Source organism: Carya illinoinensis, chromosome 1, assembly GCF_018687715.1.
Source record: "Carya illinoinensis cultivar Pawnee chromosome 1, C.illinoinensisPawnee_v1, whole genome shotgun sequence".
Classification (NCBI taxonomy): domain Eukaryota; kingdom Viridiplantae; phylum Streptophyta; class Magnoliopsida; order Fagales; family Juglandaceae; genus Carya; species Carya illinoinensis.
Genome location: NC_056752.1, coordinates 5,956,189 through 6,028,277, shown reverse-complemented (window position 1 = coordinate 6,028,277; position 72,089 = coordinate 5,956,189). Strand labels below are relative to the sequence as shown.

Here is a 72,089-nt window from a genome sequence, read left to right as displayed (position 1 = left end):
AGAGAGAGAGATGCAATTTGTGGTGAATACGTAGTTATCCTGTGACAGGCCCCAAGCAGCCCTAGAACCTCAGTCCTCACCCTCTTCTCGATCCTTTAAGGTCCTCTCTCTTTATTCACCATTACTTTCTCTAATTTTAAATATATGGGATCAATTTTCTTACCGTGAAGAAAAATTACAGAGCTCGAGCTTGTTTGGAACTCACATTTTTCTCACGAGGGGACATAATCCAGTGTGGTGGGACTCATGCCTTTTTGTTCGAGTTCGCTTCCAATCCCGTTCACGCAGTCTAGGTAACATTAAATTTCTCTTCTATATAATTTCATTTGCATATTTGTATGATTTCTATTCTTCATTTGAGGATTGAATCTGAATGGAAATGGGTAAATTCATGACGTCGTTGATTGTTTCGTTGAGTTGAGCTTTTCTTTGTTAGTACGCGTTGCAAGGAATTTATTTGTTGTATATGTCCCTGGTGCAGACCAAGCTCATTCAAGAATTTCACGAGGCCGAATGAAAGGAAGAAGAGAAGTAAAAAGTGGGAAAAAGATTTCGAGGAAAAGAAACTGATTTTAGTTGCGTTGAGGAGGAGAGATGGAGAGTTACGGAGAAATAATAAAATAAGAATTTAGTCTTTAAACAGTAAGGATCAAATTTGATTTTATCTTTACAATAACTATAACTCAAAGCCAAAATATTTGATTATGCCTAATTCAATTGCAAGCGATTTTTATTTCTAACAGTTAAAAAGTGAGCTTATTTTAACATTTGCATAAACTGCTCTAAGAGGATAGACTATTGTTCTTCGTTCTACATATACAGTACATAACATTGAATAGTGCCTCATGAGTAGTACAGATATTATGAGCCCATAATGCCAGACAGAATCATTTCTGGGGATTCTCTCTTGTTTTGTCTTCATGGAAGGAAGCAAGGAACCGATTCAGATACCTATTGTAAACACAAGGTCTCTCCAGGTGAACCAAGTGACCTGCCTTCTTTATGACCTGAAATGATGCATTTTCTCCCAGTTGCCTGTGATCACATTGTCCAAAATCACTCAGTACAGTTATGACTTTAAAATTATTCCTTTTAACATATGTACTACTAAACTTCTGTATTGTTAAGAAATCATATAAATAATCAAGTCTACTTTAAAAAATCATGTAAATTCTTAAATTTACTTTTTCTTTATTAGTTTAAGCTTTTAGAACTAATGGTAATTTAGTATGTATACATGATGCTATTAATTAATATTTTTTTAACCATTATCTTTTGTGGTGGCATCAAATGATTGGTAGATAATTTTTCAATCATTGAATGTCATGTCAAAAAATGTTGAAAGGTTGATGAGTTACAATTCATCTAATATATCATTTCATAGATAGCCATGATCAGACATACTCTTTCATGTTTTGGGCAATCTCCATGTCGAAAATCCGATCATACTCACCCCATAAGAGATGTATTATCTGCAAAAATATAAATAAAAGAAGTGGTACAACAAAAGCTTATCCTTTCTGGAAATAAACTAATAATGTAATTAAGAAGGGAATAGAATAATAGACAACTGGAGTGTATAATAAAGAAAGAATAATATTACATATAATCATAAAATGCGCAACGTCGTGCAGACATTTTGAAAAAAGTAAAGTGTAATATTAAAAAATTAATTTTTTTATATAAATTTTATATTTACTTATTTTTTTTAAAATGATATCGCAACGTTCACACACTCACGTTGCGACTATCATTTCTCTATAAAAGAAATAATATATACCTGTGGGAAATGGGGAACCGTGGCATCCTTGTTGCCGATGAGTAAAGCTTCTAGCAGTTCACCTCTCTCCTTTCTGTTGTTGAACATCACCTATAATTTCTCCAGGAACCATCCACAATAATTATGAAAAATGCTAATAACTTCCATACAAAAATGTTATTTCTATTTATTTTGTTTGGAGACAAAAGATCATGAGTGCCTGCCTTAGAGGAATCGAACTAAAATTAATTAAGATTGAATAATTATTATTAACATTAATTTAATATCATAAAAATTTTAAAAAATATTAGTGGTGAATATCTAGTCCACTAAACTTCAATAGATCACTGTTTTCAAACTCAAAGGTCACATCAAAATTATTACTTTTAGGTTGCCTAAAAGTTTAATTAAGGGTGATTTTAATTATTTTTTAACGTACATTGATAATTGAGTTTGATCTTCCTATGGGTTTGTTACATCAGTAATTGACTTGCATTGCATGGACACGCATCATGGTTAGGTATGTACGTAAAAATGACTCTCCGGAAGTCACGATGTTTGGGATGAAAGTTGCCACGGCTTACGACACTAGTTAGGTACGTATTAGTTGGGAGTTTTTTGGGTTATTTGGATAGTGAGACGAAATGAAATGATTTTAGAGAAAAGTTAAAAGTTAAATAAAATAGTATTAGAATATTATTTTTTTAATATTATTATTCTTTTTGAGATTTGAAAAAAAGTTGAATTGAAATTTGAAAAAATTAAACTATTTATTATATTTTATATTAGAATTTAGAAAAATTGTAATGTTGGAATAAGATGAGATAAGATAAAATGATTTCTCAATCCAAACAGCTCTTAAATGTCCCGTTTGTTTATAGTTTCATCTCATCTTATCTCATCATTATAATTTTTCAGATTTCTATACAAAATATCATAAACAATTCAATTTTTTCAAATCTCAAAATAATAATAATATTAAAACATAATATTCTAACAATATTTTATTCAACTTTCATTTAAAATTATCTCATCTCATCTCACTAAATTACACCTAATTTAGTTTTTAAGCCTAGCTATATATATATATATAGCCTCATATCCTAATGTAAAAAATAAAAAATAAAAAATAAAAAAAGGACTTTCTGGGTATTTACATTAACTCTACCATTAATAAATTTGGTCAATGTAGATTGGAATATGCAATCCAATACCTAATGCTTGATGACTTGATGACATATGGTCCGATCTGAGTTGGAAACCTCTACCCCTTCTATAAAAAAAACAATACGCAATCCAATATTTTTCGTAGAGTCCAAAACTAGGAAGATAATCATGACCTGCTTTTTAGCGTGAAAACGATTTACTTTTTAAATGAAATTATTCTCTAACTTTTTTTTTGGTAATGATACATGTATACTCATTTTTACAATCCTTTATAAAACTATATTTTAAAATGAGGATATTCATATAAAATGATGTTACTTTTATAAGTTATTTTATATAAATACTCTTGATTTAAAATATAATTATATAAAAGATTGTAAAAATATTGTATAACTATAATTTTTTATTATTTTTACAACTTTCCAAAACGTAAATAATTAGTATACCCATAGTTAGTTAGTTAAAGAGAACGTACACTATGTATAATATGCATAACACTAACCAAGTCAAATTCAACTGTATTTAGTAACGATCAAAATTCATTTGGAAATATTAAGAAACACAAATAAATAAATAAAATGCCTCATACCCTAATGTAAACGTCCTTTTTTAATACATATTTCATAAAAATAAATAAATTATAAGTTAAACCCATCGTAACATATTAAAAATTTTATATGCAGTCATTTTCTATCAAACATATTGACGAAGATATTAAATACATTATATAAAAGTATTTTTTTCAATTTTATATATACATTTAGAAAAAAAAAAACAGGAGGCCGTACGTGGCCCCTGCGGCCCCCCCGCTTCTGGTTCGAACCCAACCGTTTCGTCAAGTTCCATATTGATCAGCCACGCAAAACTAGACGTGATTGCCATATGATGAAGATATTGCAATGGGAAATTTAAAGAAAAAGTGATATAGCATGAGTGTCGGAGCAAACCTCAAGGAAGTCTTTGTGAAGCCGATCCGGAAACCACAGCTTTTTGTGAGCAGCAACAGAGAGAAGCGCTTTCATACCTTTGACCGAGGTAGGCAACAGGAGCTCCGACGAAGAAGAAAACCCCATGCTTTTCAGCATTGTTTCATTGATGGTATCGGTCATTGCCACGACCGAGCCGGACGCCACCACGGCCTGAACCAGGTCAGGGTGCCGTTCAGCCATTTTGAACGCCACCATCCCACCGTAACTGAACCCAACCAAGGTGCATCTCTCCACCCCGAGCTTCCGCAGTCCTGTAGCCAAGCACTCGGCTTGGAAATCCGGGGAACGGTCGGTTTTATCGGTGATAGAGCCGCCAAAGAAGAGGAGGTCCGGCACGTAAACGGAGTATTTCTTAGTAAGAGCTCCCACCTGGAATTGCCAAGTCACGATGCCCTCGGCGGCGAAACCGTGTATCAGCACCACCACGGGCTTGCTAGGTTTAGCCGGGGGCTCTTGATTTTGGCCTTTTATGGGAGTCTTGAGGGTCTCCAATGGAACCCAGAAGTTCATGACAGTTCCTGGTTCAATCTCCAACGTGTAGGGTTTAACCCCTGCCATCTTCATTAACCCATGCAGCAACGGCTTCTGTACTTCAACAAGATTCACCATTGATGTCTAGCTTTCTCTTTCCTTGTCTTGCTTTCAGCTTCCTCAGTTCTCAATCTGTATTATTTGGTTGAGCAATCAACGAATCTACGAAAGATGTCATTTAAGTAAGGAGAGTACAGGAAGCGAAACACAGAAGGATAAAAAAAATTAAATAAAAAAAACAAAGGAATTAGGTAAGGCACTGGGACCTAATTGGTTGTTATAATTTCCATTTTCGTTAATTTATTTTGTTTCCCTTCATTCTGCACGGGATGCTCAACAAACTGAGCGGATGGAAATAATCTTGTCCCTAGTTTAAAATTATAATTCTGATCGGCCCATGCATTCTCTACGAGTATTCATACCAAAATCAATACCGGAATTAATGGACCTGCAGCTGGCCATGGGCACGGCCACATGGTAACTGGCCGCTAAAGTCTTGGCCTCGTTTTGTCATGAGATAAGATATTTTTTTAAAGTTAAATAAAATATTATTATAATATAATTTTATTTTAAAATTTAAAAAAAATAAATTATTTATTATATTTTATATGAAAATTTGATAAAATTATAATAATTAGATAAGATAATTTAATATTTAGTAACCAAGTCTTAATTAATGGAGTTAGAGAATATATATATATATATATATATATATTTTACACACGTATATAGAAGGATTAAAAAAGGACGTACGATGTAGATGTGGGGTTAATAATCATGTTAATATATATAATTAGGTAAGTGAAAGTGAAAGCCAGCGGCCCAGCACATGAATATAAGTATGTTGTTGGGTGCAGGCAGATTATAGGCGGTTGCTTGCACGAAAGCCACTTTTAACTTTAGGGTTTTTATTTGTTTACTCAAAGTCTCATTGATCATATATATATATATATATGGTTATGTATATATAACTTATTCTCGTTGTCATGATCATCTATAAATGGATGGATGTCGAGGTTAGGTTTGGTTTTGATCAACTGCCCATGCCAGCTTCTTACTAAATATTTCAACCACAGCCTACCTACGTCTTTGTGGCAGCTTTGTGGTTTAAAATGACGTGCATATCATATGCATCCTGCATCATTGCTACTTGGGGTAGGAATGTATATAATATTTGATTTAGACAAGATCTTGCAAACATGAACTCATAAGATTTTGGAGAAAACTGTAAGAGTTGCATGAATTGCCTGATCCGGGCCAGCAGAGCTCCATAACCTTGTAATTCCCTGTACATGTGTATAATTTATTGGGTGCGTTTTTCTTCTTAAAAATAGCCTTATAATTCTATTTTGATTATAAACCAGTTATCAAATGCTAATTTGAAGTATAACAGTGGAAGCAAATAAAAAAAAAAAAAACATAACGACAATCACATAAAGAACACCAAGATTTAAGTGGTTCGGCTCAATGTGAGTTTAGGTCCACTAGCGGGGCTGGTCTCAACGAATTCACTATAAACAAAGGTAGAATATAAGAGATCAATTACAAAATCCTCAATCCCAAAGCCCAAAACACCCAATGAACTCTTAGGATTCTTCACAAAAGGATTCTCTCTCTCTCTACAATGTTTGGCTGCTAATGAGTTGAAAAATACATAAGAAAAGCATGTATATATAGTCCACGGCATAAGAAGCCCTAAAACCGAACATTCACTCAAGCATAATGTCAAGCGGATGTTTAGGGTAAGTACTTGCTCAAGCTGATTGTTAAGCGAGTGTCGAGCGAACTCATGGGTTGGCCTCCCACTCGAGCTCACTGTCAAGCAGATTTTGAGCAAACTCACGAGTTGCACCTGGCTCGAGCTACTGTCGAGCACCCAACGAGTGAACTCTCTGTTTGAAGTTTCGCTCAAGCGGCAAAACACACTGCTCGAGCGAGTTCCCCTGTTTCACAATAAGATTTAAGCCATACTCCAACCAATATCCACCTTGGCTTGACTAAACAAAAAATCCATTAACCAGAGAACCGACTCACTCCAACAAATCTCCAAAGGGAATCACAAACTCTGAACACAGCGTCTATACTTGAAGAACTCAATTTCCACCCAGAAGTCTTCAATTCCATAGAAAATTTGACCAAATTAGATGCTTGGTCCTAATGAAGAATCTTAATCTCTTTACACAAAGACAAATACTCCTTTATACAGACTGCTTACTTGAACAAAGACTTCGAAAGACACACGAAGGCTAACAACAAATATTCTCTGTCAAAGTAAAAACACCACAAAGTCTACATGAACATATCCTGAAGGTGGTCAAAAGTCACTCAAACTATCTCCCTTATCTACTAGATGAAATTGTAGACTGCTTTCATTGTGCCCTAATGCCAAAATCAAAATCATGCCCATTTCCAATAGCATGATCTAGAGTACCACCTGCACTCTATTGTGAAGCTCCAGCAACTCCACATTCTTGCTATAATCCTACTCTAATTTCCTGTGGAAACAACAACTGCAAAGCTATGAAAAGAGAAAGATTTACCCAATAGCAAGTTGTATTGACGGCTTCACCTAAATCTGTAGACAAGTCTGGCAAACCCAAAAAGCATACTACAGGCTCTTCTCAAGAATCAAATTCATCCATTCAATTACTCAATTTCTGTGGAGTGGACCCAATTGTATGATCTGAAAAATGCTCTACCTTTTTATCTATAGATCACTAGCCTTCTCAAGTGTTTGAACACATCAAACATGATACAAAACAAAGAGTTTATGGAGCCTGGTTTATTGGTGTGTCGACCCGTTATAGTTTTTTGGTTGATTTTGAAGGAGGCTTGGGCTAATAATTTTTTACACTGGTTGCAGTAAAAAAAAATGCTAGGCAGAAAATTCACTTGACGTTTGTATGACAGATGGCTTCAATGAAGCTTAGGTAGAGAATCCGCTCGAGTCTCACTCGACAGATAGTTCGAGTGAATATTGGACAAAGATTTCACTTGAGGCGCGATTGACATTCTGCTTGAGTGAATAATGCAGAAAAGTGAAAATTAGGGTTTCCGCCATGTAACACTATAAATATGTACTTAATGAACAGTTTAGTATACCATGAGTGTTCTAAATAGTGAGATTTCTCTCCATAGTATATTTGTGATTTCTTAGTATAATAAAATCCTCTATAACTCCATAGATATAGACACGTTGTCTAACCACGTTAATTTATGTTGTGTAATTGATTTAATTGTGTTTGCTTTGATTTACTTTGTTTGTCATTGTTTTCACAACATCCATAACGTAAACGGAGTATTTCTGAGTGGGAGGTCCCACCTGGAATTGCAAAGTCACGATGCCCTTGGTGGCAAAACAAGATCAAGACCACCCCGGACTTTCTAGGTTTAGCTAGGGCTTTGGATTTAGGCCTTTTTTTAGGAGTCTTGAGTGTCTCCAATGGAACCCAAAAGTTCATGAAAGTTCCTGGTTCAATCTCCAACGTGTAGGGTTTAACCCCTGCAATCTTTATTAATCCATGCAGCAATGGCCTCTACACGTGGTGAATCTTATTGATGTCTAGCTTTCTCTTTTTGTCTCGCTTTCTTTCTCTATTTCAATTCTCTCTTCTTCAATTGAGCAATCAACGAATCTAAGAAAGTTATGTCATTTAAGTACAAGATGAGTGAATGAGGTGAAACACAAAAGGATAAGCCAAATTAAATAAAAACAAGAAAGGAAGGTTTAATTTGGCTTTGTAGGGAGCTAGGTTATTATAATTTTCATTTTGATTTTATTTTTTTTGCCTTTTCTTAGCAGTTCTAGAATGTTGTAAGGTTAATATGTTATGAATATAATACAAATAATTAAATTATCTCTTTAAAATTTTAAGATAAATAATGATTTATACCCCATTTAGATGTTGAGCTGTGTTGAGATGAGTTGAATTCTTTATGAATAGTAGTGAGTTGAGATGGTGAAGTGAGTTTTATGGACCCACCTAAAATGAGTTTAGATGTTTTTGGATGTTAAAATGAATTTATATGTATTTATGGAAAGTTGAAAAAAGTTTAGGGTTCCGCGTGTAAAGATTTATTGAGTTAAAAAAAGTTGTGAGTCCTACATATAAAGAGATCTTGAGCTGAGATGAGTTTACTGATTTGAGAGTTATGTGTTTGGTTGTCAGACTCAACTTAAAATTAGATTGAATTGAGTTGATCTCAGTTGAGTTTGAGTTCCAAGCGAGGCCTTGATATAATATTAGCGATTTAAACTCAACAGTATACATAACTTTTATGAACAGGGAAACTAATCTTGTCCCAAGTTTAAAATTATTTTGACCCAATCTAACTAATGAGTATTTATATCAAGAAAAATTCTACCCATTATCCCTACACCACACATTAATTTTTTTTATTTTTTTATTTTTCCTTTAATTTAACAAGAATAAAATAAAAATAAAGGGTGGTGTGTGATGTATGAATGATGAGTGAAATAACTCTTTATATCCATTACCAAATTCAGTACTAGAATTAATGGAGCTGCAGCTGGGCGTGGACAGTACCACATGGTAAAGGACCTAAAGGAATTAAGTTGGATGATATAGATTTATGCATTAAATAAGAGAAAGAAGAAAAAGAAAAATGAAAGTGTGAGATGTGGTTTTGGTCCAACACTTCGATCTCAAATCATAAATAATTAAGATCATATCTAATACTCTTGATATGGATTCAGTGGTCAATCGGGTGAAGGGTAGGTTGATGACCGATCTGTCTTCCGTACGTACGTGGGCTCGATTGAGGTTATATGTTGGTTCAAAAAGTGAAATGGTTGGGCTTGACTCAGGCGAGATGTTTTCTTCTCTTTTGGATTATTCTCTACTCGGCTGAGCATGACCCATGGGCTCTGCTACCCCACTGCCCTAAACTTTTTCAGCTCTCTCTCTCTCTCTCTCTCTCTCTCTCTCTCTCTCTCTCTCTCTCTCTCTCTCTCTCTCTCTCTCTCTCTCTCTCCAATTAGATTGTGTTTCAAGCGAAATGAACTAGAATAATGTTATTACTTATTTTATATTTTGTTTTTTTTTTAATTCTTTGCAAAAAGGGAAGAGAGGGCAACTAGCGTAGTAACTTTTTTTAGGTGTGACCATAAAAACCCATCTCTGTTGTGAATATCCAATTTGACCCATAGTTACTGCTCCAATGGCGAGCCCGTCCCCACAACACCTCCAAAATATTCAATTAATCCAAAACCCATCTCATAGTCCATAGTACTCAAACTTTACTTCTACAAGTAATTTCAACTTATGTTCTAATTCAAACTTTTGATTTTAAAGTCATGAAATGTCAACTCGCACTATTTGAGCTACCACCTTGATGGCAACTTATATTTTGTTATCTTAATATAATATTGACATATTTTAACTAAATTTACAAGCTCGACACTTAAATAGACAAATATTTAAAATGTGTAACCTCTATATATGTGATTGAAAATAACAAAATATAAGATTAAGAAACAACACATTTCTTACCTTTACTTTTATAATTGAAAAATTCTAAACATAAACTTACACACTACACATCACACTTTTTTATATTTTTCTTTTACTAAATGTTTAGTATATGGATACTGAGTAGAAGAATTCAATTAGTTTAAAGAGAATAAACTCAAAAAAAATTTAAAAAAAAAAAAAAAAAGTGTGGTGTGTGAGACTTATTATGTATAGGAAAGCTGTAATATTTATATATATTTTAAGGGCTTTGCTACATACAGTCGGCAAATGCAGTTGGCGTGCAGTCGGCTGTACAGAATGAATAAAAAAAAATTATAATTTTTTTTTTTTATATTCAGAAAGACCTACATGAATAAAAAAAAAGTTATAAAAATAATTTTTTTTTTCATGTAGGTCCCGTATTAATTCACTCTTTTACAGCCGACTGCACGCCGACTACATTTACCGACTGTAAAAAGTATTTCTCATATTTTAAATGGAGGAAACTCATAATTTGCACACGTGATTCATAAAATCCTTGCGGTTGTTGCTGATTAAACACGCACAGAACCCAAGTCACGATATATGGTGCTTAATTCCTTGGAAGGGACTAGCTTTTCATATAGCACCAAACATATATGAAGTGGCAATGCATGATCTATCATGTCCTCCAGAAGGCTACATACAGCCAGCATGCATGCATCTGAATTAATTCACAAGAATTTCATGAATACTTCATTAATCTTTCTAACAATTAGTGCTAAAAACTTAAAAAAGAGCCCTGCCTAGCTAGCTAGTTAACTATGTTACATACAGTCGTTTTTATATATTTTTTTATGTATTTCACTAATGTAATTGATCAAATCAGTTATTTTATATTAAAAAAAATACAATTAATCATATTAGTGGAGTAAAGAGTATGTAAAAATGACTGTACATAAAATTTTTGTTAAATGTGACAGGTCTTAAACTGCCAAACATGAAAAAACGATCTAATTAGTTTCATTTTGATTATCACCCAAATAATATATAATGTCGAATTACAGAAAATCTGTAAATATATAAATATATATCTTTCTCTATCGGTTTAAATTTTAGAACAAATAATAATTTAAGAGCCACGTTCTTAAGTGTTGACCCTCATACATATTAGAATTAATGCTAGTCAGAGCATGATATATATATATATATATAACGCTAGAGAATTTATAAGCTAGAAATTAATTATTTCCACACTTAAAACATGTATATACAACAGTCAAGGAGAATTGCTAAGAGCTAGGTCCCAACCTGTATCTATATTAATATGTAGTACCGATCCAATTGGACGGTGAGCTTTGACGCTACACCTAAAGGACAAACAGATTTCATTTTCCTGGACCGCAGAGTGTCCCCTTCAGAAAGAACACAGCACACAGTGATCGAACATGGGCATTGGACCATCAATATATTTGCAACCCAGAATTAAATGTAGAGCACAATCGATCGCCATCTCGCTCAGTTATGAAATCGAGGAAAAGAGATAAATGATGAATGCAGTACAAATATAGGCAGCTCCAGATTCAGGTAAGCTAAACTTGCAGTTCAGATTTACATACAATTAATTAGTACCAATTATAGGGTTTGTGTTGGATTCTTCTTCTTTTCTTTTTTTTTTTTCCTCGGCAATAGGGTCTGTGTCGTTATCAAACACCAAAATGATCATGGCGATCGGCATATATATGATCATCGTGATCAGGTAGTACTCAAGTTAAGACCAAGGAAAGTAAACCAACAAAAGGTAGCCAGGTATATAGTTTTAAAACTGGGAGAGAAAAAGTTAAAGAAAGAAACTTAAAGATCAAAAGCAAACAAAGAACATAGAATAATCCCGTTCTCACTTCATCTATGTAAGAGGGAGAAAAGGAGGCAGCAACAAAGAGATTTAAAAAAAAAAAAAAGGGAAATAAAGAATTTGACAAATCTATAAGCCATCGCCATCAACATCTTCAACAGTACCATGATCATCGTGATACGTTATGGGTAATAAGAAACTTGCACGGTCTTCACCGTTAATTTGTTCATCTAGTGAAGTCATGGACGAGAGTACTCGGCCTATCGGTGACATTGAGACGCCAAGAAAGGAAGGGAATGCCGGTATCGGAATCGCCGTCGTTCTCTTCGATGAAACGGAACTCGTTGCCAATGGCAGCTGGAGGAAAGCACGGGACTTTCTGGGTATGTGAATGGGCATACCATGAATTATTGTGGTGGCCGAGGATGTGATTTGGCTCCATTAGTCCTGGGGAACCACCATTGCTGGTGGCGGTTGAGGCCGCAGCAGTGGCTCTCCTCTCTTCCTTCTTGAATCGAATCCCACAAGCATTGCATAGTGACTGCGAGTCACAAACAGATATTCCTCAAACATCAATAAAGTGAAAATTTGAAAATATTGTAAAACCAGTAGACAAAAGTCAAGTAGATGAGCTTAACGAAAAAGCTTTTTTGTTACAAACAAGAAACAAAGCGATCATGAGAGCACCTTTGGGCCTCTTGGACCATTCCTCCAAAGGGGTGTGGAAGTGGTGTCACAGTTAGCACAACGGCGAGCGAGGAGAGAATCATTGACCGAGTTGCTGCTGCTAGCATTATTGCCTCCACGGGAAGTCTTGTAAGTTTGAGGTGCTGAAGGTGAATGTTGGTTCTGTAACACGTCCCAGCAAGTGTACTTGGACACTGAGGAACCAGAGCGCCGTCGCTTTTCGTCATCTTCGGTTAGACGAGTGGATGGGGTTCCTAAAGAGAGGGTGCAATCCACTGAAGCAGACGATGAAGTGAAGGAATACATTTCGGAATCCTCATATGGAATATGGTCGGGCATGGAGAATAGAGTGGAGAAGGAATTGCTTTGGCTGTGAAACAGACCACAAGAACACGGCCCCACCATGTTCCCCTGGGCATTGCTGCAGCGGTGCATCATTTCTTTCTTTTCTTTAGCTCAGTATCTGTTAATGGCAATGGGGACCGGTCTTCCTCTCCCTCAAATCCAAAACAATGTAAAGAAATGAAGATCGAATCGATCTTTTAGAACGCAAGCAGAGGTATAAAGAGAAGGGTTGTGAAGAGGAGGAGGAGGCCGTAGAGAAGGGGATGGCAATCACAATGGGGGGATCGAGACCAAGTTTATAGTCGGAGTTTTAGCAAAGAGTAGTACGAACCAAAAGAGTTACTGTTGATATAGGTAGATGTAATAATATTAAGTTTGAAAAAACTTAAGAAGCGAAAGAGGTTGAATGGTACGAGAGGGGCTGAGAAGTGATGATCAGGAAGGGGAGTTGTCCGGTAGCTTTATAAGCTAGTAATAAAATGGCGAAATACGAGTCAGCAGGTGCAGTCCAGTGTTGTCGTGAAATGCAAATAGAGGGATATACACACAAGTATAGAGAGAGAGAAGTGTGTGTGATATAATAAGCCAGAGAGAGAGAGAGAGAGAGGGACCCAATTTGCATGTGTTGTGGAGAGAGAATATGTTAGATATAGAAAGTGGGGAGTACTACTGAGTTATCTAGTCAGTGGTGATCAGTCAGTGTGGTGGTGGTGGTGGTCGTAGGCATATATATGCAGGCAGTAGTTGTATGTGAACAAGTGTATGTAAAAATCTTATCTTTAGATCTGTGACAGTGTTTTGCAACTCGCATAAGTTTATCAGTCGTTGCGATTCAATTCAATTTATACCCGAGAGGCTGTGTGATCGTTTATGTATAAAGATAGAGATGTATTGGAGAGTCCGTAACAATTCTTGTATAAAAGAGAGAGAGAGAGAGAGAGAGAGAGGTGATTGGATAGTCAAAAGAGCCCACGTGACTAGGGGGGGAGAGGGAACAGTCTTCCATGGATCTGCCTTCTCCGATCACGAGGACTAATGAGAGTCTCAAACCCAATACATCAAAACCTCTGTCCGTATCCGTATCTCTGCCCCTTTCTCTCTCTGTGTTCTGTCACTGCCACCCTCCCAAGGAAAATGGAATAGTCCTCTCCCTCCTCCCCCCTTCCTCATCCACTCACCCTCCCTTCTCAGACGCGTTTCATGCACTCCCCCCCAACCCACATGTCACATTTGCCCCTGCCCACAGTATATTTGTTCTCATTTTTATAGTATACTTGGAATAATACACAAGGAGATCATTGTGTTCAAGTACATAGAGAAGTCGGTCTTAAAGACCAAAGAGAGTTACAGACGATCCCTTCAATTAGATTACGAGACATAAAATCAAGGAAATACACTCGTTGATCTATATTAATTATCTGAAACTCTTGAAATTTGAATTGTGAAGAATAATAATCTTAAATAATATCTCAATTGATACATCAATATCTACAATGATGATTAAAAATTAAAAAATATATATATATATATATTTACCACTCCACCCAAATTCGAATTTTAGCTGATATTTGCTTATATGGTTCAAAACTTAGAATTAGGTCCATATATATATGCAAATGTTTGCCTTGAGATTGATCATGGCTGTGTACTCGAGACCTGTACTAGTTGTAAGTGTAAACATTTTGGGACTAAATCCGGGGATCTGCATCCACATTTCTATACCTAAATGGACAAATAAAGTAGAAGAGCGAAAGGAAAAAATAAAAATTGGCTGTAGTAAAGTGGTCATTTTGACGCGATTTTGGACGCTTGTGGAATGGCAATAATTTCATGTGTAAGGCTGAACAGCTGAAGTATTTTCTTAATTTCTTTCATTTTTTTAAATAAACAGAACAAAGACCACTTATTTAAACAGTGTGAGTACAACCCCCAACTCCGTAAGTTGTTATAGGGCGTCAAATCGGTCAAATCCCAAACAACAAGAACAACAACTGCCAGTTTTGAGCTTACCACGAGCAGTAGCCGTACCGTGGGAATCACGTGAAACCGAGCAAAGCCAATTTGGTCATGATCAGTATCATAATCCCACCCCAATTCCCGATTCCAATACCCCCATCACAACAAGTTATTCTAGCTTTTTGTGGGTAGTCGCAGCAGTAATAGTGGAAAATCCGAAGATTTTGATCAGAGAGAATTGAAACAAAAAAGATTAGGGGAGATAGAGAGAGAAAAAGGCTAAAAGGTATCCCAAGTGTGATACTCTGCAATCATCAAAGCAACATCTGTTTCTTCCCCTTGGCTTAGCGTGAGAGTGGGAGATCTCTTGGGTCAAAGATACAAACTCAAAAGAGAAAATGGTCAAAAATTTCGTGAACGAAAAAAAAAATACAAAAATATTAGCTAAAACCAAAACTAAAAAACAGTAAAGAAATTATAAAAAGACGACGACCCCACATTCATCATGGCCAAGTCCGAACAAACTTCTCTTGAATATCGACCCCATTCGATCAAAAGATTCAAAAAAATACATCCTGGAAGAGAGAGAAGAGAGAAGAGAATCAGATCGTCTAGAGATTGGTGAGCCATGCACAGTTCGACAAACGGGAACGACCACCGCTTTCCAAAAGATGCCCCTCCATTTCGCTTTGTAAACAACGAACTAAGCATAAACTACGATTAACCCAAGACACTAGAGAGCGTTTTATATATAGCCATTTCATAATTCACATGCATTTGCTCACATCCCTACGCGACCTCATTCCACGTGAGTCTAAGTTCCCTTCTTCTCGTTTCTCTCATGCATGGCTGTGTTCGACACGTACACGTACGTACGCTCCTCGATCTCTCCTATATATGCTCTGATGCCTATAAAAATCTCAGTACTTAATGAGGATCTGTTTGTACTCTTTTTAATGAAACTCTGGGATTTGCTTAATCATCCGAAGCAACAAGAAGTAATTAAGGTTCTTCGCCTCTTCGATCACGCCCCACTTTGGATTTGGACGCACGTTAATGTACTTAATCATGATGTTACGTGGCTTGTTGGATTTGGTGGGACCCGTTTGGTTTTGGTTCCTTCCAGTTTTCCAAGGTATAAGCAGATCGTATCTGCTGTCTAAAGCCGACGAAAACCAATAAATAAACAGAAATAATAATTATGTTATCGCTAATCAAAGGCGCCACGTGGGCTTCGTGGGGGGCGATTTTCCTTGCATGCATGCATGCAAATGTGTTTAAACTAGAGCCGTAGAGGTATAAACCATATAAAATAATTATTATTATTCTTATAATTAATGAGCTTTGGAAGACATTATAAAAATTACAACATTCCTCAAAAGCAACGAGATACAACTGGAATGTTTGTCTCTCTCTCTCATGCATATGTTGTTTTTTCTCCTTTATATTTGGCTAGGTGGTCTGGGATTGGTCCAGTGATCTTGTTGTTGACTGAGATTTGGGGAAAGTAATACTATTTAAGTGCTGTGGAGAAAAGAAAAAGGCAAAAAATGAGAGAGAGCTAGCTGTGGACCAGCATTTAGAAAAGGGATCGTAGGAGAAGAAGCCTCTAATAAGCCGTCCTATATATATAATATGAAAGATAAGTTCCTGTCAGTGTGATGGCCAAAGAAACACTGTACCCCCTAATTGTCTCCTCTTAGGAGGTCTAGCCACTTTAGACCTATAGCCAATGGAAATAACCCCTCTCTCTCTCCCCTACTTTTTCATAGGGTCAGGAAGACAGGAACTTTGTTTAAATGTTACTGAGATTTAATGTTTTGTATTTTTTTAAAATTATTAAAAAAAAAAAAAAAACAAAGTTGTCTGTCCCTTTTTCATCACCAATTTTCCTTATTTGGTGGGCATACAATGTAAGAAACCATACAGTGGAATAGATACGTGGATATACATTGATGATCTGGAGTTCAAATATAAAGAACGAGGCTCAAGATCAATTACTTTGTGTCAGAACGTATATATATAAATGTACCTTATTACTATTACATGCAGGATCGTATAAATATATATGTGTGTTGATCTCCTCGAGCATGCATTTATGGCACTGATCATGGCGGCAAACAGGCCTATTCGATCGGCCAATATCAGCCAGCTTGCTTTTGATCTGCAGTACTACTAATATTGATTGGCTGAATAGCTAGGAATTGCTTTGGCTCAGCTACTGATGATTTTTAGCCACAATTCCCATGTGCATGCATCTTCTCAAAAGCTACGTCCAGTCCACGGATATTCTACCGGCCATCATTTTGTTTCAGCATCTCGAGCATTCACCTTCTTGATTTGCTGGTTTTGGTCTGCAGATCAATTGCGCAGTGATCGATGAAGGATGTGGTATGTGACACAATTTGACCAAAAATGAAAGGAAGAAGTAGATTTATACGAACTAGTTTGACAAATTGTATTGAGGAAGTTAAATGTATATTTTTATATATTTGTTATATTTTTAAATATTTAAATAAAAAATTCTAATATTATTAAAAATACTTTATCAATCATTAAGTGAAAAATAATTGTCAATACCCATCCTAAGAAAAAGTAGCACTATTCTTTCATATATGCATGTTATATAGTACTCTCACACTCAATACACTAAAATTTTTTAAGTGTAAAATAAAAGAAAGTAAAAAAATAAAATCACATTTTTAAATAGTATGAAAAAGTGTGAGTTGCTGTTTAGAATTTCACTTCTTTATATGAATGAGTCAGGAAAATATAGACGTTCTATTTTACCAAAAAGCACATATACAATACAATAATTATCATATATAACCTTATTATAAGAAATAATATTTGGAATAGATATAGTAAGAACAAGCAATCTAGACAATGATGGATGACACAACCTATTATGCCAAAGTAATTTGAATAAGATACAGAGTTGACACTTGGTAAAATAATAGGATTATTGACTTCACTCACTAATGGTTGCTGCATAACATATAACTTAGCTGCTCTTCTACTCTTCCCAATCATCTTTCATGGGATAAGGTGCTAAATATAACAAACAGTAGGCATAAAAATAAAACAACAATTTTGGTTAGAGGTTAATTAGCTTACTAACTGAGAGAAATTTATATGAGAAACTTGGTACACATAATACATATTTCAAAACTAAACTATCAGATAATTGTACAGTCCCATTATGTGTAACCGTAACATTTTCTCCATTTGAAGGTTTAATAAATGTGTTTAGGATTTGTGTGATTGTAGTAAATAGCTTGACTGAATGTATAATGTGGCCTGTGGCACACGTATCTATGATCCAAGTGCTTGAAATAGAATATAGAGACTTAATTTTATCGGACGAGAAACTTGAAAGACATTGTAAGAGAAATTAGTTTTACTTGAAAAAGTAGATAAAACATTTGGACTAGAGGAAACATTAGTTGTTTGATGAATAGTATTTTGTGCATCAGATGGTTATGAGCAAATTAAAGCAAGTAATTAATGATACTCTTCTTGAGAGAGACCAAATTCTGAACCTCAAGAGGTGTACTCGCAGGTTGAGCTATTATTTGATTTGTTGAAGAAACTCTTCCCCTTTGCTTGAAGTTAGAATTTGGTTTGAAAATTAGAGGGTATCCATGCAACTTATAGTACTTATTCACTGTGTGATTTGTCATATCACAGTGAGTACATAAAACCTTTTCTCGTCTATATTGTTGCCTTCAAAGATTTGGCCTTGAATTCTCAACCTTTTTGTTCATAAAGGTTGCTATTTCCACTCCTAATCAAACCAAAGACCCAAGTTTCCTCTGTTTCTCTTCTTGAATCACTAAAGAAAAAGCTTTACTGATTGGTGGTAACGGATCCATCAATAAAATTTGCCTTCTGATATGAGAAAATCCCTCATTTAATCCCTTAAAAAATATGATAATGTGTTGATGCTGCTGATACTCCAAAAACACGCATGTAGCACCCCAACTATAGTTTCTATATGCTCCACATGTACAGTTAGGTATTTGATTGTAATTTAGTAATTCATCCCACAAACATATGAATTTTTTATAGTAAATACTCATTGCATTATGATCTTGAGTCAGAGAAAAAGTTCTTTATGCAATTGGAAGATTCTTGGCTCATTTCCTTGGCAAAACTAATTTCATAAATCTTCCCACATTTCTTTTGTTGTTTCGCATAAATGATGGTTTCTCCAATGCCTTTAAATACCAAATTCATGATCCATAAAAGCACCATACTATTTTAGAGTTTCCACACAACATATTAGGAGTGAAAACCAACAAATGCAGTTCGATTTAAATCCAAAACCAAAAATTGAACCGACTAGTTTCATACATGTTTAAAACCGGCTGAACCAGCCCAGTTAAGGGGGAGAAAACTGGCATGCTCGGTTTTGGCGTGATTCCGATCAGTTCGTCAGTGGCGCAATCAGTGGCATACCCACGTTGGGCTTAGGCAGAGCCATGGTCACCCCAGATTTTTTTTTTTTTTTTTAGAAATTTTAAAATCCCCATACATTTCATTTGTAATTCTATAAATATAGAGATGCCCACCCCCCTCACAGAAAAAATTATAATCACCATATGCTCTCTAGAATTTTCTAAAATTTCAATATACCTAGAAATGCTTCTCTCCAATTTTTTCCTATAGTCCCAAAATTTTATATAATTTTTATATATTATCTATTTTCAAGGATGTGGCCTCACAAAGATTCATTTAAACTAAGTTTATGAGAAATAATAAATTTATTAATATTGATCTCAAAGGTTTTTATGGAATCTAAAGTGAAAATATAAGAAAAATCTTAAGGTTGATGATCTATATGAAAAATAGTTGAGAGGTTTTATCCTTTAGACTTCATTGAGTTAGAAAAAATTTATTTTTAAGGCCTCAATTATATTATTATATGTTTAATGTGACACGAAAATATCTAAATTAATCTAAATAAACTAGATTACACACTAGAATGAAATATTGCTTTCTAAAAGATCATTTGATAGATTTTATAAAAAAAAAAAAATTTAAATATTTCATTATAAAAGTTATAATAGATGAATATTATTTTATGAAATATTATCATCATAAATCTGAAACGTATATTAAGTTGTGTTTTTAAAATTTTATTTTTATGTGTACGTAACAAATTATCGATATCTAATTTTATATATAGCTATGTTTTCTAAGTTTTTTATCTCTTTCTTATTTTACATAAATGTATAATAGAAAAGTTGGCCCAAAAAAAAATTACTGGTTCTGCTACTAGGTATGATGAGAGAGAGTACTGAGAGAATAGAGGTTGAGATGAGAGAGAAAGAGAGAGAGATTGGTGGCATGTTGCACTAAGAGAGATATGGGAGGTGCGATGAGATAGAGATGCGTGGTAGATGGCACAACGTGAGAGAGGAGAGAGAGAGATGGGAGGTGCGAGGAGATACAGATGCGCGGTAGATGGCATAATGTGAGAGAGAGAGAGAGAGAGAGAGAGAGAGAGAGAGAGAGAGTCTAAGAGTAATGAAGAATCAGGAGATGAAGAGGAATGGAAGGGTATTAAACCCTAAATTCAAACGGCGGCATCATTTTGTTTTAAATTTTCTTTTCCTAAACGGTATGCGTAAAATGACACCATTTAACTTAAGTGAAATAGTTTTGTTTTACCTAAGATGTATATATATTATATCAGTTGATTCGATGGTTTCAACTTGGTTCAAGCCAGGATTGAACCGACTAACGTCAGTTTCATCAATTTCATATAGCCTATCGATCAATTCATTTCCAGTTTTGGCCAGTTCTCGACTTTGGTTGTCGGTTCATGTCGATGACGCCCGATTCCATCGATTTCTATACAACCTTATAGCATATAGGGGGGTCTATGTCAATTTACTGAACAATTGCTCCATTGATGAATCCCATATTATTCTTAGCCTTCAAAGCCATCTCCATCGATCTATAGTAGCTGTGATAGTTGTCTCCCGTAAGCACCTTAGATATTAGCATGGATCCAAGCAAATCTCTATTTTGTAAATGATATGTGCTGGAATTTTCAACCTTTAATGAGAGAAAGACCATCGAAGCCATTTAGCAATAGAAAAAAGCGAAACCTTAAGGTATCTGCTTTGATACCATGAAACAATTTGAGCAAATCTTAGAAAGACTTAAAAGGAATGTGTAATTCTTTTATTCGAATTGAACTTTACAAAGAGAGAGATTAAAAGTAAAGTGAGTAACTAAAATGAATAACTAAGTAACTAGCTAGTTCTCTACCATTTACAATGCCAACTCAGATTAATATATGTGATAATGTGTGTGTATATATACACGTACGTACGCTTTTATTTTTTATCAAGAAGTTAATAAGAGGATCTTAGGGAACTGATTTCTCAATGTTTATGGAAGGAAGATGACAAGAGAGGTAGAAAATTTACAAAAATACTTCTCACTTAACATATTATCGTAAAATGTATTATGAAAAATATTGTGCATAAATCAATTTTCAAAAATTAAAGCATGCACACCGACATGCCATGCAGTTTGTCCAAAAGCAAACGCGAGGAGTAGTATAGTACAATAAATACAATCATTGGCTCGAATCTAGCTAGCTTTGCTAGTCTTCTCCTTCTAATAATATTGCCTTTTCAACGTACCAAACCCATGCCATGCTTTCTATCCCTTGTCCCCCATTCTTTCCTCGTGTCTTTGAATCTCTTTTGGACCTGACGATCTGAAGGTAATGGACTTCTTTTGTCTGATTTCTTTAGTTCACGATGTGGGCATTACAAATTGTGGATAGTTTTTTCACAGAATTGATTTTATCGGGGTCATTTATGGTAACTTAAAGTCCAAATTAATACCACGGCTACCCTCACGGCCACACACCACGCCCACCTAGGCGGGGTGACATTAATACGTGACACAATCTGTGAATTTAATATAAATACGATACGAAATTCGTAAGTTTGAATTTATATCAAATGAATTTGATTGAATCAAAACGAATTAATCCATTAAAACGTACAATTAATATACAAGTCAATCCGTTTAATTAACCTAAAATCAATTTGTAATAATCCATTCAAATTTTATTTTTAAAATTATAATTTTATTATTATTGGGTCATCATATTGATATTTCTCAATATGATTATATTTTTATTATTGGAATTATATTTCTGGACATATGCTCATATTTGTTATTGTTGGGTTTGCAATATTGATTTTATAATTATAAGTTAAAATTTGAAAAATATTGATATTTTTTATTAGTAGATACCTAGCCTAATTGTTCATCATTATTTTTTTTTTTTTGTGTTTGATTTTTTTAATTAAAACCATCGTGGTGCATAATTGAAATTGCAATTAAAACACAAAATCAAGCAATGGGGAAGTGAATCAATTGAGAATTGGAAAATTTTAAGTAGTAATTGATTGCTAAAATAAAAAACTTGAGGGAGTTATTTGAAAAAACTGAAAGTTGTGCCATGAGGTTTTTCTATTTTCTTTTCTTCCAATATGGACTTTCTTAAATTTTCTATTTTTATCAGGACTCCTTAGTTTAGTTAAAGGCCGGATATGATATACCTATAATTCTTTTATAATTAGTTTCGCAATCAATTAATGTAAGCACACCTAATTATGAAAAATGTTTTTTTTCTTTTTTAATTTTTATCTACGAATATTTTCCCTGATTAACCATAGCGGTAGTTTTGCGAATATTCGTGAATCCCTTAATTTTCTTTCTCTATCAAAGAGGAAATAAGATAATTAGGTGATACATTATATTTATGTATACCATAGAACTCTTTCTAATTATTTATACATTCTACTATAAATGGATCATTTTTTATTATTATTATTGGAGATTGGGAATAGATAGACTTATAAAACTATCATTTATTTTAAGATAAAGTAATAAACAATTGTAAGATAGTTTTAAGTTAATCATTTTTTTAGAGAAATTCGCTGTTATGAAGCCATTTGAGCTTAAAATGCAACGAAAAATAAGTGTTAAATGTTTTATGGGCTTACAGCCCAATCAGTAACTATAATACTGGGCCTAATAATTTTAATGCCTTGGGGATTTGGGCCTTATAATTTTAATTCCTTGAATTTACTTGGATTAAGCTGTTGAAAAACGTTTCATTGCTGTATTAAATCCTTGGCATTTGGAACTGTACAAATACTATTGGTGTTGCCTCTATTATTTGATGTTCCCAAGTGTTTCAAAGAATAAAATATTAAACTCTTTATATTAAAAATATCAGACTCTATATTTATTAAAAATTGATATATATATTTTTTATACATCATCCTTATAATAAAATAATACCTTGATATATTTCAATTATTTAATATATGAATTAATAAAATAAGTAATATTAAGTACAAATTTAAAATTTAAAAATCTGCACAGGTCTTGTTAATTTAATTAAGAGTGATGCTATATACTACATTATCATCTCACCTGCATCTTAATATATATGATGTGACATATTTATTACCATTTAATGATAAAAAAAAATATAATAAATGATCATTTAATAGTAGTAAATATAACACGTCTTATTTAATGAGATGAAAATATGATGATAGTATGATATATAGAATTTTCTTTTAATTATATATATTATAATTATGTAACATTGCTTAATGGGAAAGACGTCAGTTTGGTGGCATGGATTAAATGCTTCTTGGCCTGGATAGTGCGATTAAAGTATTGTAAAGTGGCTGGGTCAGGTGGATCTGTGGGATGGTAATATTTTCTAATTTTCTCGGATCTAAACAATTTTTATTTTTTATTTTTCCCATTCAAGAACGAAAGGAATAGGGAGGTCTCACTGAATCTGGTTTTGCCGGTTTGCTGGATTTGGAGTTGGAGAGCGAGGCCGAGAACATGGGGCTTCTCAGTATAATTCGAAAAATCAAGAGGAAAGAGAAAGAAATGCGTATACTCATGGTGTATGTAACCCACCAATCTCTCTTTCTAACATTTTTTTTTTCCCGTCTGTTCTCTCTCCCTCTTTGACATACATACACATACACCAATTGTTGAACGCTCCTTCGCAGTGGACTTGATAATTCCGGGAAGACTACGATTGTGTTGAAGATCAATGGCGAGGATACCAGCGTAATCAGTCCCACACTGGGCTTCAACATCAAGACCCTCACCTACCAAAAGTAAGCTTTTCAAACTGATAAACTGCTGTATATATATCCATCTTTCTGCTTATAAATTCGCCAATGGGGCAATCTCTCATACAGGTAGTGGGCATTTCAATATAATGCTTTCTCTGCTGCCATTCGTTGCTCATAAATCTCTGCAATATACGTAAATGAGAAATTTAAGAGGGGTTTTATATGATTTTTTTTGTGCATAATGGTGTGGTCATGTCTGAATACCTCGGAAAAGATATGTAATAACAGCAATAGTTCTTTAAATTCATGGAAGAGTTGACAAGTTGCGGAATTTATTTTATTGACAGCTGTTCTTGGCTCTTAGTGTCGTACTGCTTCATTCGATTAAAACTTGCTTCGAGGGGAATTTGGAAATTTTTTGTTTTATTACAATCGAAGTTCCACTTAATATGACTTTGGCAGGTATACTCTTAACATTTGGGATGTTGGCGGCCAAAAGACCATAAGATCTTACTGGAGGAACTACTTCGAGGAAACTGATGGTTTAGTATGGGTGGTTGACAGTTCGGATCTTAGACGGTTAGATGACTGCAAAATGGAACTGGACAATCTTTTGAAGGAAGAGGTACAAAACCCATATCGATTTTTCTCTGTACTTGTGTGAAATGCGAGTCAGTCACTAGGAGCTTTCACTTATCCATCTTCCATGCTTTTGTTCATTGGCTTGCTCCTCATTTGTTAGTTTTTTTTTTCATCAATCTAACATTAGATTGAATAGAAGAACCGTGTCTCTCTTTCTTTCCATCCACTTAGTTGGCCACTCAAACTTACTTTTGAGTATATATGCTCGTGTCTTAATTTGATGGGTTGACCTAGAAGAATGTGCTGCTAAATTTGTTCATGGAAGCTTCAAAATTCTCTTCTGTAAATTTTTATTTTCAGTGGCATATACTCGAAGCCCCAAGTACACTTTAAAACAATGCTTCTTAACATTTGTTTTGGAATGCTTCATGAAAATTGGAAGTCTTACAAGAATAATGTAAATTTCAGCACCACGCCCCCGCCTCCACCCCCCCCCCCCCTTTTTCGGTGCCCCTTTCCTTTCCGAGTTTTACTAACTTGTATTCATCTGTAGAGGCTTTCAGGATCATCTTTACTGATACTAGCAAATAAGCAAGATATAAAAGGTGCCCTTACCCCAGAAGAAATTGCTAAGGTAAGGCTTCTGGCTGAAAAAAGTTCTTGTTCGTGTTATTGAAAAATGCCCCTTGTTAGAATTCAAATGAAGTGTTGTAGACTTGATTTATTTTTTATTTTTCGGTATTCTGTGTTTTGTAGTGTTAAGAGCTATGAATTGTCTCCTACTTTGGCAGAGGCTTCTGGTAGAGATGCTATATCATGGTGAAACTTGTTTTGTAATATCAGTTTCTGTCTTGAAAGATTGACGTGTCAAAATTTTGCATGCACTCGGTTTTTCACTCTTTTTAATCGACATCTGGTATCTGAGCATGAACTTCATGTATAATACTTATATTCTGTGACCATATTTCCTTTTACTTCTCAAAAGTAAATAAATACTTCTATTCTGGACATCTTTATGTTGGTCATGAATTCAAGTCTGTATCGGTTTTCAATATTATTGATCCCTCATGGGGTGCATTATACTGTATATAGCTTGTAGCCTTGTATCAATGCTTTTGTGATCGTTCTTTCAACAGAATGGTATTTGTATTAATGAGTTTATGAGGCTGAATATCTCTCATTTTTCATGTAAGAGGTTATTGTTCTATTCAAACGAATGGCATTTATCCGAATATATTTGATTAGTTTATTTTTTCTACCATATTGCTAACGTCTAATATCTTGAAATGGTTATTATAATTACTTATACAGGTACTGAACTTGGAAGCCATGGACAAAACCCGGCACTGGAACATTGTGGGATGCAGTGCATACACTGGTGAGGGGCTTCTTGAGGGATTTGATTGGTTGGTCCAGGACATAGCCTCTCGAATCTATGTGCTTGACTGATGCCTACGGCAGCTACGACGGACTTGCTTTTAGCAGATTTTCTGTTTAATGAGAGCTTTGTGTGTCTGTGATGCACTCGTTACCAGAGGTCATCATTCAATGCAAGATACAATTTCCTAAATGCGATTATGGAAGAAATATAAAATGGAATTTGGTTGCCTTTTTCAGATTGACATCTTACTGAGAATCTCTAAATTAGCATGTGTTTTTTGAGGTAACATTTGTCAGATCTTCAATTTATAATAGAAAGTCTGCATTTTCCAATGCTTTAGGCACAGCACCACCAGACCTTAAAACACATGGAGGGCTAAACTTATCCTGTTTGGATAGAGTTGATCTCAACTCATTTAGTCATTATAATTTTTTCAAATTTTCACATAAAATATAAGAAACAATTCAACATTTTCAAAATTTAAAATAATAATAATAATAATAAATAATAATTCAATAATATTTTATTCAATTTTCATCTCAATTTAACTCATCTCATCTCAAGTAACTATCCAAATCACACCTTAAAGGTTAACTCGTAGATTGCAAATAAATGAACTTAACTAACACGGGAGGGGAGAAAACATCTAGAAATTAGCCATTTCTCTAGCCTGGAGAGGTTAAAGTGGGTTTGGCAATAGACAGGCTGACCTGCTCATCCAGTTAAAAAAGAGATGTTGGTTCTATACTCTAGATGACAATAAGATCAAAGATCAGTCTTGCTTTTCTTCGAGAACACTTGCACCGAAATTCATGGAGCAATTTATTAAAGCAAAAATCCCAAACTGATTCAGATAAAATTGGATCAGCTATTACATAGCTCTCATTACCAGCTTGAAAAGCACCATGCTGCAAGAATTGTCTGATTTGGACACACAGGCAAACTCATCTTGACAAAACGAGGCTTGGAATGTCCATCCATGAATTCATCTAAAACATTCTCCAACATAACTTATCCTGATTGCAATCATTTTGATTTCTTTCCTTGCTTCTTCTTGATTACTTCATCAACATACATAATACCCTTGCCCTTGTACACCTCTGGCGGCTTACAGCTGCGAACAGCAGCAGCAAACTGGTGCACTCCCTGTTTATCGATTCCAGTGCAACAAACTACATTGTTCTTGAAGCAGAAAACACGGACTGCCGGAGGGACAGTCAGTTCAACCTCATGACTGTATCCCAATTTCAGAAACAAGAGGCATCCTTGAGTATCCCAATTTCAGAAACAAGAGGCATCCTTCAGCTTCAGCTCTAGCTTTGTACCCAACACCCACAATCTTAAGAAAGCGAAAAAATTTGGCTTCCATCATGAATAAACCGATTAATGATCACCTGAATTCTTCCCGAGATAAACGAGTGGCGTCAGCAAAAAAGTCAAAACAGAGATAAAAACCACAGGAACCACAAATTTTCTTACAAGAAGAAATAATTACAATTGTCATTTGAAAGTTCATGTTTGGTAACAAAATGTAACTCAGAATCTTTCGGGGTACGTATCATTTCCTTTGTACCTAGGAGGACATATATAACAGCAAGTGCATACATAGTGATATAGAGATGATCTCATTTATAGATAATGATGCAGAATTGGAGTTGTCCAAACTCCCATTCCAACTCCGGTAGCCACCATCTCCAACTCCGCAACACCTTTCTGGTCTCGTGGTTGGGTCTCGAGTTGGGCCAGGCTTTATTGATTTTTTTAAATGTGTTTTTGGGCTTCTATTGGGCTAAATACTAAATTGCTCAGATTTACATCTCGCTAACTACATCATTTGACTATATGCTTCTCACCGAAATGTCAAACTTCTACTGAAAAATATTTAACTACATGAAATTGCTCAGAAAGAGTGGGGAAAAAAGAGACAAAATCAAATGACGGAGTTCTACAAATCTGAGTTCCCTTAGGTTTTACGAATTGGAGTTCACTCAAGCTAAAGCTGCCATTTTTTTCAGCAAAATTTTGCAAATATGATCTTGGAATTGGAGCTTTCATTAAGCTTTTTATTTCAAAACACATATCTTTGCACCACCTCAAAGTTTAAAATCCTCGCCCTACCCCTCGTTTTTCAGCCCAACAATCCTTACATATGCCAGCAGTTGTGAATTTGCTTTAGAGCCAAAACATTTTTCATCTCAGCTCCAAACAGAATCCTATTTGGGGATTTCATAACGACTTTTCTATTGGGTTCCTCTTCTGCAAAGTTTCGATTTTTGTTTTCAACGATGAGAGCAGAAAACCCATCAGAGCTCCGGGAGAACGATAATACTAAGTTACAAGCGAAAACACAGAGAGAGAGAGAGAGAGAGAGAGAGAGAGAGAGAGAGAGAGAGAGAGAGCGTACCTGGAGAGATGTAAACAGTGCTTCCCAGCAGCAGTGGTGGACCTGTGGTGGTGGTTCTCGGCAACAGCTACGGTGGCAGAGGAACTACCGGAGAATATTCTGAAGTACCTAGGGGCGGAACTATGTTATAGGTTGCGGGGGCGGTACTTTAAAAATTAGTATTGTATATTATATAATTATAATTTTAACTGTAAATATTCTTAAAATATTTAAAATTATCCTCCGATACTTAAACATACGATATATCACTCAAACACCTTTAAGTCTATTAATATAATAATCTTGATTTGACATCTTTATCTTTTTTTATTTGTTTTTAGTATGCATTGTGCAGATTATTTAATTTCATATCTGTTATAAAACTATCGAAAGAAGAGAGAGATAGAGAAATAGAGCTCAGAGAAGTTATGAAATTTATATATTTCTTAAAGAATTCAACGATATATATAGGCGTACAAAGGGAACTATGCTAGCTTACTATGCAGTACTATGCTGGCACTGTGCATATGTCGGCCATTCACTATGCTAATTACTATGCAATACTATGCTGGCACTATGCACTGTGTTATGTCGACCATTCACTATGCCAGTTACTATACAGTACTATGCTGGCACTATGCACTGTGCTATGTCGGCCATTCACTATGCTGGCACTATGCTGGCACTATGCTAGTACTATGCATTTGACGACTAGATAAATGTGGTCATACAATTCAAGATAGTTTATAACACTTCCCCTTTGGATGACCATATTTAAAGAATATGCCTCGTTAAAACCTTGCCAAGGAAAAACCCTGTGGGAAAAAACCAATGGCGAAGGAAAAAGAGTACAGTATTCATGTGTATCGCCGAGTGCTTTAGGATTGCCTCATTAAAACCTTGCAAAGGAAAACCCAGTAGGATAAAACCTTAGCGAAGGAAAAAGAGGACAATCAGCACAAGTCTTCAAGACATTACTTCCCCTGAAAAGTGCATGATAACAGGTCTTCAAATCTCTGCATTCCAATGTTCTGCATAATCTTCTTAAATGTTGTAGTTGGTAGTGCATGATAATAGGTCTTCAAACCTCCGCATTCCACTGTTCTGCATAATCTTCTTAAATGTTGCAGCTGGTAATGCTTTAGTGAATAAATCTACCAGATTTTTACTTGACCGTACCTTCTTGATATCAATTTCAACTTTCTTCTCATGAATTGCAATGATTTTCTTGTGTGTATCTGAAATATAACTCGCATCTGTACATCCAACTAACTGTGGACTTGATCCATGTTGATAAAATAATCACAACTGGATCTTTCTGTACATCACTACTCTTCTAGAGTTGTACTCTTCTGGAATTCTTGTAAATAACACAGTTAGTGGAGAATTCATCAACATTAAACCGCTAACCTCATTTTTTAATAAAAACGGTGGCCAGCCTTTTAAGATCAGACAAATACCGCGGATTTTCAACTCCTCTGTAGGTGTCAGGCGTGCTGTCAGGCGCCGCAGAGCTATGAAACTATATTTCGTCTCTTTTCTCTTGCTTCACGAGAGATGTTGTATAATTTTTTTATATAAAAGAGATATTCAGCTCATCTTCATTCGCATCTCATCTTCTTCAATTTTCTGTAATTATACTGCATTTTTACTCTGCAATCTCTTTCTGCATTCTTATCCTGCAATGGCTCAGCGATCTTCTCGTGGCCAATATATGAGGTACTCTGCACCTAGTTCATCAGCTGTACCTGCTACTACCACAGGTGCTATCATGCAATATAATGATCTGACTCATAGGTCAGATAATGAAGCTATCTATGAGCTTGTGAGTCTTGGTACTCGATACTCATCATCCATTGTCGCATTTTCTCAGCGACTGCAATCCAGAACTTGTGGAGTTGACAATCTCCACGAGAATATTGCTATACTTCAGCGACTTCTTCTGGAGTCTAACATGAAGATAGAATCAATAAAGCAAGAGAATAGGAATTTAAAATCCTTACTTAAATCTTCTTTTCGATTGCCCACCCCTTTAGATAGGGATGCCATGCAGATTCTTGAAGAACAAGAGCGTTTGAAGAATGAGGCAAAGTGCCTCAAATTTCTGTAATTCTTACTTTAAGATAATAATATTTCACAAATATTCATATTTGTGTTTCTATCTTCTTGTAGATTTCTGTGTGCTCATTTTTTATTTCTTCTTTAATAATGCACACTTCATATTAAACCCATAATATGAATCTGAAATACTAATTGTATTAAAAGATGGTATTTCATGACTAATAACATCATCCATCTTCCCTTTGAAGACGCAAGGGTTTCAGATTTATATTTCAAATATGTGCAGTTTTCATGAGCTCTTCTGGAGCCTCAATGACATTTAAATCATATATATATAAACTGCAATAATAGCTTGTTTCCATTTGTGTTTGGATTACTTTAGATCATATAAGGATCTCTGAAACTTGATAGAATACATATTTCCAGATGTATTCATATTAAAAGCTTCAGACATTTTCTATCCTTCAGAGATTTTCATATATATATATATATATATATATCATGATCCAATGATCCATATAAATATGCAGTTAATCATGCATATCCAAACTCTCGGTAACTTTCAAGCTAATAAAAATCTCAATATGATTTCAACCACTTTAAAATCATATCAATATTGTTTCTTCGAGAAACTAACTTGTGATTTCTATATCACATTTTCATATTAAAAGCTTTAGGCTTTTTATATCATGTATATAAATATCCACTGATATTTAACAAAAATCACATCTTTAGGTGTTTGGACTTCAAGTCCATATTTATCACATTTTACTTAGTGATATCAATTCTGCAGGAATTGAGAAACTAACTCGTGATTTATATATCACATTTTCATTTCCATAAATACCCACTGACATTCAACAAGCATCACCTCTTTAGGTGTTTGGACTATAAGTCCTGATGCATCATATTTTACTAGTGAATCAATTCTGCAGGAATTGTTTCTTTCAAATATTGGCCAATATTTTACGTCGGTATTCTTCGACGGTTCTTGATTCACTTTCTCTATTACTTTTGGTAATGTCAATTGCCATCTCATATGGAAATACGTTGTCGACAACGATTTTATTTCTATCCATAATTTCTCCATTATTCATGAAATGTAACGAGATCTCGTTATTTTCAGGTACCTGTCCCTCTTCAAGGGAAGACATTTTCATGAAAAACCTTTTCAGGAGGCACTCTTCAGGAGATTTATACTCTTCAAGAGTTTATATAGGAGAATTTTATACAGAAAATTTGGATGGACTTTATTGCTTGTCTTGTGGGTATGGCCTCTTCAGGAGCACCAAATTATTTGTTTTTTTCTCTTTTGAGATGCTCTATCTTTTGTATCAATATGTCTCACATGCCTTTAAACATGTCTTTAGACTGCTGAATTTCTTAATTGTCCTACAGGGACTTCAATCCTCGCTGGGATTTTAGCAGCTAGAATATGAGACATTTTTATCTTATTGCATCCAAAATTTAATTATCATCTGAACTTCTGGTTCACATATGATAATTAAAATAACGTCGAATTATTTTATCTTATTTGCTTCTGGCAAATTTTTCTTTCCACTTCTGGTGGTAAGACTTTATAGTAAAAGAATCTTCTGGTTCTTTTATGGACGTCCATATGAAAATCATTCGACTTATCATAATTGATTTTGGATGATCAAGATAACCATGAAAAGATATAAATATTTTGAATCATATCACCTTTTGATGCATCATAATATTTGATTCAATAATTTGTATAATATCATTTCAAAGAGAAAGCTTACAGCTTTTCCAATACGAGCTTCTGGCCCGAAAAGATATTCATTATCACGTCCAATCTCTTAGTTTCTTTGAATGAAACGCATTATTCTTTTCACTTCAGGGAATAGAATGATATAAATTTATTATCATTCACTTCAGGGAATGATGTAGATCTAGTAAGACGTGACTAATGATTCTTATCAAAAACTCATTATTTTGCTCAGTCACTGAAAGACCAGATATAAATTTAGAATATATTGTGAACGTTTGCATTTCATATTGTTACTTCAGGAGCATACTCAATATTGCTACTTCAGGAGCATATTCGAGACGTTCATTCAAATATATATTCTTTCCACAATTTCAATTATGCAACTTCAGGTACATAAATCATAATGAGTTTTTGGTACAAGTATCACTCATATGAGATACTCAATAAAATTATTGATTTAGGGCGATCCTTCAGGGATGCTCCATTTCCATTCTCTGATAAATCATATCATCAATAATTTATAACAAATATAAAAGAATAAATAAAACTTTCATTACTACAAAATATTGCAGAATATAAAAATATTTTATAATAAGATAAAGGAAATACATTAATTAAAAAGGAACACTTTCATGATCAATTCTACCACTAGAATCCTCAAAGAAATCAGAAACATCAAGACTTGTAATATCTTCTCCATCTATAGAATCTAAAGCATATGATGGTTTAGTAAAATTTGTTTCAAATTTCTTTGTTTTTTCTTTTATAGAAGATTGGTATAAGTCAACCAAGTGTTTATCTGTACGACAGATACGAGCCCAATGTCCAGTCATACCACATCTATGGCATCCATCTTCATCTTTCTTTAAAAATTTGTTTTGGGGACCTTTGCCCTTTTCTGAGTTGAACCACTTCTGGTGGTACGGTGTATATCTATTATTGTCCCTTTTAGTGTGGTCACTTCTAGGACCTCCACTTCCATAGTTTTTTCTACCACGCCCACGCCCTCGTTTTCTTTGAAAAGATGCACCATTCGCTTCTGGGAATGATGTAAATCTAGTACCATTCACTTCAGGGAATGATATAGAACCAGTAGGACGTGACTGGTGATTTCTTAATAAAAGCTCATTATTTTGCTCAGCTAATAGAAGACAAGATATAAGTTCAGAATATTTCTTGAACTTTCGCTCTCGATACTGCTGCTGCAGGAGCACATTCGAGACATGAAAAGTAGTATATGTCTTCTCTAACAAGTCATCATCAGTGACTTTTTCACCACATAATTTCAATAGCGAGCTAATTTTAAAGAGTGCAGAGTTATACTCACTAACACTCTTGAAATCTTGCAACCTCAGGTGCATCCAATCATGACGAGCTTTTGGGAGGATTACAGTTTTCTGGTGTTCATATCTCTCCCTTAAATCATTCCACAAAATAAGTGGATCTTTTACCGTTAGATACTCAGTTTTTAATTCTTCATGAAGATGGTGTCGAAGGAAAATCATTGTCTTAGCACGGTCCTGCAGGGACCCTTGATTTCCTTCTTTAATTGTATCTCCCAGGTTCATCGCATCCAGATGGATCTCAGCATCAAGGATCCAAGATAAATAATTTTTTTTCCAGAAATGTCAAGAGCAACGAATTCCAATTTTGTAAGATTTGACATTTTTTACATATATAAATCAGAAATATAAAAATATATTGAAAAACTTACTTGAAGTAGAGGACTACTAGCTTCAAAATCGTCAGAACTTTCGTGCTGATAACGTGTTATAAAACTATCGAAAGAAGAGAGAGATAGAGAGATAGAGCTCAGAGAAGTTATGAAACTTATATATTTCTTAAAGAATTCAACGATATATATAGGCATACAAAGGGAACTATGTTAGCTTACTATGCAGTACTATGCTGGCACTGTGCATATGTCGGCCATTCACTATGCCAGTTACTATGCAATACTATACTGGCACTATGCACTGTGTTATGTCGACTATTCACTATGCCAGTTACTATGCAATACTATGCTGGTACTATGCACTGTGCTATGTCGGCCATTCACTATGCCAGTACTATGCTGGCACTATGCTGGCACTATGCTAGTACTATGCATTTGACGATTAGATAAATGTGGTCATACAATTCAAGATAGTTTATAACAATATCAATAATATCATATAAGTTTTTCTTATCTTTCTAAACTTACAATATAGTTACATGATATTTTTATTTTTTTTTCACATTTGGGTCATTCTCAACTTCATTGAATTTTTTGCCTATCACATGTACATAATCTTCTTTTACAGCTTTTGAGATGTTTTTAACCACATATTAATAAGTTAATTACCTCGAAGTTTGGAGAGAGTTTATTTAATAGTTAAAACAAATTTGGAAGATTCTTGTATATGGGGAGGCAGCAAATTTATTAGCTAGATGATTGATAAGACATTTCTAGAGAGAGAGAGAGAGTATGTGAAGAATTTATTTTCTTTTGTGAAGAATTTATTAGTTATTCACATGTTTTTTTTTTTCACTTATTAATAGTAATACAATTATACAATAAAAAATCTAACGACTTTTATATTATTAGATATTTTTTCAGTTTTATTCTTGATCTATAAATTTTTCTTAAAACTTAGAAAAATATGGGTAAATCGAAAAAAATTGTATAATTTTATGACGTAAGATTATTTTTTTATATAGTCACGTGAAAAAAGTATATATTACTTATACTGACACATACCACACACTTTGCCGATCGCCCCCTAGACATCAAATCCTATTTCCGCCCTGTTCCTTAGTAGATGAAAGGGTTATTAAATGGATTAATGATAGCATTAAAGTGATAGTTCAATGGTTTGTAACATATTCCCATTTGAATCTGAATTTCTTTTAGATAAATTTAGTGCTGGACGAAGACAATTTTTGTTTGTGCTTTTGTTTCTTTTTTAAATTATTATTTTTTATTGTTCTTGAAAATTCTCTTTAAAAAAGTTTATTACAAATTTTTTTGTTACAAAGGTTTTTTTGTTTTTTTATTTTTTATTTTTTATTTTTTTTATTGGTACTGGGTGTCCGAGAACGACATCTCGACTAATTCTAGAGTTGTACAGGCTCTCAACAGTGAATTTTCCCTAAGTGCATCTTAGTAATTTAAGGAAAAAATCTCTCAATCTGATTGCCCCTATAGATTGTTTACATGCAAGGAGATTTGAATCTTAGACCAGTGAGCCACTGAGCATACTTCCAAACCCAATGCCTTTACCACTTGAGTGAGATTTAGTTATAAAATTAAATAGAGAAAACCATTTTAACTCATTTGATATATTCATTGCGATTTCTATTCAGAGTCAATACATAATCATCTTGCTTTAAAATACTGCATCATTTAAGTTTCAAACAAGGTTTCACATATTCATCTTGCTTTAACATATTGCATGACTTAATTTCAAACATGGTTAAAATGAGAGTGATACTATATAATCCATTTCCATCTCACTTTCATCCAATTTTATAAATGTGACACTTTTCATCATCACTGAATTTTCTAAAAAGTAATTCAAAAATTGATAGGCAATGTTACCTTATCACAATAAAATAAGAGTAAGATGATAGCGTATGACCTAAATTTTACCTTAAAATCGAGATCATTATGGAAACCAAAGTGAACTGCTCCTTGATCCCTGGCTCCTCCTATGGGTGTAGTGCCACGAGTTTCATGATCCCATGGATGATATAGTCATACATATATTTTTTAATGAGTAAGATTAGATAGTCATACATTTTCTGAAGTTTGGCTTAGCCCAGAGCCTTGTGAACAGGAAACAGAAGGCATACTGTGCGTTCAAATTGAAAGTTCAACTATAACTTTAGATTAAAATTGATGACCAAACAATCTGTAGTTTTGTATCAGAACAGGGTTTGAGGACCACTTTGAAATGCTGGTTGAAAACATAGAAGATTCAGCTCCATCCCACGAGTGGTGACAGAGAATCTATGGCCACTAAAACTATAGGGCTTCGAGTATGCATTTTTCTGTGAGAGCTTTAGGAAGTCCCATTACGGTATCAGTTGTCCCCACCTGCCCAATATCAAACCAGAGCTTATGTCACAGGAATTGGAGGAAGGCAACAGCTCCTAGCAAGTGACAAGAAAAATTATATAATGTATCCTAGCTTTTGCATGTTATAATCGACTCGGGAAGAAATGCAAATCAGTTCAGCCCCCTTGATTTTTTTTATTGGCATTGGGTGTCCGGAATAGTGTCCTGAATAATCTCGGGAGTGCACAAGCCCTCGACAAGGAGTTTCCCACAAGTGCACCTCGGTTAATTCAAGAAAAAAATCCTCCTAGTCCGATGGCCCTTAGAGATTGTTTGCACCTATGGGGATTTGAACATTAGACCTATAGGGGGAGCATACCCCTAAACCCAAGGCCTTTACCATTTGAGCCAACCCCTAGGGGTTCAGCCCCCTTGATAGACCAAACAAAACCATAATATGGTCCAAATCAAGAACATTGGTTAGAGTTAACATGCCAATGCCTGATAGAGAGAGAGTGGCAGAAACTCAGTTTGTTAGAACACCAGAAATATAAAGCAAAATTTTAGAACTCATTGATGGAGCACAAGGAAGAAGGTTTTAAATGGGGATGTGGATCACTAGTCAGGCGAGTTCTTTGGAGTGGCTTAGGTGTCAGAAAGACTTGAATAGTCTGGGTGCCATCCACAATAGTGTGGTGCCTAAAACTAGCTCCTCCAAAGTGTGGGCATGTGTGTATGTGAGAGACTAAGAGAGGAAGCTCTACTGACCACTGCTTCCACAAAAGGCAATGTCATTGGATGTTCCAGCATCAAACCTCCAGCAACATTGAGTGTAAATCCCTCGTTGATCTGAGCGCAGCTCGTTCGTCAACAAAGAAGTCAAGGAAGAAGTTAATAAACAGTATTTGCAAAGAAAGATTCCTGGCAAAAATATCAAATAGCAAAGAGAACATGGATCTTAAGAATTTTACCAGGCTATCAATGACCTCATCTGGTATGTTATAAAAATAAACCTATATCACCATGCAGAAAAATATTAATTTTCCAAAGCTAATTTACATTTTTACTTCTAAAGGGAAGTGAATAGACATGCTAAAATTTAGATCTCCATATGCAAAACATTAATGGAATTTATTACAATAACAAAAACCCAGGTGAATCTGGCCGAAACTGAGTAAAGAAAAGGAGATATGATGTAAAACAGCAGCAATAGCCTTTTCATACGTAGATAAATACATTTTTGACATGTCCTGAGATTAGGTGGGCTTAAAATCATGTAATATTCACTCATCAGGAAGAGCACATCCAAATAAAGTGCCAGAAACCATTACCTCGGCTCTGTCCCATCCACCTTTTCTTTTTCCAGTCTTAAGATTGGTTACAAGAACAGATCCCACCACCTCTGCTTGACCGCCAGAATATCCTGCAACCCACAGGGATGTGACCATCAAATCCAGCTCAACTTTTGAATGAGAAATGGTGAGAGTGAAGCGCATTAAGCAAACCTTTGATAAATTCTCGCGCTTCTTCCTTGCTGGATGGTTTTTCTCTGATTATCCCTTCATACACCACCACCTCAAAATCAATTAGATGGAGCAGTAAGAAATAACCTTGAATGATCTCTACATGCCAAAAATACAGAAGCCAAAGAGGCTCCATAAATAGTAACGGGCATCTTCATAATCATAAAAGGCAAAGGATGTATATGCTTTGAGGAACGAGATGAATATGCCATCCCAAAACCCAGCAGGTTGTGTGTAGATTAGATATGAAAAAAAATGTTCAAAAGAAGTGTCAGTCTTGCATGGGATCGAGGCAAAATCCATTGCCTGGATTATTATACATTCTTGTAACTTGGAAACCTTTACTCAAAGGACTTAGAGAAGATTGTCCACCAGATATAAACTTTATAAGGTGATTATAACCCCTTAAAGTTTTAATTGTTTTTGGAAAAAAATGGGCAGTTCGAAGTAGGATTTATGATTAAAAATTATCAAGAAGATTGTGGATGAAAAACCAATAAAATTTGGCAATTTAGACAAACTGCATGAACAAGACAGGGAGAATAGGCTCGAAACATATCTTCGGGAGAATAGGCTTGAAACATATCTTCTTCCCATACTCATCTTACGAAGCCATCTCATATAATAGGTGTGGTATCAAGTAATTTATAAAGCATGCTCGGTGCAAGTTCAACTGCATTGCAAGTCAAGTATGTAGGTATCAAAGACCTGGTCACCATTCGTTTCTTAAAAGGAGGTAGATTCATCAATTACTAGAGCTGTCACTTATGGGCAATCAAGGCCCAGAAAAATAAGAAAACCAGTTGTTCAGGTATTACCTCTGACAGAGTAGAACGATCTAGTTTATGCAAAAATCAGTTAAATTATCAAAAAGGTACTAAAGGGGAATCAAGGCATACTGTATCTGCAGTTATCAACAGTGTTGAATGAGCCTCCACCTCAAATTGAGCGGTACTTTTGAGCCTGGATACAATGGCATCTGCCTAAGAAGACAATCAGAATAAGTAAGGCTTAATGAAAATTATCATCATACAAGTATATAACAGAAATAATGTGCCCAAAATCACAGAAAGATGGGGAACAAATGACGTTCCCATGATAAGTTATGGGGCTATCAGAAAAAGTGCCAGAGAAAATTAGCTCAACCACAGGGTAATTACGCATAGAAAAAAAGATCCCCCCCGTGTAAAATAAATCACAGAGGATGAGGTGTACTGTATATGCACACAGATGCATACAATTAACACTGAGCTCCAATTCCTAGAGGTTTTTTTTTTTTTGAAGGAACCAATTCCAATTCCAATTCCAATTCCTAGAGGTTCAACAGCTAGAGAGAGAGCTAACAATTAAATATACCTTCGCTTCAGCTAGAGCCATTACCAAATCTGCTGGCTTTTCCCTCCTAATAACTTTCTCATCTATGTCTGCACTCTAATTCACAAACCCGGTTAATCTTGTGAAGCTCTGTTAAATCAACTCAATTTATGAACTACTTAACTGAATGGAAGGAATAATAAATTAAGAGACAGGATCAAAACATAGGAAACTGCTCTGTACCATGCTCAAGTTTTGCTACTCATCATTTTCCACACCACACAACACATATATATATATATATATATATATTTTTAATTTTGTTGAGTTTATTATTAGTAAACTAATTCAATTTTTTTTTTTACTCTTTATCCATATATCAAACAATATGTAAAAGAAAAAAATAAAAAAATATGTAGTATATGGTGTGAAAGATAATAGAATAGAATTTTTCATACAAGATATGAAGAATAAATTTATTCTAAACAGCTTTATCTCCGTTAGAATAAATTTATTCAGTTCATTAAATATTCTAACAGGCTCCATCCCAGATAAAGAGATTTTTTTTTTTTTTTTTTTTTTTTTTTTTTCACTAATATGACCATACCATTATAGTGAACTCATATCCCATCTCCGTTAAAATTTGTCGGCGAGCCATCGACGATGAACCCAAAATGATCTGTCATAAAACCAAGTGAAAAATAACATTTATAACCCCCAGCCCTCAAAAAAAAAAAAAAAAAAAGTAACAGCCTTTAATCTCTGGCTAATCCGACCATTTGAAATAATCAGGAAAACGTTAGCGAAAAGAAGTATAATAATCGTAACAAAAGGGTTTGTCTTATCTTTATAGAAGCTACATAAGTTGAAACGGATAGACAGTATTGTACGACATTTTTGCGGCGCAACAGCAACGGTATTTTGCGCACTCTTTTTCTCCCTTTTCTTTTCCTATTGTTATGTAGGGAAGACAGAGACAGAGAGGTTTGGAAAATCTTGCACGGCGCAAGAAATGTACCGTAAATGCGGAACTGTTGGTAGACATCTTTTATCTCCTTTCTTTCACGCTCCTCTTGTGGATGAGGCTTTTGAGTACTCGAAGACTTGGCCGTAGAGAGCGGAAAGGAGCTTTCCAAATTTTTGCTCTCTTTTGTCCTGGTAGTTTGTACACTTGTCAATTAAACGCTACTAAAAAGAATGTTTCAATATAAATGTTGGGCTTGGGCCTCGAATTGAGCCTTGCCTGTGTCAGGGCGATCTTGACAATTCTCAAAATGAAGGAAAAAAGTAATTTATTTGAGTAAAAGATATCTCAATTGAAAAACTAAATTTAGAATACAAACTAGTATATATACTGGGTACCATTGAAAGTAATCATTGGTCATGATTCGAAGGAGAAGCTAATATATACTTTACACCTCACACCTAATAGTATATAGATTTTGCAAGTAAAAAAAAGAAAAGGAATATAAAAAGAATGACCTGAAAAAACTTCCAAATATGATGATAGTGGGGGTGAGAAACACATCTATAGTCCAAACCAATCACATAATCAAATTAGCAATATCCGTCAGATACATAGTCCGAACCATCCATTTACAATTAATAGTAACAGACAGCTGTTCATATAATACCCATAGCATAATGCCAATTACGGTGTCTCTAACCAAACTCTTAAAAAGACTATCAACCCAACGACTGGAGCCATGATCACCATCTGGCCTCTTCCCTGCAAGGTCCCGAAATCTCAAGTTCCTTTGGTCTGATACCAATTCATAAATCACTCCATTCATGTGCCCTTTTCCGATCACCCCCACCACTTTTTTACCATTATTGAAAGCTTTGCTCCGCTTTAGTGACCATGCAAGGTACTGGGACAGAAATACATCACATATTCCTTAATTAGATTTATGATTATAGAGCTTAGGAAAGAAAAGTAGAAATAATTGAATGCCTCTTAATTATGTAGTTAATGAATGAGGACCAAGAGTATGACTATCATCTTTGATCTTCAGAAAAGAAATTAAGAAGATCCAAAGTGACAATGCGGTTATTAATTATGATACAACATGAGTTAGCAAAGACTAACCTTTCCCCTCTTGATTCAACAAAACTAAATGAAGATTTTAAGTTTGTTTGTGTAGAAAATTTTTATTCCAATATCCCAACACTTTTTGATCCATGAGAATGTATCCGTTTCAGAATTCAAGGACATTTTATGTTTCTAGTGCTTTTCCTGGCTAGGAAGTACTTACAGTGTCTTGTTTATGTATAAGAGGCTGCAGGAGTGATGGATATGAAAAACTTAGCTGCTCGTTGAGCCGAAAGGTGCTATCATCTGAATTTGGTTCCTGCAAAATATAGTTATATTATTATTGCAACCATATTGTCGACTATGGTGTAAAATGCATAGGCAACTTTGAAATTACATTCTAAGAGTTCAGGAGTCAGGATTTTTTTATTATTGCTTTCCACTTGCTGTTACACTTCATGCTAGTTTCTAGATTCTATTAACAATTTATTTTTTAACCAGAGGACAAGACCCCAAAATTTAGATTCTGTTAACAATTGATTTCTTCCTTTTCAAAGGCCTCCTGTGTCCTATCCTACTTCAAAACAGAGCAATTTGCAACTATATTCTGCAACAACACTGATGACAAAGACTGAATTTGTCACTTGGCATATTATGTATACCTAAAAAACCCAGCTTCCAAAACAAAGACCAATGAATATACTAGTTAGTTTAATGCATGATCACTAAAATAAAAAATCATTATGGCCAGAATAGGAATTAACTTAAGAATGTCTCAAGAGAATGCAAGAGTCAACATGTCTGTAAATACCGTTATCTCAATTGGACGATCCCCCAAAACTATTTGGGCTCCTACTTCTTCGGATACTTTTCGAGCAGCACAGAACTATATTTTAGGGAAAAACTTGGTAAATCAGGATTCTCAAAACAAAAACAAAGGCAAGTTTCTCTAGTGTTTGATTGGGTACCTAAACTTCTCAAGTGAGAGAGGGAGAGAGGGTAGTCTGACGATAGGAAGTGACAGAGCACAGCGAGGGTTTTTGTAGGAGAAAAGACTGAACATTTTTTCTGCGTGTAGGAGAGGATGAAGGAGAATACGAGAGAGACCTTTCTCTAGGTGTAGGAGAAGACAAAGGAGAAGACGAGAGAGTCAGAGATCCCTTTCTCTGCATATAGGAGAAGAAGAAGGAAAGTTACAGATCCCTTTCTGTGTGTAGGAGAAGACGAGGGAGAAGACGATGGAGTTGAGGGAAAGGGGTGCTCGGGCGATGGAGTTTTTCTTTGCGTGTAGGAGAAGGCGATGGAAAGCAGTGTTCGAGGGAAAGAGGTGTTCGGGCAATTCGGGCAATGAAAACCGTGACGTGGCGACCAGACCGGATTCACCACGTCAAGTGTGTGATGTTGGAGTAGAAAACTAGCCAAAGAGTAGAATTTGTCAAAAGAAGAGATCTCAACTGAGTTTTAATGAAGGGAATAAACAGACTACCCATAAACAGAAAAAAAAAAAAAAGAAAAAAAAAATGCCAACACGTTGTGTAAAAGAAATTGGTATTGGCTCATGCCGGTAGCAGCATTCTAATGAACAACATCCTAAAACAATGCCATATATTTCTTGCATGCTTTACACGTTCAGTGCACAGTAGGTGCAGAAAAATGGCGTTTTTGTCTCTTCAGAAGCAAAAGAACCCAGAGGCAGACATCGCCAAAATCAAACAATCCCTTTAGAGTTTAAGCCCTTTCAGTCCTACACTTAGAGCACTGGTCAAGCCAAACATATTGTTCATTTTTTGTTAAATTTGGTGCATTGGATTAATCTAAAACTATTGAAGTATGAGCTACAGTAAATTAGAAAGCTGTTCATCGACCAAAAGTGTATTAAGCCAAGCTACTCTGCCGCCTCCCATTGATCGATTCCTCTTACAGCTAGGCCAAAATCATTTCCTCAATTTTTAAAATTTTTTTTTATTTATATTTTTTTATCATTTAAAAATATTTTTAAAAAATATTTAAAAGAATCAATACATTAACAATCACTTCATTAACTATTAAGTGAAAATAAAAAATAAAAAAAATAACAAGAGGTGTCAAAATTGTATTGGGATGAGATGAGAATTTTGAATCTGAGATGAGAGTTTAAAATATTATTTTTAGTATTATTATTGTTTTGAGATTTGAAAAAGTTGTATTGGGATTTGAAAAAATTGAATTATTTATTATATTTTATGTGAAAATTTAAAAAAATTGTAATAATGAGATGATCTACTAAACCTGCCCTTAAGTGTCAAAATGAGGTGTCAAAGTTGCATTTCTCAAGTGTATTTGTAACACCTAGGCCCAACACTTAGGTCGTTTGAGATTATCGAGTATTATTTTTATAGACTACAGACCCAAGTTTTTATTTTTGGCAGATATCGACTATAGATATTTTTTTTTTGGCTTGCTAATTAGGTTAAAATTATTAAATATTTTCAGAATGAGTGGAATTTTTTTAATGGACCAAGAATTTTGTGGCACAAATTAGTTTATTTTAGAGGTTAAATCAAGGTTTTGAATTTTGTTCCGTTCCGACCGGAATGACCGGAATTTGCCATTTTGGTCTAGTGTCCGGTACACTCTACCACCTCATTCTGTTTCGCTTCAAATTCCAACCATTCCAGTCCCATTTAGGCCATTCCGGTCAAGTTCCAGCCATTTCGGTTGAAATTGAACGTTTCGGTTCCCATTTCGTTTCGGGTTGTTTTTGTAATTTTTTTGTATTTAAATGACATTTTTGTAAATTTTAAATCTAAATAGTATTTAATTAATTCTAAAATATAAATATATTTATATAATTTTATAAATTCACCTCATTCTCTATTTTTTTCAAATATCATTATTTTTAATAATTTATCTATTCTTTTATTTTGTTTCTTTATTTTTGTATCTTAACTCAAGTTTGTGATTTTTTTCAACATATATTCATTTTATAAATATTCAATTATTTTATATATATACACATATACATGATACACACTTACATATATATATGTATTTATTTTATTAGTTGTTAGTTTATATATACATATAAATATTTATATATAATATATAATTAATCCCAAAATGGTAAATCGAAATATACCGGTATCAAAATATTTTATTTTAATGTTTTAACCGAAATGGTCACCAAAACGATATTTAAAACTTTGGATTAAATAGAAGCCCAAACTTTTTGCCTCGAAGCCCAAGTCCGTGAGAACCCTAGAGGCAATGTCTCTACCCCCATGCACACGTCTCCTATGCACGTTTCTTCCTCTCAGTTTTTCGCTTGGGGTTTTTTTTTCCCAATCACCTATAAATATTCATACATTCCTCCCCTGCATTTTAGAAACTGCCCACTGCCGCCAGCCTCTGCCATAGCCCTTCCTCACTGCACCTCTGCAAGCCGCCAACTTCAAATTGTCGTTTACCCAAGCTCTCCACCTTAGCTTTTGGGCAAATCGAATGAATGAATCCAACCAGCCCGTCGTACCTACACGTTCAACCTAGCCACTGCAAGTGAGCCCCTCCAAGCAGCAGCTCCACTCCATCTCGCAGTAGCAACCCGAACGGAAAACCACCCCACCTAAGCCCACGGTTAGACCGCCCTAGTAGAGCCACTGCACCTCCTCATGGTCACCACCTCAATGTACGAAAAATTCACCATAACAGCCTCTATTTTTAACCAAGAAAACAGAGCACGGTTGTGCTCTCAGCCTTTGCATAGCAGAAGTCGAGGGAAGTCGCTGTACACCACGATCCACCATCGCACCAACCACTGTTGATCTTTAGTCCTGCTTGGTCGTGGTCAGCCTCACACCGTCTCGGTATGTACATGCCGAGCTCCCTCCATTTCATCTTTCTATTGCTCTCTCTCTCTCTCTCTCTCTCTCATTCCCCCAGTGCACTGCCAATCCCTCAGCCACCTCAACTCCTCTTTATCGCTGCTTCTCGATGAGTATCTCGTACATTTTCTCGTTTGGTGTTTCTAATATGAAGCTTCGTTTTGTGGTAGCCATTTGGGTTCCACCACACATATTGCATATTACCTATAGGCTCTCCCAATTGCGTGTATTCAATGAAAGACTCAAGTTATTATTTGTTTTTATATTAATTACACCCTTACCCTTTAGTTGGAAGTCTTGGCAAATTGTTTTAAAATATTTCTAGGGGGGTCATGGTTAGTTTTTGAGTAGTTAGCAGTTGTTACAAAACACCTAGTGGTATCTTGTGTGGGTTTGGATTTGACTTTTTAAATAGACTTGTGAATGAGTTGGAATTAGGCTAAGTGATTATTAAGTGGATATTGATGAATTTATAAAGTAATGATATTTTAGGTTAAGAGAATTTTATGTTTTTGAGGAAAGTAGGCAATTTGAGTATTTCAAGTGTGATTACAAGTTAAGTGTTCAATTGGTGATTTATTCAAGTTATATGATTTTCTATAGGTGATGATTGATTATTTTTTGGCACTGTTATGAGGAATTTCTGAAAGACTAAGTTCAGGTAAGCGGGGTTCCTATGTTAGACTATGCATAAAAGAAATGAAATGAGATTGATTTTGAAAATATGCATGTTTGTTTTGAAAAGAAATTTGAAAACAACCTCAATTATGTGTTCTGCATATGCATAAAATCTGTATAACAGAAAGTATTTTCTGTCATGATTGATGTAGACATGAGCTAATTTTGTGCATTTTGTTTTTTGAACTATGCAAAAAGAGCGAAAATGAAATTTATGAAAATTCGTGCATGTGATATGAAGATGTTCTGAATATGTTTTTGAATATGTGAAATGGTTTGAATTTATTTTAGTACTCTGTTTTGATATGATGTGACCTCTGGCCCAATCATGGGATATAATAGTGATCTATGGCCTTGCCATATGATATAATAGTAACCTCTGGCCCAGTTACAGGATATAATAGTAACCTCTGGACCTGTCACAGGATATAATAGTGATCTCTGGCCTTGCCATAGGATTTAATAGTGGTCTTTGCTCTGAATGCAATCACTTTAGTAACATGGTGATTTATGGTCTACTTGGCTTTCTGCGGAATGCACAACCCTACCACGGGGGTTAAACATGGTTTGTGTTCTGATATGATATGATAAGATAAAGATGTTCAGTCATGATACACCCTCAGCTAATCCTATTGTCATCCCAATAGAAAATTCAAATAATTTATCTCAACGACCACACACAAGAACAATCATCACTCGATCTAGGAACAATATTTTTCAGCCTAAGCAAATTCATAACACATCCAAGCACCCATTACTTGAGCCAACCAAGCCCTCCTGTGTTAGTCAAGCTCTTAAAGACCCATACTAGTGCAAAGCTATGTCAGAAGAAGTGATAGCCCTCCTTCATCATGGGACATGGGAATTGGTTCCCCCTACTAAAGGCCAAAACCTTGTTGGGTGCAAATTTGTGTTTCACAAGAAATGAAACTCAGATGGCACAATGAGTCAGTATAAAGCTTGACTTGTCGCTAAAGGATTTCATCAAAGGCCAGGTGTTGACTACTCTTAAACATTCAGTCTAGTGGTGAAACCAACAACAATTAGGCTCATTCTAACCATTGCGGTTATGTATGAATGGTCCTTTCATCAGCTAGATGTAAATAATGCATTCTTGCATGGTACCCTTGAAGAAACGGTACTTATGAATCAACCTCCGGGGTTTGAAGATCCATCTAAACCTAACGACAATGGTACAAAACTCTTCGGGATGCACTACTCAGCTTTGGTTTTGTTTACTTAGCCACTGACAATTCTTTGTTCATTTATAAGACTAATGATATCATATGTTATTGCTTTGTTTATGTTGATGATATAATTGTCACAGACAACAAACAAAAGTTTGTAAATGACATTATAACAAAGCTCGGCACTACCTTCTCAGTCAAAGACATGGGTTTCTTGCATTTTTTCTTGGGAATAGAAGTCATTTCAATGCCAAAAGGGCTATTTCTGTCTCAACATAAGTATATTTGGGATCTATTATCACGAACCTCCATGGATAGTGCTAAGGAAGTACTTACTCCGATGTCAACTACAACTAAGCTCACGATTCAAGATGATTGAAGCATGTTGACATCATTGAGTATCGAAAAACAATTGGAGCACTTCAATATCTAGGATTCCCTTGTCTAGACATTGCCTTTGCTGTTAGCAAATTATCTCAGTTCATGCAAAAGCCAACATCAAACCATTAGGTTGCAGCAAAGAGGCTTCTTAGGTATCTCAAGTAGACAATGTTCCATGGCCTTCTACTACAAAAACATGATCAATTCGAACTTAAGACATACAGTGATGCGGATTGGGCATCAAACACTGACACTCGAGTTTTAACAACTGCATTCATAACCTTCATTGGTCCAAATCCAATATCATGGTTAGCATGAAAGCAAAAAGCTGTCTCAAGATCATCAACGGAAGCTAAATTTCGGGCACTTGCAATTGCTACATCAGAAACAGTATGGCTTAATTCACTTATTAAGGAACTTGGTCTTAAACTTCCACAAGCCCCTCAACTGTTCTGTGACAATATTGGAGCAAATCATTTCAGTCTGAATCCAGTCCAACATACACGAATGAAACATATTGAAACCGACCTTCTCTTTGTTCGAGATCTCATCAAGAAAGGAATTGTTCATGTGCATCACATTCATTCCATGGATCCACTAACTGATATCCTTACAAAGTCACTACCACGTCAATGCTTTCAAAAATTAAGATCCAAGATTGGTGTTGCAAATGGTACCTCCATCTTGAGCGGGCATAAAAGGACATCTACAAATCATGCAAAAAATCTACATAAGAAATTGTAACTGCTTAGACTCATTTAATTCATTTTGATTAGCTTGTAAATAAGATCTGTATAGCTCATACTTCCATGTATAAAAAGGACAGAGTTTGCTATACATTAGCATAAGTTTAGGAACAATTTAAGTTTCTCAAATCTGTATATATATCTTCATCTTCTTATGAAAATGTGTGAATCATTTTCTCCAATTCTGCATACTATTCTACAAAGATTACCACTTTCAAGGTTTAAACCATGTGAAGACGGTTCTCCTGGTTAATGCATTTTCACAAGCAAATGAATGTTGGTAATTAAGAGTAACATAAATATAATTTGAACAAAATAATGTTGGTTGTGCACCTTCTGGCCGAGATTTACATAGGGTGATAAAGGAAATGAGCTCAATGAAAAGTGTACGGAGATGGAAGAAGAGTAGAGTCTCAAGTCATTTTTTTAAGCACAGATGTTGACACAAACATGTTAAATACCACTCATAAGTACTTCACAATATTAAAAAGATATAAAACATGCGAAACAAATTAAGGTCAAGTATGTCTAGTAACCCTATTCCTGTTCTAAAAAAAAAAGTTGACTTAATTTTATTAAGCTTCACCAACACGTCTTTGATATCCATTCTTGTATTTGGTAATTCTTCAGAACACCTCAAGCCTAAATCCATGATGGATGAAAGAATACCTTACAAGGCAATTGTGTCTCTTCCATCTTCTATTCTTAGTAAACCTTCATCCACAACTTCCATCATTCTATCTGGAATGGATGCATTTACCAATAGCCTCAAAGTAAGTCTTCAGCGAACATGCCGTCGGTGGGTTTATTCCCCGCGATCATCTCCAACAATATTATGCCATAGCTGTAGACATCGGTTTGATGGATACCTTCCCTTCAAATACATATTCTAAAAATACTCACAAATTGTCAACAAGGCATTTAAGTTAATTGACAACTTGTCTCTTAATAAAATGACATAATTAAGTAATAATTCACATGTGCCATCCAAAAACAAAGAGTATCCGAACTATAAGCAAGCTCTTGATCAGTGTATATATATATCCATACGCATATAAGTAAATACATATATATCTTACAGAAGGCAAACTAGACTAGAACTGCAGTTTGAAATAGCCCTTTTGGTTCCTTAAATAAATAATGAGATTGGACCAATTAATTGTTGACTTCAATAATATTTCCCTCATTTCCCCCCCTTCTACTATAGATAGTATTTTGTAGTCTTTGTCAAGAACCTTTCCCTTCCTTCTGTACCCTGGCTTGGTGATATATATATATATATATATTATCATCCAAAAAAGAGAATGTAAATGCATCTACAATCCTAAAATTGAAACTCATTACTATATGATGCATATAACACAATTTACATTAATGCGAGTGTTTCCTTTTAGTTTTTTTTTTGTAACAGTTATGTATTGGCATGTTTGAATAACAATACTTAATCCAATTGAGTTATAATTGCTTTGAAAAGATTTTGCTTTCAAATTGAATAAAAATTTCAAATCAATGTGAGTTTGCAAACTCCAGCAACTTGCACAGAAATCTTGCTAATTGTCTCATGAGAGGTTGGGTCATGCAAGCTCTTGAAAGCCAGCTTTGTGGTTGTGAGATGGCCAGAATTGAGCCACTCATATGGCTACCAAAGCGAGCTGCCGGCCACTGATTGGGCGATATATATGCTTTTTATTAATATTAATGATGGATGGAAAAATTAACAGAGCATCCATGCTTCTAATTAAAGCATCCCACATGGGTTTATTATTAAAAAACATTGCACATAGAGCTAAACCTGAGTTCTTCATTTCATACTAGGTGGTGTTTGACCGAAACTACCTTTTGAAAACATATATTCACCTCAAATTGAGCCTCCACCTCAAATTGAGCGGTACTTTTGAGCCTCGAGACAATGGCATCTGCTTAAGAAGAAAATCAGAATAAGAAGGTTTAATGAAAATTATCATCATACAAGTATATAACAGAAATAATTTGCCCAAAATCACAGAAAGATGGGGAACAAATGACGTTCCCATGATAAGTTAGGGGGGTTATCAAAAAAAGTGGCAAAAAGAAAATTTGCTCAACACTCGCTCGACAGGTTGCTCAAGCAAATCTCGTATAGAGAGTTCGTTCAACTCATGCTCGAAAATCTACTCAAGTTAAGCTCGAACATAGAGTTTACTCAATGCATGCTCGACATGCCACTCGAGTGAATAATGCAGAAAAATAAAAATTAGGGTTTTCACCGTGTGACACTATAAATATGTACTTAATAATGGTTCTGAGTGTTTTGAACACTAATATTTCACCCCAAAGTGTATTTTGTGATTCTCTAGCATAACAAAATCTTATATAGCTTTGTGGATATAGGCACATTGCCAGACCACATTAATTTTGTGTTGTGTAATTGTTTGCTTTTACTTTGTTTGTCATCGTTGGTTTCACAACACCCCGTGCTGCCAGAGTTAGGGTCGGTTTGGGTAACAGACATACCTCAGATTTCTGAGGTGAGTTCGTACGGTTGAAGTGTTTTCTACCCCCAAACACTTTAAACATACTCAAACACACTCCAACTAATGTTCCTATTACTGTAGCCTAAATTGTACTTTCATTTCAAATAACTTTTCCCATCAACCATTCTCTCTCTCCCTTTCTATCACGACCATCACCCTCATCTTCCCCAAGCCAACGCTTTCTCCAACCGTATCTCTCTACAGTGATTTGAGCGGACCTCTTGCTTCATTTGAGTAGCCTGACCTCTCTCTCTCTGGTTGCATCTCCCCAATCTGACATCTCTCTCTCCCTCTCGCTCTCCCTCTCTCTAGCCAAGTCTGCAATGTCCAAGGGTTAAATGCAGAATCGATAGACAATTGTGGAAGCAGTGACTCTCCTCAGTGCCACGTGCTATCACAGGTGCCATATGTGGGTGATTGATGTTGTGGTCAAGACTGCACCATAGCTGGTTGAGAAGATTCAGATTTGAGATCTTCACACAGCGAACCCGTGCCCCTATGATCTGATTGCAGTCGAACCCTCCATTATAAAGCAACCATGTCGAAAGGTAGAATATAGATGAGATCCACTTCTGTCATTCACCTTCGTATTGCATCCGGACACCCAGCACTTGTAGTGAGCAGGTTCGCTATCACGGGGCCGAGAATGCATTCCTATATGGTAAGCACAAATCAACTCCATTTTTTTTGAATAATTTGTTCATTATTCTTGCATATTTGTGAACAATATCGTGGTACAAAATAACTAATAGTGTATAAATCAACATCCTGATCATGTTCTATGCTGATGGATGATTTACGTATATACTGGAGTAATATAAGACGAAAGAGAGCAAGAAGGTGAGGGGTATTGAAATCTTGACAATAGTTACACTTATTTCAAGTCTTATTTCCTGCTTAAGAAAAGTTGTTATTTATTTTGGATTTTGTTATTCTTTGAGCTGATAGGGCCTTGTTATTTTGTAAATCAGCTCTACATTATTTGATTGGTATTGACATGTTGACAAATTTTAGATTATGCAGACATTAGGGCTAATAGGTGGGCAGTTGTAGTTTGGTTGATGTATGAAATTATTAGGTTTGCCTTATAAGGCTGGAACTCTACTGTAAATTTAATTTGGAAGAAGATATCTTCCAATTTGTTATGAAACTCCATCATTTTCCCTCTCTTTACTTCTCATACAGCATAAAAAAGATAGCAGCAACACGGTTTCAACTTCTGAGATTTTCTGCAACATATTCTGTCATGATGTCTGCCAACCTCATTTGTTCTTAGGTTTTTCATCTAATACTTGCTTAGATAAGTGTATAACCAACCAATGCGAAGTTAGAAATAAGTAAAATTCGAGCAACCTACAACTTGAAGGGGTGACACCTAACATGATTTTCTGGCATTTCTGCTCTCTTTGGTCTAGGAGTGCAAAGTTTCTGCAGTAAATTTAGCTTTCATTTTCTCTCCTTGAGTTCCTTTTTAATTTAGTTAAACCCTTCATTTTTGTGTGTCAAGTCCTTAGAAATCAGTGTCTAGTTGTTAGTTATCTTCCCAAGCTAATAACCCAAGTAAACAACTAAAGATTTCACTCAAACTAGTAAGTTTTCCTATTTCAATTTTTGGCTTACCGAGAGATGCATCATTTAAAAGGCTGTTTTTATGCCATGTCTACACAAAAATGATGCTTCTTTCCAATTTTTCTTCAATACTAGAACAAGGTTAATTGTGTTGTTGGGCTTAAGGCTAAAGGAAAGAATTTTTGAAGCAAGAATACAACCAATTTGCTAGCTGTACACGTCAGTGCAGATATTTTCTCCCCAGCATTCTGTTTTAGTTCAAATCAGCCCATTTTTGTGTGTCAAGTCCTTAGAAATTTTTCTTCAACACTAGTATCCTTTGCTTGTGTTGTTGGGCTTATGGTTAAAGGAAAGGATTTTTGAAGCAAGAATACAACCAACTTCCTGGCTCTACACGTCAATGCAGAAAGTTTCTAATATGCATTCTGTTTTACTTCAAATAAGCCCATTTGTATTTCTATCTTCAATTTCATCTTTCACTCGACTAAAATTACTTCTTTGTGTGATCAACTACTGAAAATCAAGGGCAAAACCAGCCATACACTATTTTCCTTTGAGTTTTCTATGGGACCAACAAACCAACAATTCCCCTGTCCATGATGGTAATCTATCAACCATGCATTTTCTATGGCATAAATTTTTTGCTCCCTTGAACATTTCATTTCATATTTAAAAAAAAAAATTATATATTAACATCTTGTATATCTACTGCGTAAATGTCGCGTTATTTAAATTGCAAGAGAGGTTTCCATTATTTAATTATATATTAACATCTTGTGCTTACCCTATGTCCTGAATTGAACAATTGATTGTTTAGCACATTGCTAGCAATAAACTATACTTAAAATCACCACATACAATACCAGTCCACATTGTTGATATATCCAATACATGTAAATAATATGCCAAGAAGAAAAGGAAAGAAATATAATAAAGAAGAGAGTGCCAAAGTTAAGGTTGATGTGATTATCTTACTTGTATTATCTGCTGTATATGCACGTCTGTTTTATTTGGATTATATTATATTAGTTTATTAGTTTATTATCTAATATTATATTATAATATTTTATTACTTTATTATCTAATATTATCTTATATTAGTTTATTACTTTATCATCTAATATTATTTTATATTAGTTTATTTGGATTCTCTTACATGCATGTCTAATTATTTTTATAACATTGTTGATATGAAAATTGGGCAAGTTCTAATGAAAAACTATCTGCTGGCAGTCGAACTAAAATGGTTTCTGACTATTTTTTTCCCTTTGATCTCTGTTTTACAGCGTTACTATCTTAGATCTTCTACTCATGCTTGTGGAGAGGTATGATTGCACTTTCACGGGACCATTTTCAAGTATTTTTCCTTATTTAAGAGAAATTTTGCCTATTGTTTACATTTTCATTTCGAATATTGTACATACTCTATATACTAAGGGAAAAACCTTGGGGATCACACAATTTCTAAAATTAGTCTGTTTTTGTAAAAACTATATTTACTAAACTAAAAAATGAGAATATGAGCAAACTACACAAAATTAAAAGTCTAGTGGTAGGATTGCATGTTGGTTTAAATTTCACTGGACTCTTTTCAACTTATTCCTTTATATTTGACCATGTTAGAATATTAGCTAAACTTCCATGAACCTTATTATTGTTGCAACGTCAATGATTGTTGAGATATTATTTAACTTTTATGTGAATCCTTAGTTAGATAAACGTCTATGTGCTGAATAGTTTACAAGTACTTAATGAGTAGTAACCATTATTCGAGACATGGGTGTTGGATTGCATTCCCTTATTTTTGCATTGAGCAGTGCTTGATGGATGACACTGAGAACCAGTGTGATCTCAACCTATGGACCGATGGGTTGGAGAAGATGTTCGTAGACCTTCTCTACCAAGAGACGGTCGACGGAAAATTGGTTGGGTCGAAAATCACCTATTGAGATAATGTCAGACTTGCAACAAAGATGATTGAACTTGGGAAGAAGACAATTGATGCGGCACAAATTAGAGGGAAAATTACTCACCTGCGACAAAGGCAACGACTGTTCACTGATCTCATGGGTCAAACAGGAATGGGTTGGAACCCGGAAATGAAAACCGTAATTGCCATTGAGGAGCATTGGGCTAATGCAATACGGGTAAACTACATTTAGTTTTCATAATTTAATTTCTTGACATTATTTATTAGTGTTGTTGAGGATTTCATTCTAGAAGCATATTGTATGCATGCCTTCTAATAAATTTTGCTTATGTTAGGTGCAAAGCAAATGGAGGAAGTTCAAGACGAATGGATGTCAAGATTACGATCTTCTCTGTACGATTTTCGGTTAGTTTGTGGCCATAGGGATCCTTCATTATGCCTCAACACAAGAACCCCCCACTTGTGAGGAGGAAGACCGCCTTGAGGAGGAGCTGAGGGCCTCGTGGGAACTACCATGGACACGCCCATTGACTTAGATGAGGTGGACATAGACATAGATGGGCTAGCCCGTAGACAGGCAGGGAGTACTCGTTGCCGTAGAAGGGAGCCGCCCCGGGGTGGCATTTCCCCAGAACTTAGCAAAGCTCTGGAAGTTATGGCCGCCAATGCTGCCACAAGAGCTGAGCTAAACAAGATGATGTTCGATGAGCATTGTAGTAGAAAGCATAGTAAAGGAGAAGAAGGATCCAATCAGACTGCATTCGTTTCATCATCTTATATGGCAACTAAATGTGTTAAGTTTCTAAATGACATCAACCCACCCTTGTCTATGGATCATTATGGACGGGTAGCAAGGATTTTGATGAATAAGGATGCGCAAGAGTTCTTCCTTGAAATGCCACCGGATCGTATAATTGGTTGGATCCATGGGTTGCAGTGATGTAGCGTAGGGCAATGCTACATTGAGTTTATCTTGTTTAGTATTTAGTTTATCTATGTTTACATTTGATGTGGCCCATTTATGCTTTTATTTACATTAGCTAAGTTTATGAAAGTTTCTATTGTAAGATTATTTGTATAATTTGCTAACGGTTTAATTCATTTTTCATATTATTTAAATTGCAGCTTATTATATATTATTGTCTTTATATTATTTTTGTGCCACCGTATAATTTACAGGTTATATATTAGACGGCTCATGGACACTAGTATAATAAATATTTTATTGGATATTCACTACAATACTAAGGACACGCTTATTTTGAAATAATGATTGCCATGCCAAAGTGTTCTTAACCTAATTATTTGATATAGCGCAGGATGAAAAGAGAAAGTAGTTCAGATGATAAGCCCCAGGTGGAGGCCAACAACACGACTGAAGGTGCATTGAGTAGTGACTTCGATCAAACGTGGGACGAATACCAAGAATGGAGGAGGCAAGATAACACACATTTGGATCACATGGTGTGACGTCCCCAACTCCCACGTACGGACACGTGGAAATCGAGGCGTCGGGATGATGACAACATGGGTCACACATCCCATTGCCAAGTGCCAAGTGTGTGTACATGCAACATGTGTACGATAAAATTAACGCAACGGGTAATAAAGTCTTTCAACTAAGTACTAGAATTTTGTTTAAATAAAAATTTGCTTAAAACACAAGTGTACCAAAATATTACAAGTTTAACATCGTTTCAAATCCAAATTCATATAACATAAAAGTAAGTAGAATAATTTCCAAACGTAAAACAACTCCAAGTCAATACTTTAGCGGAGCCGCCTTCTCTAGCTCAACCTCCTCCTCCTCAAATTCTGCATCAAAATCTACAGTATCAAAAATAGTGCCACAGGTAAGTAATAAACCAAACAAACCTCAAGATAAAAACATATCCATGCCATAACAATATGCATGAATATGATGCCATATGCATATGTCCCAAAAACTCACATTTTTCACGCACGCCAAAAATTTCATTTTGGCCTAAAACATTTCCTTTAAACATAACATATCATCACCATTATCCCAGATAATGGCCCAAAAACCAATCTCGCCATTTTCCCAGAAAATAGCCCATTAACCAAACCATCAGAGCACTGTAGGCAGGAATCGCAGGCGAAACTCTACCACCATCCCTACGTGTGCACCGTAGGTGGGAATCACAGGCGGGACTTTACCACCGTCCCTGCTTACCACCATCCCTACGCAGCGTGTACCGTAGGCGGGAATCACAGGCGGGACTCTACCACCATCTTTGTTCACCACCATCCCTACACGTGCCTCTGACTCAACTATTCAATCAAATCGTTCAAATATACCAAAAATCATTTCTTGCTTGAAAACCCAATTTTCAAATTCCAACACATGTACATGCATGCAATTACACGAAAATCCAGTTTTCCTTTCTAAACATGAACATGCATGCACTATACAATGCAAACATCAAGACACGAAATATCCAATAAATCTCAACATCAACCAAACATAATTAACTCCATCCTTAAATCCATCCGACCCCCGGCTCCTCAGACTCAGTCCGGAATAACTAATCAGTCACAATTTATTGTTAAAGTAAAAATATATTTAAATCTAAAAAAAAGTTTGAAAAATAGTTACAGTGCTATATAATAATTTCTAGAGGATCAATGGGTTGCAAAAGGCGGATAAAAAGTAACGTAACAGTGTAAAAACACTGTGGTCGTGGGTTGTAAAAATACCCACTTTTGAATGGGGATGAACCAAGGCTTGAGATTGATAGGGAATGGCTTATTGGTGTTTATGAAGCTAGTGGAAGTGGTGGTTGGCCGTGGATGACGGATAAAATGGCGGTGGAAGTGAAAAATGGCCAAAACGGAGTTGAGCTCGTGGGGGCTGCTCCGGCGACGGATCAGAGCTGGAAATTGATGGTTTAGGTCGGCAAGAGGTCGGTGATAAAGTGGTGAAGAGGTGGTGGCTGGAAGTGGAATGACGGCGGCGCTAGAGCTCTTGAATGCCTCGGCTTGAAAGTGCCCGTGCGGCTTAACAGTGGCGCCGGAGGGGCTGGAAATTGGAGGGTAGGTGCGCCGGCTGGTGGGGAGTTAGGTGGGAGGGGCGGTGCAAGCCAAGGTGGCACGGAGGCGGTGCAGTGGCCAAATGAAAAAAAAAAAAAGAACGGGAGGGAAGAGAGAGAAGGTCGCGTGGGAGAGAGGAGACCGGGGGAAAAAGTGGAGAAAATAGAAAGAAAAAAAGAAAAGAAAGGAAGGAGAAAAAGAAAAAGAGAAAAAGAAAAGATGGGGAAAAGAAATGAGGTCCAGTCCTCACCTCTGGAGTCCAAAAACTGATCCAAAGAAAGCAACTTTAAAAGCTATAAATGGAATAAAATAATTTAAACACAACATCTAGCTAACATATAATAAATAACTAGTAAAAACTAACAACTAAATTTTAAATCCAAAAATAAACTAAAATAAATTAAACAGCAATTTAAATACAAAATAATAACTAATATTAAGAAAGCACTTCCAAATAAATTTCACAACTAAATAAATTCAATTAAAATTCGATAATTTAAAATAAAAGAACCAATATTTTAATTAAATTAAAACACTCATTGAATAAAAACACACGTAAAAATGGGGTATCACACATGGCCATTCTATTGGCTGCCATAGAAGAGGAGGAATCTATAGGGCAAGTGGTTGAGCGAATGCCGCAGCATAACATTGGCTTATGCGGACGAGAGTATATAGTCACAATTCTCAATGGACATCCCAAGAATTGTAGAAATATGTTCCGGATGGAAGTTTATGCATTCCAAGTGTTATGCAATACATTACGCATGGATGCCATTCTGGAATCGACAAGAGAGGTTTCCGTAGAGGAAGCCGTTGCAATGTTTGCATTTACCGTCGGACATGGGATAGTTTAGCAAGTCATAGGTGACCGGTTTCAAAATTCGAGTGAAATCGTTAATCGACATGTTAGCGCAGTGATGCGAGCACTATGTCACCTTGCACCTCAGGTGATTGCACCTACACATGTCACTGGGGTGGCGCCTTATATTGAAGGCAATCCCATACATTATCCATGGTTTGAGGTAAAAAATTCATACTCTGGGTCAAGGAAAGCGATATGCAGTTAACACATTATAGTGTAGTCAGTCAAATAGCATACCAGCAATTTTTGAAATCACAATTTTTATTTTTTGATTGCAAAAATGTTATGAAGCAATTAACGGGACTTATATCGAAGCATGGCTGCCCGCCGAGGCAACTAATGCGTATACATCTCGGCATCACTGAGTTAGCCAAAATGTGCTGGCAGTCTATGATTTTGATATGAAATTCACGTTCATATGTGCGAGGTGGGAGGGCACTGCCCATAATGCGCGCATATTTATGGATGCGTTGACTCGTCCAGGGATCAATTTTTCATGGCCTCTTGAGGGTAAATATTATTTATTAATTATTTCCTGGATGGCTAATATTTCGTAAACATTATTGATGCTTTCAATATTTTTCAGGTTATTATTACTTAGTAGATTCTGCCTATCCATGTACTCAGGGATTTTTGCCCCCATATCCTAGGGTGTGATGTCACAGGTCTGAACGTCACGGCAACCGGTCATTCCATGGATATCAAGGTTATTTCAATTACCGGCATTCTTCCATCTGGAATGTTATTGAGCGGAGTTTCGGTGTGTTGAAAAACCGATTTCGAATTTTGTGATCAATGAACCCATACAAGCCAACAAAGCAATGATATATTGTTGTAGCATGTTGTGTCATACACAACATTATTCGCACGATTACACCTGATGATCGCATTTTTCGTTAATTTAGAAATTCGGATCATTATGAAGGCCAGACAAATGTAGATAACCCGGATCATATATTGCATACTTCTCACATGTCATCTGGGGCGGCACAAGCCATGGCTGCAACCAGGGAATCTATCGCACAACCTATGTGGGCACATAGAAGTGTGAATTGATAGTTGTAATATTTTTCATTGTATTGTATGATGATTTTTGTACGTGTCGAACATGTTTTTGAAATTGGAAGCTTTGTGTCGTAATATATAGGTAATTTTTATTACTAATTCAATGTTTAAATGAGAAATGCAACTGATGTTGAAGTTGGGTGAAAAGTTATGTAGAAACTCGAATATTGGCTTTTATCACTTTTATGAGAACACTGGTAGTAAAAAAATTGATGATGGGTGGAGCATGAAAATATCGTCTTCATAATTGAAATAAAATGAATTTTTTACGAGTATTTTTAATTAAAAAATTTCCATTCCCGAACCTTAATTAAAATGAACAACCTATTGACAATTTATTGGAAAATTTTAATTAAATAATTATTGGTGTGGAAAAAAATATTTATTAGAAAAAAATATTTATTATAATTTACATATATTTAATTCATAAAGTTTATCTATGTGAAAATAAGATGAAATAACTCACTTGCGGGTTGTGATCATAATATATAGTCAAAGTTGGGAACAAAATGGGGACATAAGAATGGTTTGTAGGAATAATAAGTTGGTATTATATATTTTATTAAAAAATTTTATTTAAATAAATTTCTCTAAAAAAGGCTTGTGAAAAATTAATTTTTAAAAGTGTTAGGAATCATTTATCATAATAATTATGTTTACAAATACAAGATACAAATAAAATCAATATTTCACTATCATTATTAATAAAATCCATCATTGATGGGACCCACACTTTTTTCAACTTCTTACTCAAAAGTCAACAACTGAACATTCTTCATACATCCAAACATATCAAACTCATCTCAACCGGACCCAACTCACTCTATCTCTACTCATAACTATTCACAACTATTCTCAACTATCTTCAACACCCAAACAATCTTAATGTTTTAGTGGAGGATGAGGTGTACTACCCACGGTCCAACCCACGATAGAATAAACCCCACCATAATTCATTCCAATTTCTGTTTTTAAGTCTTTTTCCTTTCTTTCAAGTTGCTCCCAAACCTAAATGCTGATTAAGTTGTTTCAGGGGCACATCCCTTCGAACCCCCTAGATACACTTCTGCCTCTAAAGCTCGATGGATTGCAATGTTGAGTATTCTATTTTCATATCAGTTTGAGGCAATATCTGAAACATAATTCACATTCCATTCACAGAAATTGCTACAGATAAAAATGACCTGGGATCTGTCTCATAGGATTTTATCATAAAATATATGCACACAGATGCATACAATTAATAATGAGCTCCAATTCCTAGAGGTTCAATAGCTAGAGAGAGCTAACAATTAAATATACCTTCGCTTCAGCTAGAACCATTACCGAATCTGCTAGTTTTTTCCCTCCTAATAACTTTCTCATGTATGCTTGCACTCTAATTCACAAGCCTGGTTAATCTTGTGAAGTTCTTTTAAATCAACTCAATTTATTGATTACTTAACTGAATGGGAGGAATAATAAATTAAGAGACAGGATCAAAACATAGGAAACTGCTTTGTAACCATGCTCAAGTTTACAAGATATGGAAGAATAAATTTATTCAGTTCATTAAATATTCTAACAAGCTCCATCCCAGATAAAGAAAGTTTTTTTTAATCTCTGGTTAATCCGACCATTTTGAAATAATCAGGAAGACATTAGCGAAAAGAAGTATAATAATCATAACAAAAGAGTTTGTCTTATCTTTATAGAAGCTACATAAGTTGAAACGAAAAAACAATATTGTACTACACTTTTGCGGTGCAACATCAACGGTAGCTTACACACTCTTTTTCTTCCTTTCTTTTCCTATTGTTATGTAGGGAAGACAGAGACAGAGAGTTTGGGAAAATCTTTTACGGTGCAAGAAATGTACCGTAAATGCGGAACAATTGGTAGACATCTTCTTTTATCTTCTCTCTTTCACGCTCCACTTGAAGACGATGCTTTTGAGTACTCGAAGACTTGGCCGTAGGGAGAGGCAAGGAGATTTCCGTTTTCTTTTGTCCTAGTTTTTTGTACGCTTGTCAATTAAACGCAGCTAGAAAGAAAGTTTCTATATAAATATTGGGCTTGGGTCTTGAATTGGGCCTTGCCTGTGTCGGGGCGATCTTGAAAATTCTCAAAATGAAGGAAAAAAGTAATTTATTTGAGAAAAGGAAAGAGATCTCAATTGAGTTTTAAAAGACTGGAGTAAACACACTACCTATAAACAGAAAAAAATGAAAAAATGCCAACACGTTGTGCAAAAAAACTTGGTATTGGCTCATGCCGGTAGCAGCATTCTAATGAAGGACATCCTAGAACAATGCCATATATTTCCTGAATGTTTTACACGTTCAGTACACAGTAGGTGCAAAAAAATGGCATTTTTGTTTCTTTAGAAGCAAAAGAACCCAGAGGCAGACATTGTCAAAATCAAACAATCCCTTCAGAGTTTAAGCCCATTTGAGTCCTACACTTAGAGCACTGGTCAAGCCAAAAATATTGTTCATTTTTTGTTAAATTTGGTGCATTGGATTTAATCTAAAGCTACTGGAGTATGAGCTACAGTAAATTAGAAAGCTGTTCATCGACCAAAAGTGTATTTTATTGCAAAATATATGCGACGGCAAGGAACCCTTTTTCCCTCGGAATTTCTATTTCTTTGGCCGGAGCTTCCCTATTTCTCCCCCCTCTTCTCTCTATCATGCTAAGCTTCCCTCTTCACCATTTTGTCTCCATTCCCCTGTGCAGAAATTTGTGCTTCCGTTTCCTTGCTGGTTCACGTGTTCTGCTGGTTTCCTCTTGTTTCTGTGTGCTTCTTATTTTTCATACTCGCCTCTCTCGAACACATCCACAGCACAGACCAGAAATTTCAGGCTTGAAGTCTTGTACCTTGCGGTCCAGACACTCAGGGAGTTCGGCGATGAACACGTTTAGGACGCCGTCCAATGCCCGCTATCAGCAAGACTGCCATAGATTGGTTCCAGGTTGTATTTGACGTGGGCTATCTTGTGGAGTTTCCCTTAGGTCTCAACCAAAACTATTCTTACGTAATACCCAACTATCAAATTATTGTTCATTTGATTTCTAAATCTTTCTGTGACGGATGGGGTTCATGATTGGCAGACTCAGAGTCACATACTTGTGATGTCCCGGGTGATCAGCTGGTCCATCACCGAGGCAAGTATTGCATGATTTTTAGTTTTACTAGCTATATACATCAACTGCATTTTTGCTTTATATTTTGTTCTGTATTTATGTTTGATGAGTGGTTAAGTGGTAAACAGTGAACACTGCATGCACACCATATGTACGAAAAAATTACTGAATCTAGCCCTGTGAGTTTGTATTTCTAAATTTGGTCATTTGGATTTCTTTAAGTACGTCTAAAAATTTAGAGGTTAAAGTAACATCTCGATCCATGGAGAATGAGTTATAATGATGAAGTTTAATAGAAGTTAAAAATGCAGTTCCTAGCTTAAGATTAAGTGAACATGTGAGATGTCAATCCTATTGTGCTTCAAGGTACTCTTTATATATCACAATAGGGTAAAGAACCGGGAATTTTATTGGTTTTTCCTCAAAACGTATTGGAGCCTGATATCAGTTATAATCATGTTGATTTATTTTATATTGCAGAACATAGGGTAGAAAAGAATTCGTCCAAGAAAAAAAATATAGTTTGGAAAAGAAGAAAAGAAGTCATTTTTTAGCCACTATTTTGTTACTACAAATTATTCGGTTTTCTTTCTTTGTGATGAAGGAGGTGCTTGGTTTTGCACCTTCATGGTTTTTATTATAATTTTTTTAAAATATTATTATTAAAAAAATAATATTATATTATAATTTTGGCTAATCCAATATGGGGTTATATCTTGAATGGTTTTAATTTTATGCAAAACATGTACTTTTAGCTAAATTTTAGATATAGCTTTGATGAAATCAATGCCAATGCTCTAGGGTAGATGAATTTTGATAGTGTGGATGTGGATGCATTAGAATCTAATCCCTGCGTATATGCTGGATGCACATATATCTTCTTAGCCAAACAAGATCTGGAATAGGTAATGGTTCTACTTTTTTCTTTGAAAATTGTGCATGTAACAACACAATCCCAAACAATCTCCCAATAAAAGTACCTTGATAGACTTTGATTCTCGGACTAAAAAGACCATTTTCTCATTCTTCTCAAGTTGGTGCTCTCTCTCTCTCTCTCTCTCTCTCTCTCTCTCTCTGTTTTTCGCTCAGTCACTTGGAAATAAACTTTTCTTTGTTTAGTTCTATACGAATTTTGGAATTAAACAAGTAGAAGGTAGCTTAAAGATTGCCACTTTCAAGTTTCAACCCATCTGAGGATGGGTCTCCCAGTTAAAGAAGTTTCACAAGCAAATGAATGTTGGTAATTAAGAGTAACAGAAACATAATTTAAATAAAAGATTGTTGGTTGTGCACCTTCTGGCCAAGATTTATGTAGGGTAGTAAAGGAAATTATCTCAATGAAAAGTGTACAGAGATGGAAGAAGAGTAGATTCTCAAACCATTCCTTTGAGCATAAATGTTGATACAAGCCTGTTACATACATACCACTCATAAATACTTCACGACACTAAAAAGATATAAACATGCGAAACAAATTAAGGTAAAGTATGTCTAGTAACCCTGTTCCTGTTCTCAAAAAAAGTTGACTTGATTTTATTAAGCTTGACCAACACGTCTTTGATATCCATTCTTGTATCTGGTAATTCTTCAGAACACCTCAAGCCTAAGTCCATGATTGATGAAAGAATACTTTGCAAGGCAATGGTGTCTCTTCCATCTTCTATTCTTAGTAAACCTTCATCCACAACTTCCATCATTCTATCTGGAATGGATGCATTTACCAATTGCCTCAAAGTAAAGCCTCCAACGAACATGTCGTCGGTGGGTTTCTTCCTCGTGATCATCTCCAACAATGTTATGCCATAGCTATAGACATTGGTTTTGATGGATACCTTCCCTTCAAATCCATTTTCTAAAAATACTCACAAATTGTCAACAAGGCATTTAAGTTAGCAACTTTTGCCTCAATAAAATGACGTAATTAAGTAATAATTCACATGTGCCATCCAAAAACAAAGATCATATATCTGAACTATAAGCAAGCTCTTGAGCCCATTACATAAAAAAGCTCTTGAACTAGCCCTTTTGGTTCATTAAATAAATAATGGGATTGCACCAATTAATTGCATGTTAACTTCAATAATATTTCCCTAATTTTTTCCCCTTCTACTATAGATAGTATTTTGTAGTCTTTGTCTGGAACCTTTCCCTTCCTTCTGTACCCTGGCTTGGCAATATATATATCAATATATATATATATATTACCATCCAAAAAAGAGAATCGTAAATGCATATGCAATCCTAAAATTGAAACTCATTACTATATGATGCTTATAACACAATTTACTTTAATGCAAGTATATCTTTTTAGTCTTTTGTAAAAGTTACGTATTGGCATATCTGAATAACAATGTTTAATCCAATTGAGTTATAATTGCTTTGAAAAGAGTTTGCTTTCAAATTGAATAAAAATTTCAAGTCATTGTGAGTTGAAAAACTCCCGCTACTTGCACAAAAATCTTGCTAATTGTGTCATGAGAGGTTGTGTTATGCAAGCTCTTGAAGGCCACCTTTCATGTGGTTGTGAGATGGCCAGAATTGAGCCACTCACATGATGGCCAAAGCAAGCTGCCGGTCATTGATTGGGCGATATATATGCTTTTTGTTAATATTAATGATGGATGGAAAAATTAACAGAGCATCCATCCTTCTAATAAAAGCATCCCACATGGGTTTATTTCTAAAAAAAATTGCACATAAAGCTAAAGCTAAGTTCTTCACAGCATACTAGGTGGTGTTTTTGACCAAAACTACCTTATGAAAACATATATTCACCTTGTTAGATTTGTTTGGGATGCATGTCATATGAATATATTAGTTCATATTCATATGCGTTTATTGACTATAAGACAAGCTAAGATGAAGAAAATTTCCAAGCAAGTTGTTACCACAAATTTGTAAGATCACCATCCTATCATTTATCCTTTTGATAATTAAAAAAGCAGGGTAAATTCATGTACATACGTACCTGGTGCGATGTAGCCAACGGTACCAAGAATTTTTGTGTGTGTTGCGTCTTTGTTTTCGACTAAAATCTTTGCAATGCCAAAATCGCCCACATGTGCAACCATGCCCTCATCCAAAAGGATATTTGTAGGCTTCAAATCACAATGCAATATAGATTCCGATTAACCATGGTGGAGATAGTCTAACGCTGATGCAACATCAACCATAATATTTATTCTCTGTAGAAGATCCAAGCAGTAGTTATGAGAGTATAACCATTTTTCAAGGTTGTTGTTCGACATGTATTCCAGCACCAACGCTCTAAACTCGAGATTAGTGCATGTAGTTATGACCTTCACAAGATTTCTATGTCGAATTGTCCGTAACACCTTGCATTCTGTATCAAAACTTTTGAAAGCACCTGACAATTGCAAACTTAGAACTTTTACTGCAACAATTGTCCTATCGGAAAGTATTCCTTTGTACACAGAGCCAAAACCACCGACTCCAAGCAAGTTGCTTTCACAAAAGTTGTTTGTCCCTTGGCAAAGCTCTTGATATGATATCATTCAATGTTCCAATGTAGGCAATGCATCAAGTATTGAAGTCGGTATCTCCATGTTACTCTTTCGATGTCTTCTCAACAAATAAACCAACATCACGAAGATTATAATTGACGCAATCACAAGAAGAATACATTTGAGCAAAATACCTTTCATCTTTGATTGTTTGTAGGTAGGAATCGTTCTACAAGGTGGGACACCAAAAATTGGATTGCCACAAAGTGCAGTATTTCCTGAAAATGATTCTGCCGTGAAGTTCACAAAATGACCACCAGATGGAATCTCTCCTACAAGCTTGTTGAAAGACAAATTCAAGTATTTGAGATATGGAAGTGCCTCAAGGGATTTAGGAATTTCACCAGAAAGATTGTTGTAAGAAAGATCTAAGATATCTAACCCTTTTAAGTTTCCCAAAGATTGCGGAATGTCTTCTTGAAAGGAGTTGTTTGAAAAGTTGAGATAACTGAGGCTTTCAAATGCTCCAATGATACTTGGAATTTCTCCAGTAATTTCATTACTTGAGAAATCCAAACCTTCGAGAGTCTCCAATTTTGTCATGTTCAAAGGCAAATGTCCACCAAGGGAATTCAATGACAAATCCAAGAATAATAGATTTTTGAGGCCCCATATATTTAATGGTATTGACGATTCGAGTCTATTGGTACTTAAGCATAGGGTTTGTAGAAGACTAAGGTTTGAAATGCAATTTGGGATGATACCAGAGATTCTGTTGTTTGAGAGATCCAACTCTCCCAAATTCCTTAATGGACATATCTCTTCTGGAATCAATCCTTCAATCTTGTTATCGTGAAGATACAATCTTTGTAATCTTTCCAAACCACCAAATGTGAAAGGGATATTTCCAGTCAAATTGTTATCATCCAATACAATCAAGTTCAAGCCTATCAAAAAACCCATTCCCATAGGAATATGACCCCTTATTTGGCAATTATATGCAAGAAAGCTTTGAAAGGAAGCTGAAAAGTTTTGAATGGAATCTGGGATTGTTATATCCAATGGATTATGGCTTACGTCTAAAAATCTCAATGATCTACAATTGGATAAAGATGAAATGAAATCAGGCTGTTTATGATCTTTAGCCTCCCCGCCTATTAGCTGATTTCGACTCAGAAAAAGTTGTTGGAGGTGCTTCAAGTTTCCAAGACTTTTAGGAATTGTTCCAGTGAATAAGTTTGATGAAAAGTCTACTGAGATGAGCTTGGAACAATTTGAAAGATAGGATGGGATATGACCACTGAGTTTGTTGTCACCAAGTAGAAGTTCTTCAAGATTAGGGCAAGATTGCCCCATATCTGGTGATGGAAGATATCCAGAAAGGGAATTTGTCCACAAGGAGACAATTTGTAAAGAAGTAAGGTTGAAGACTTTTTGAGGTACTGCCCCTTCAAAGTTATTCCCTCCTAAAACCAAAGCATATAACTTCTGAAGTTGCCACAAATCACTCGGAATGCTTCCTTGGATGTGATTTTGCTCAATTGCGAATACTTGCAACCTCGATAAATTACATATGGTAGGAGGTATGATACCAGTGAAATTGTTACCCCCAAGAGGCAGAGTTTCAAGCTTTTGTAAACTGCCAATTAGAGCTTTTGAAATACTCCCATGGAATTTATTGTATGATAAAGATAAAATTACAAGCTCCCCACAATTATTAAATTGCGAATGGAGCTGACCGCTGAATTTGTTATCTGACAAATAAAGTCCTCTAAGATTGAGACAGCGGCTACAAAGATCATTCGGAAGATCTCCTGAGATGAGATTACCAGCAACACCAAATTTGTTTAGAGAAGATATGTTAAAGATGATTGAAGGAAGTGGACCAGTGAGACTATTACGTTGCAAATTCAAGAACTCCAATGTTGACAAATTGCCGAGGGACGATGGAATTGCACCAATAAGACGGTTCGAATCAAAACTTACCTTGCGAAGCTTTTGACAACTATGAATTGAAGGAGGGATGCTCCCTTCCAATTGATTGACTTCCAAAATGAGTATTCTCAACCGATGTAGACGACTGATTTCATGCGGAATAAAACCAAAGAAGCTGTTGTTAGAAAGATGAAGTGAGACTAGGAAAGAGAGATTACCAATATGAGGAGAAATGGTGCCTTGGAGACCCATGTAGGAAAGGTCTAAAGCAGTGACTCTTTGTCTACGTCGACTGCACGAGACCCCAATCCAATTGCAGATCGAGTTTGATGTAGACCAATTAGTAGCCAAGAGGTTTCATTTGGACTAGAACTGATGCGAGATTTGAAGGCAAAGAGAGCAGATTGGTCAGTAAAATTGTTAAAAGGTTGGACCAATTGAAACATGCATGAGTACTGCACAAACAGAAAACTCAATAGCATTAGAGGGAACAGATTTCCTATGAGCACCATGAGTGCAGGAGATAGAATTAGGATGAGAATGTTTATGAAGAAGCGTGAAACGATGACAGTAGTGAGTACAATAAGGGGTGTTAAGCAACTTATATAATGGAAGTGAAGTCAATCATTGCTCATGCAAGTCAATGACAGTAGGCCGGGTTTTGATTTTGTATCCTACGTACAAATAATCCTTTCTTGATATTTCTTTTTCATTTTTGTGGACTCGTTATAAAGAATAAATAAACTTCGAGAATTTGATTTCAGAAATTATTCTCCTAATTTCTTGATGCACAAATCTCGCAATTACAATGAGAAGCCTTGTTAAAATTATTTTCATCTTACTATTTTCTAATTAGAGAAGTGATATATTTATAAAGGAATTTTATAAAAATAAACTTAGAAATTGATATACTACAACTTGGCCACATCAATTTATAATTTTATTTTTATAAATAATTAGTCGGATACGTACATTTTGTCTGCGGCCAAATGGTCATATATAAGTCGTTCATCATCGTCTGGGTAATTAATATATGTGATTCATAATTTTTCACGTTGCATGTTTCCTGATTTAATATGGTGATTGTTAAGGTTTTCCTGGTTTAGCACTAGTACTACTTGTAGAAGACACATAAAAATTTACAAAAATAACATCACTTTAGTTATATAAATGTCCATATTTTAAAACATGATTGTAAAAAAATAAAAAAATAAAAAACGATTGTGGATGGTATATCATTCCACTCCGGCCAACAGGTCGTATTTTCTTCTGCATAAACATCTATCCACACGTGGCTAGTTCAATATCGGAAAATGATACACATATAATTTTTTTAATAATTTTTTATATAATTATATTTTAAATTGAGAGTATTTTTATAAAATAATATCAATTTATAGAAATACATTCATTTTAAAATATGGTTATATAAAAAAATAAATAAAGATTATACATGTATTATTACTCATATCCTTATCACAACGTCCTAAAATTTTGGTAAAAGTCATTGAAAAAACCTACGGGCTACGGCAAAGACTAATGAAAGTTTTGGTGATTCAAATGGTCCAAAACAGACGCATGCAAGTCACTCGACCAATCAAATTAGGGGATCATTAATTAGAATTCGGAGCCGTATGACGTAGTTGCAGCCTTACTGAGGCTTAAGTGAGATAAAATATAATAAATAATTTAAAATTTTAAAATTTTAAAATAATAATAATAAATAATATTTTATTTAACTTATAATTTTTATATAAAACTATCTCATCTCAACTCACTATTTAAACAATTCCTTATCACTTGAAAAAGCAAATTAGGAGATTAGAACTTTGATTAGATGACTGATGAGGCTTGAAGTGCATGTAATTTAAGATGAATTCAGATCAGATTCTGCTGTTTGGAATTCTTATAAATGTTGATCCTGATCGATTGACGAGTTCTTTAAGCTTCTTCTAAATACTGAAATTATTTAATCCAATCATACCAATACTTTTTTTTTTCCCTAAATGGTCGAGGTAATTCTTCGCTTGTAACTCTGATTTATGGTGTCAAGTATGTAAAAAAAATGGTACTGCCTCTCGTTGTTACAAATGCTATGACCCTCATTTCTTGCCTCTGCCTCCACTTCGATCAAATGCCCAAGCAAACCTCTCCTCCAAGCAAACCTCGCAGCAGACTGATCAAGATTGGCATGTTGACTCCGGAGCAACGCATCATCTGACAAAAACTTCAACAATCTTAATGTTCGTGGAGAAGAATATGTTGGCACAGATCAAATCCAAGTTGGTGATGGTTCAGGTTTGTACATAACTCACACTGGCACCACCTCCTTATCCACACCTTCAAAAGTCTTTCGTTCTTGATAAAAGTCTTGTTGTTCCGCAACTCACAAAAAATCTTATTTCTGTTCAAAAATTTACTCAAGATAACAATGTTTATTTTGAGTTTCATGATAATTTTTTTCTCATTAAGGATTACTCGGGGAACGTCCTACATAAAGGCCACATCAAAGATGGGTTGTATTGCTTCTCTCAACCTATTCAACAAGTTGTCTCTTTTGCCTTCGTCGGTGTTCATGTCTATATCTCTTATTGGCATCGTAGACTAGGCGATGCTTCCTTTTGCACTGTCAATCAAGTCTTGAATTCTAATAAAATTTTGGTTGATATTAATAAACGGCAATCTGTTTGCCCTGAATGTGAGATGGCCAAAAGCCACAATTTGCCTTTCTCTAACTCTATTAATCATGCAACTCGACCTTTAGAACTTATTTTTTCTGATGTATGGAGCCCAAGTGTTGTTACTTTTAGCTATAATTCTCGTTACTATGTTTGTTTTTTGGATGATTGCACAAAACTCATTTGGCTTTTTCCACTCAAAAATAAGTCTGAAGTCGAAAACATTGTTCTCCAATTTAAAAAACATGTTGAACGGCACTTTGATGTTAAAATTAAAGCTATCCAAACAGATTGAGGTGGTGAATTTCACTGACTAAACAATCATTTTAAAAATTGTGGAATTGAGCATCGAATTGCATGCCCCTACACTCATGAGCAAATGGGTTCCGTTGAAAGGCGCCACTGTCAAATTGTTGAAATGGGACTCGCCTTATTGGCTCACTCAAACCTTCCTCAATCATATTGGGAATATGCTTTTCAAACGGCTACATAGATTATTAATCGGTTGCCTACCAAAATTCTAAACAATCAATCTCCTTTTGAAAAGGCATACCACAAAAAACCCAATTATGCTTTTATGCGTGTTTTTGGATGTGCTTGTTGGCCTAATCTTCGACCATACAATTGCCATAAAATTGATTTCCGCTAAAAAACATGCATTTTTGTGGGCTATAGTCTCTCACATCAGGGTTACAAATGCCTAGGCTTATAAACAGGAAAAATTTATGTTTCTCGGCATGTTGTCTTTGATGAATCCTCCTTCCCTTATAAAAAATCAGAGACCGCATTTCTAGAGTTACCTCAGTCCGAAACAGCCTTCCTTCCATTCGGCTTAAACACTACTCGTCCACATCCTCTAACTCTACATGCAGGTGTTGAAGGTTATCAACCTTTGCCTACACCACTTGTCTTTGATCATGTGCCATGTGATTCTCTAGCTATATTACAACAATCGGATAATGCAAATGTTCGAGACCCGCATGCTGCATCAACATCAGTGGCTGATGAAACTTCACCAACCCAAGCCATACCAAACCAAATGGACACCTCTGCTACCACCCAGCTCATGGTTACCATATCTCAAACCAACAGTCTCAAGCCACGGATGTAGTATGTTGGATTTACCAAATATCCTCTTCCAAAAGTCCTGCTTGTCGAGGCCAATTCCTATTATACAGAGCCGAGTTACTTCACGGAAGCAAACAAACATTCACATTGGAGGGAGGCGATGCTTTCTGAATTTAATGCCTTAATTCAAAATGGAACTTGGGATTTAGTTCCACCTCAACAGGAACACAACTTTGTTGGGAACAAATGGGTATATCGGGTTAAAAGGAAAGCAGATGGCAGCATTCAAATATTCAAAACTCGCCTTGTTGCAAAGGGATTCCATCAACAAGAGGGTGTTGATTTTACTGAGACTTTCAATCCGGTGGTTAAACCAACCACAATCCGCCTAGTAATCTCTATTGCGGTCTCAAATAATTGGCAACTACGCCAATTGGATATTCAGAATGCTTTTCTCCATGATTTTCTTCAAGAAAATGTTTATATGCAACAACCACAAGGCTTTCTTCATCTCGATTATCCTCATCATGTTTGCAAATTGAAGAAAAGCCTCTATGGTCTTCGACAAGCCCCAAGAGCCTAGTTCTCTCACCTCACGAATCAATTGCAACAACTTAGTTTTGAAGGATCAAAAGCCGACACTTCTCTCTACACCTTTCATCGAGACAAAGTTCAATTAATCATTCTCCTTTATGTGGCTGATATAATTGTTACATGATCCGATATAAGGGCTATTGATAGTTTAATTGGAAAATTATCAAAAACATTTCCAGTAAAAGATCTCGGCCAATTATCTTTTTTTCTAGGTGTCGAAGCCTTGCGTGAAGGTGATGCTTTATACTTAATGCAATGCAAGTACATCAGTGATCTGCTACGCAAACACCTATGGCAACCACCTGCCATATTTCGAAATTTGAAGGTGTTGACTTCCATGATCCTCAACTTTACAGAAGTACAGTTGGAGCTCTTCACTACCTCGGTTTCACCCGGCCAGATATAGCTTATAGTGTTCAACGTGTAAGCAAGTTCATG

General features: G+C 35.3%; 5 protein-coding genes and 1 long non-coding RNA gene across 11 annotated transcripts; 1 reads left to right on the top strand and 5 right to left on the bottom strand.

Annotated features, from left to right (window-relative positions):
- Positions 1-679: 679 nt before the first annotated feature.
- LOC122307771 (epoxide hydrolase 3-like) lies at positions 680-4,795 on the bottom strand. 2 transcript variants are annotated; one of them, XM_043120864.1, is made up of 4 exons: positions 3,874-4,787; positions 1,781-1,870; positions 1,405-1,472; positions 680-1,035 (listed from the first exon to the last, which is right to left on the bottom strand). In XM_043120864.1, exons 1-4 carry the CDS (start codon positions 4,522-4,524, stop codon positions 888-890), a joined length of 957 nt encoding a protein of 318 aa, XP_042976798.1. In that variant the 5' UTR covers positions 4,525-4,787; the 3' UTR covers positions 680-887. The 2 variants fall into 2 exon arrangements, with proteins under 2 accessions (XP_042976798.1, XP_042976804.1); XM_043120870.1 differs by lacking the exon at positions 1,405-1,472 and having other exon boundaries at positions 3,874-4,795.
- Positions 4,796-11,686: 6,891 nt separating this feature from the next.
- Positions 11,687-13,559, bottom strand: LOC122307743 (GATA transcription factor 18-like). Its single transcript, XM_043120819.1, has 2 exons — positions 12,442-13,559; positions 11,687-12,295 (listed from the first exon to the last, which is right to left on the bottom strand). Exons 1-2 carry the CDS (start codon positions 12,877-12,879, stop codon positions 11,981-11,983), a joined length of 753 nt encoding a protein of 250 aa, XP_042976753.1. The 5' UTR covers positions 12,880-13,559; the 3' UTR covers positions 11,687-11,980.
- Positions 13,560-23,451: 9,892 nt separating this feature from the next.
- On the top strand, positions 23,452-26,089 carry LOC122307733 (ADP-ribosylation factor-like protein 2). Its single transcript, XM_043120807.1, has 5 exons — positions 23,452-23,714; positions 23,823-23,933; positions 24,354-24,516; positions 25,027-25,107; positions 25,785-26,089. The coding sequence occupies exons 1-5, from the start codon at positions 23,650-23,652 to the stop codon at positions 25,920-25,922; spliced, it is 558 nt and encodes a 185-aa protein (XP_042976741.1). The 5' UTR covers positions 23,452-23,649; the 3' UTR covers positions 25,923-26,089.
- A 341-nt stretch (positions 26,090-26,430) lies between these two features.
- On the bottom strand, positions 26,431-28,513 carry LOC122307730. Its single transcript, XR_006241809.1, has 2 exons — positions 28,259-28,513; positions 26,431-27,255 (listed from the first exon to the last, which is right to left on the bottom strand). It is a non-coding gene; the product is annotated as an uncharacterized LOC122307730 (long non-coding RNA).
- Positions 28,514-35,757: 7,244 nt separating this feature from the next.
- On the bottom strand, positions 35,758-40,085 carry LOC122307709 (7-methyl-GTP pyrophosphatase). 4 transcript variants are annotated; one of them, XM_043120764.1, is made up of 9 exons: positions 39,928-40,084; positions 39,517-39,588; positions 38,952-39,026; positions 38,495-38,578; positions 37,578-37,647; positions 37,404-37,495; positions 37,044-37,085; positions 36,841-36,921; positions 35,758-36,111 (listed from the first exon to the last, which is right to left on the bottom strand). In XM_043120764.1, the coding sequence occupies exons 1-9, from the start codon at positions 39,952-39,954 to the stop codon at positions 36,040-36,042; spliced, it is 615 nt and encodes a 204-aa protein (XP_042976698.1). In that variant the 5' UTR covers positions 39,955-40,084; the 3' UTR covers positions 35,758-36,039. The 4 variants fall into 4 exon arrangements, with proteins under 4 accessions (XP_042976698.1, XP_042976705.1, XP_042976722.1 ...); XM_043120771.1 differs by lacking the exon at positions 37,044-37,085 and having other exon boundaries at positions 39,928-40,085; XM_043120788.1 differs by lacking the exon at positions 38,952-39,026.
- Positions 40,086-63,283: 23,198 nt separating this feature from the next.
- On the bottom strand, positions 63,284-67,876 carry LOC122307700 (LRR receptor-like serine/threonine-protein kinase GSO1). Of its 2 annotated transcripts, none has more exons than XM_043120753.1 (2): positions 67,821-67,868; positions 63,284-67,683 (listed from the first exon to the last, which is right to left on the bottom strand). In XM_043120753.1, the coding sequence occupies exon 2, from the start codon at positions 67,561-67,563 to the stop codon at positions 65,428-65,430; it is 2,136 nt and encodes a 711-aa protein (XP_042976687.1). In that variant the 5' UTR covers positions 67,564-67,683; positions 67,821-67,868; the 3' UTR covers positions 63,284-65,427. The 2 variants fall into 2 exon arrangements, 1 of the variants encoding a protein (XP_042976687.1); XR_006241800.1 differs by having other exon boundaries at positions 63,286-63,764; positions 64,881-67,876.
- Between the last annotated feature and the right edge of the window lie 4,213 nt (positions 67,877-72,089).

What these genes read in the sequence shown, in the direction of transcription:
- LOC122307709 (XM_043120764.1), bottom strand. Translation starts at nt 39,954, where the DNA reads ATGTCTACCAACAGTTCCGCATTTACG. An exon ending in TGTTGATAACTGCAGATACA is followed by an intron (nt 37,648 to 38,494) that starts GTATGCCTTGAT and finishes ATTGATTTTGAG; the next exon opens with GTGGTGGTGTATGAAGGGAT. An exon ending in ATGAGGTCATTGATAGCCTG is followed by an intron (nt 36,922 to 37,043) that starts GTAAAATTCTTA and finishes AGCTGCGCTCAG; the next exon opens with ATCAACGAGGGATTTACACT.
- LOC122307733 (XM_043120807.1), top strand. Translation starts at nt 23,650, where the DNA reads ATGGGGCTTCTCAGTATAATTCGAAAAATCAAGAGGAAAGAGAAAGAA. An exon ending in GAAATGCGTATACTCATGGT is followed by an intron (nt 23,715 to 23,822) that starts GTATGTAACCCA and finishes GCTCCTTCGCAG; the next exon opens with TGGACTTGATAATTCCGGGA. An exon ending in CCCCAGAAGAAATTGCTAAG is followed by an intron (nt 25,108 to 25,784) that starts GTAAGGCTTCTG and finishes TTACTTATACAG; the next exon opens with GTACTGAACTTGGAAGCCAT.
- LOC122307700 (XM_043120753.1), bottom strand. Translation starts at nt 67,563, where the DNA reads ATGGGTCTCCAAGGCACCATTTCTCCTCATATTGGTAATCTCTCTTTC.
- LOC122307771 (XM_043120864.1), bottom strand. Translation starts at nt 4,524, where the DNA reads ATGGTGAATCTTGTTGAAGTACAGAAGCCGTTGCTGCATGGGTTAATG. An exon ending in CGGTTCCCCATTTCCCACAG is followed by an intron (nt 1,473 to 1,780) that starts GTATATATTATT and finishes ATATTTTTGCAG; the next exon opens with ATAATACATCTCTTATGGGG. An exon ending in ATTGCCCAAAACATGAAAGA is followed by an intron (nt 1,036 to 1,404) that starts GTATGTCTGATC and finishes ATGTGATCACAG; the next exon opens with GCAACTGGGAGAAAATGCAT.
- LOC122307743 (XM_043120819.1), bottom strand. Translation starts at nt 12,879, where the DNA reads ATGATGCACCGCTGCAGCAATGCCCAGGGGAACATGGTGGGGCCGTGT. An exon ending in ATGGTCCAAGAGGCCCAAAG is followed by an intron (nt 12,296 to 12,441) that starts GTGCTCTCATGA and finishes TGTGACTCGCAG; the next exon opens with TCACTATGCAATGCTTGTGG.